Here is a 72,089-nt window from a genome sequence, read left to right on the forward strand (position 1 = left end):
TGTGTAAAGAAGCAGTGGAGTAAGGGTCTGTGGGGAATGGGATTTCTGTGTGAGGGGCACCCAGGGAGCTGCTGCTTAAGGTGGCTGTCACTGAAGGCTGGTAGGTGCTGTTCCAGAACGATGGAGGGAAACTTCTCTGACTCATTGGGAATGATCCATCTGGAACAGAAATAGATAAGGTATATAAGCAACCCCAGCTTTAGTTTTCTTTATCAAAACTGTTGAAGTAAAACACTGCATCCAAATTCAGTTTAGCTTGGAAAAAGCAGAGGTGGAGAAATATTTATTTTAATTTGAGTAACACATAATTGATGAAGAATGTAATTATGTCAAAATAAATAGTGTTAGACATTCAGTCAGTTTACAGAAAACAATAACTATGTTTCTAAAACGCTTTTTCAATGCCAAAATAATAATAATAATAATAATAATAATAATAATAATAATAATAATAATAATAAATGGCCATTATTTCACATTGCTTAGCTTCCTTATGTTAGGAATTTTCCATAACTCACCACAACTATGCTATTGCAACAACAACAGAGCAACTATTCTGTAATATAGTGCCCCGTTTCTCACTGTGCTTCAATGATAAGAAATGACTTACTTAGTAAGGTAAAAAAAAAAAAAAAAAAACTATATATACATTCTAGTGAATAACATTGCATGTTCATATTTTTATATTTTTGTATGTGTCATAAATTAACAGTCTAGTATCTGATCAAAATTTAGCATTTTAAATCCAATCAAAAAAAGTGAACAAAAATCTTTGATGGCTGATTTTAATTTTTTTTTTTTTTTGTAAAAAGCACACATTATATGTTTGAAATAAGAATGCATTCCTGTTTCACTGTATTACTGTACTTTAAAAACCCTATACTGAAATCTAATTTCCATAGTTACCCTAATGTACCCATACATTCATCAATGCAACATATATTTATTTATGTATTTATTTAAAACACTATCATCATGTTGTCTTAAGCTGAGGTCTATACAGAAGACACATTATGAATCATGATAGCCAATTGTAACTGCTGTTATAAACACCCATCAAATAAGCAAAGCAGATAAAGTTTCTCTTGAATGTTCAGCTTCATTTTTGATCATGATTTGCATCCCACAAGAAATACACCCAGACTTGCAGATAGTATTTGTGAAGGAAAGTGTCTATAATGTTTTCAATTGAAAAATGTTGCTTAAATCAGTTAATTCCTTTTGCTTTTTGTATTTTTAAGTGACTACTTTGGGGAACATTGCCAAATAACTAACAACTACAACTGACACAGATATCAAGTAGGTCACACCAATGTCCATTTCTGAAACCCTGGCACACACAAGGGCACTGGAACTAGGGGTGCTGGGGCTGTGCATGGCTCCCATCATATACAGGGGTTACAGTTTTGTTCAATGGCTTTCAGCACACCCACTTTAAAAATAGTTCCAGTGCCACTGGGCACACATCATTCACATTACAAAGTGATCTGTACATCAACAATAGAATTAAATGAAATGTTAATTAAATATTATTTATATATGATATATATATATATATGATCATATATATCATATATATATATATATATATATATATAAAAAAAGAAGCAAATTTCTTCCGTTTACACACCGTTGTGGTCTGTTAGGAATTTAATTCTTATCTATCGTTTCACAAAAAGGAGTTACCACACATTAAAGTTAATATTACAGGGGGAAAGACTCTTCCCCTTACTTCTAAATGATGAATTGGAAAAAGTGAAATAATTTCACTGTAATCTATTTTGATGTGTTCGCTACTACTAGTACTACTACTAACAGTAACAATAATATAACTTCCATATATCCATGTTTGTTTGATGAATTTAGCCATGCATATTTCAAGTGAGTGCTCTTGTCCAGAAACAAAACATTGAATTAAGAACTTTGAATAAGCATAAGAACTGAAAACTTTCCCCAGTACCAAATAGTTATGTTGTGTGTGTTCGATTTAAAGCCAAACGTTTAGCACTTAACTTGAATTGAGAAACAGACTATACATTAATTTGAAGCTTCCTTTATTGTTGTTCTATATTGACTACTTGATGGGCAGAAGAAATGCAAGTGTTACCAAAATAAACTGTACCGTGTATTTTATATATATATATATATATATATATATATATATATATATATATATATATATATATATATATATATATATATATACACACACATACTGGAAAATATTTACAATCGGTTACTTTGATTTATGTTTAATTATTAAACGGATCATGTACAGTGCACATATTTTAAAATGCCCAAACTTTAATCATTACAATGTGCAGACTGTCATATTAATAAAACAAACAAACGGTTGAATGTTCTACGAAACTTATTTGCGTAACGCTTTTTTCAAAAATATTCTTAGACATGCTCACCTCTCCAGGAGGACGTGCTTCTTACTGACTTGCTAGCGGCCGTGCTGGGCGCGTAACTGCTGGGCTGGCATAAAGCCCTGCTAAAGTGTTCATCTACGACAGAGCTGATGTCCCCTTGAAAATAGGTGAAAAGGACGCATCTTGAGTTGATGTACTCGGCTTCGGGAGGGCACTCTTTCTCGCGGCCGCAATCCTCTTCTTTTATAGTGGGAGCAGAATGGCTGGAAAACGAACTCGGGCCGCTGCTAATTTCTTGAGCTTCTTGCATTTTTGAATAGAAGGCTAGCTTCTGTAACAAAGATGACAATCAAGGAATAAAAAGACAACTAGAGAATGAATCAAAATTAACATCCCAGTTCAGCTGTTGCACAGTTAAGACGATTTTAAGCTGTGTTCATTTTCTCTGGAAACCAAAGTCCAATTTTTATTTTGACTAATGATGTAAATTGACTTACTGCGATGTGACTTTTAATGCCATGCTTTCTTAATCTCAGTTTAGTGAGGGAGAGGGAGCGCTAACCAATAACACGATGGAATTCCATGCGGGCATTCGTTTCCTTCTCAGATCAATGTTACAGTTAGCGCAATTAAAACACTCACCCTCACAAACTATACGTGTAAAATAACCCGTTACATAGCACTGTTAAACTGTCTACGAGGATCTATCGTACATCTTAGAAACATCAATGCAAAGAAAACCCTGTCCAATTCAGAGAATTACAAATTCAATACGTCCCTAATCATCATCAACAAAAGACAATGTTGAGCCTATAGCCTATATCCCTAAATCAAACACTAGCTAGTAAAATAGAGCATATGTGTTCTATAATATACTAAGGCATTTTTTGCGTCTTTACTTTATTATTTAAATTTGCCTCCCGTCCTAAATATAGCCTGCTTTTTATATAGGGTAGGAATTCCTAGCTCGAACCATGGCTCATTTTAAGAAGTCACACTATTTAAAATATGAAGACCTTCTAGCTGTTCAAACGAAGATCCAGTTTTGGATATTGACCGTGAGGTTTAAAGAAAGTGGCAAAAGTTCTCCGACAGAAGGAAAGGGAAACTAAATAAGTCCTTTCAAGTACAGAATAAGCTACTAAACATTTCATAATTCACAATTGCAATCTTTATTTTATAATACAACCTTTCTTTTAAAACTGTAGAATACGCAAACCATACGGTGCTGCAGAAATGCTTGCCATTGAATTTATATTTTATCGGTGTGGTTTTTTTTTTTTTTTTTTTTATCTAAATGTTTAATAATTAAATATATGCAACAGATTGTAATCATATTTTAGTATTCATGTTTTACACTGAAATGTTTTTTTTTTATAACACTTATGTTATACGTGCATCTAAAGTACATTGTCAAAAACATTAAAGTGTGTTTAAAACTATTACATAAGATTTATTTAATTCTTAAACTTTTTTTTTTTTTAAACTGTATGCCTATAAATATATACAGATAGTACAATTATATCAGTGTGGTCTAGTCGAAACTGTGCGTAACGGTTCAAGTTCCAAATATTCCTGTAACAAACGTCAATACAACATATAAAATATGTAATAATAATAATAATAATAATAATAATAATAATAATAATAATAATAATAATAATAATAAAAACTTGCACATGAATAGATTTTGGTTTGGTGTGAATGTATTTTTATTTATGTATTTATTTATTATATAATAAAGCTCCACTGCATTCGCATTTTTGTTTGGCTCACTGGTTACAGATTGACACCTGTCTTTGTTTCTACATAGCCTACTCTTACACACACACACACATACTATTCAGAATTGAATCATGCCAGTTCACAGAAGTGTATTATAACAAAGTAATCTGCTTAATTTATACCGCATCTTTTAACACAGATTGATGCCTGTGTTAATATGTACTTTGTTTATGTTGATTCAGTTACTAAGTTAATAAGTACGTCTCAAATACCGGCTTCGCCATTTAAAATTAATTGATTTACAGCTACATAGCGGTGTAGGTTGAAGCTACAGGTGACGATGCTAACAAAAGCCTTTTTTGGACCAAACTGTCAACAACAATCAGCGTGATATTGAACAAATAATTAACAAAATCCAAGTGTATGTTTTACCGCAGATTATTAACATGACACAGTTTAGCTGTCACACTCTTAATGACCGTAGCCGTACAGTCTCTGCGCAACGTACCTGGTGGTGATACGGGCTGTATGCTGCTGCAAAATACGGCTGCGGAGGACCATAAACCTGATACATAACATCCAAGCAACTCATGACTGACTTTTATGGACTATCATTCAACAAAGTAAAGTGATGCTTCATTGGAGATGGTAGACCCTTAATTCCCTGAAAATGCTGTGAGAAAAAAAAAAAAAAAAAAAAGTTGAAAAGTGTAGTTGATTCTTCTCCGAAATGCTCCCTATATAGCGAGCTCAGCTTTCTGCCCCGAGTCGGTCTCAGTGCAACAGGAGGTATACAGCAAACTAAACTGAAGACATTTTCCACTCACGCAAAGCGTATTGACGTCTCTGAGTTGGGTTTAACACCAGCCAATCTGAGGGCATGCTTCTTTATGCTAGGGATAGCACGAGCAGCTTCGTTGACAGCGCTGTATGTTGAAAGGTACTGATTTGGGTGTGTTAGGTCATTGTTATTGTTTGTTTACTGTAGGTATTAGAATAATTTAACCTGTTTAACAACAGGGATCTATCATCATTTTGAAAAGTCAACCAGTTTAGATCCGGAAACATGATGCCGGTTTTGTAAACTATAGGCATAGGTGTTTCAAGTTTATTGCAGGCGCACGCTACCGCCCTTTGTCTTCCACATGTATTAACTATTATTTTGTTTTGTTTTTGTTTATCGTAGATTAATTTTTAATGACTATGACTCACCATGTATGTTTAATTTTGTGGTTGGTTGGATTTCATGTAATAGTCATTTGCTGCACAGCGCAAAACCAGTTCGTCATCAACATATATCGTGACCCATCAAAAAATAATGAAGTGCCATGCCCATGTTATATGCTATTCATTTTTTTTTTTTTAAGTTAAAGACGTAGGCCCTGTTCTTACAGCATGAGGTACATGTTACAGGCGTGTGTAGGTTTGCTGTGTACAGTAGTTACAAAGAACATATATCATCTCGCTTTCGTTGTCATGTTTAATCTACCAAGTTAAGCATTCGCCCTGTCTTGCGCCGTGCATCTTTATATATATATATATATATATATATATATATATATATATATATATATATATATATATATATATATATATCATTCATTTATCGAAAACCTTTTTTGACAAAATGATGGACAAATACTCTGCAGTACCTGTATGTATGCCATGTTTGGCAATTGTGGTGCATATTGTATATTCCCAAACTGCAAATTCAGTTAAAGACAAGATTCAAAATATGTACCTAAGTGTGGATGTTTTAAAAACTGCTAAAAAAAAATATGGATATTTGTTTCTCAATAAATAATGTCTTGTTTATTTTGTTGGTATTTCTCGCCTATAGTCTGTTTTGTAAACCTTCGATAAAGGATACATGTTTTACATTTAAGAGAAATCTATCTCCAGATAATTTGAGTTAAGAACATTTGAATCTTTATTTTTGCATAATCCGAAAAACATTGTTAAGCTTTAGGAATTTATACTAATTGCATGGCCCGCACTACGGTTGCATAAGTCACGCTAGGGACATATGAATTGTAAGATAACAGATACAGTAGCTGTAGTGATTTGGTGTGGTGACTAATTACATATGCAACTATAGGAAACCATATTCAAAGTACAATTGTGGTTTAATATAAAAAAAAGAGGTAAGCGTCTTACCCTGTATTAAGTCTGACAGTAAACAATAAAGTAGAAAGAAAAAAACATACTGCTCACATAATTATAATATTGTATCGTTTATTCTGGTTATATGCAGCAATTATTTCTAAACAGTATCTAGTTAACCATATTCATATGAAACACTTATATCGTAAGAAAAACGTATTTTTTGAAAAACAGCAGCATTTGTATGGCTAACGACTTTAAATGGTTCTGACGTCTGCTACTGTAAATGGATTTTCTAAAAACTGCTACATGTAAATTGATCCCATGATACAGAAACTGAGCTCTGCTTTCTCAAGCTCAACTGACCTGCTCTCGTTTCAGCTCTATTTATCCTCTAAAGTTAAATCAGATGTGAAAAACCAAACTAAACATCTTTAGTTTGTCTGGTTCAACATTAGGGGGCAACAAAAGAAAAATCCAACCAAACCAAATACAAACCATATAACAACAGGATTATGAAAAATAAACGTAAGCTTCATAAGTGAGAATAAAATTATTCATTTAAAATGTAAACGTCTGTGAGAGAAAATCTTAAAAGCCTAAATAAAATATTTGTCTGTAAATTTTTCTTTTATTTGAATTGTTATTATTGGTGTTACACTGTATGTATTTTCATTTAAACATGTATAGTATTGTAGTGTGAACGGGGAATGCAGCAGCAAAAGAGGCAGCTCTTATACAGCGCTATCATCGCTATGCTTTAGTGCGAGAGATCTCGGATTCGCGCCCGACCTCCGCCTGTGTGTGGATTGCCTTGCCTTGTGTGATCCACCTCCCTGCGTTAACCGAAAGCCCTACAGTATGTATAGTTTAAAAAAATAAAATAATCCTATGTTCCTTTTACATATTAATTACTGTTTTTATTTAATTAAAATGTATATAACTTTAAGTACCTTTCAAAATTTACATATTTTTACTTAATAGGAATCAACAAATAGCACAAAATAATAAAGGCAAATGGGCAACCGGTATAGGGCTAATTGTTCTAATGTTTTGAAAATACAAACCACTTTTTTTTTGTTCCAGTGAATTGAGTAAGTCAAACGTACTGCCTACAAATTAGTGCCAAAACCAATTCCAAATATTAGACAAAATAAGGAACCTTACTATGTAGGCCATTGTTGTGTATAAAAATGTAACCGCTAAACTATTCAACAGCTAAAGTAACTGTGTAGTTTTCTTTGTTTACATTCCATCCTAGCTGAGTTTGTTTCCCAAGTACAAAATATTTAAAATGCTTTAAGATTGTATCATATAATCATGACATGCTTTCAAAGAATTACTGGTACATCCTTGACCCCTGCACCTGGCACAGTTAATCCTGGTTGTTGGATAAGGCAAAATATGCCTCTGAAGTTTGTTGTTATATCACCTAGGTAAACGCTTTCAGAGCTGTTACAAATACAGTAAAACACACTTGAAGTACAATGTAACTTTTAAGTAGGCTAGGTGTTGAAAAAATGGTTTTAAAATTGTTTCTTTGTTCAAGCATGAAATCGATAAGATGTTATTGTAAAGTAACAAATACCAGTACCAGTATAGTAAAAAAAATGAAAGTGACACAAATACTTGGCCAAACATATCAGTAATAAGAGGCTTAATCAGTTTCATTTTGCTATAGCCCAGCCCCCACCCCCCTGCACAGACAAAATAATCATTGCAGAGAATATCGACCCCGGTCTTAACAAATGGCGTTCCTGCCAAATCCATGACCTTAGAATTCCAAGACCAAAGGTCAGACTCCTAGCAGACTCTGAAGGGTCAAGCTGATCAACTTATGTTTGTAGTCACTATTCCAAAGTGCTACCAAAAAGCAACACTGCTATAAAACAAACACCCCATGGCTACTAGAATTTGTGTGGCCATTGCAGTTCAAAAGGCTAGGAATGAGAGCCATAAACTAACCACCTACAGAGAGAGCTCATTTGGCTGTTCGGGAGTGACTTGCCCTGAATCTAATCCTTCTTACCAGAATCTTACTAATGATAAGTAGAGGTGTGCTTTAGGAGTCGTAATAATTTAATATGTAGGTCAGTAGACTAAACTAGTTCCATTAGTACTCAAATAATAATAAAAAGTTACTTTACACTATATATGACTTAAAATCCACTTAAAAGTCACTTACATGATTTGACCTTGAAAGCTACATGTTATGTTATCTTGATATTTTGTTGTACATTTTAGCCTTCAATTTCAACACAATGTGCATTAAACATATAAAACTATCCACCAATTGTAACACATTAACCTGTGCCATGATGCTACCTGATTGCTATAGTTATATCTGTAAATATGACTAACACAAAGTTGCCATTTAAATGATGAAATAATATACATACTGAGAAATGTACAGCTTGCTTTTATAACAATCTTCTTGTTTTATAACATGCTTCTTTAATACCATGCTTCTTTTGTATCATTCTTCTTTTATAACACGATTCTTTTATACCATGCTTCTTCTTTTATAACACGCTTCTTCTTTTATAACACGCTTCATCTTTTATAACATGCTTCTTCTTTTATAACATGCTTCTTCTTTTATACCATTCTTCTTTTATAACACGCTTCTTCTTTTATAACACGCTTCATCTTTTATAACACGCTTCTTCTTTTATACCATTCTTCTTTTATAACATGTTGCACCTTTAATACCATGCTTCTTCTTTTAGAACATGCTTCTTCTTTTATAACATGCTTCTTCTTTTATAACATGCTTTTTATAACATGTTTCTTCCTTTATAACATGCTTCTTCTTTAATACCATGCTTCTTCTTTTAGAACATGCTTCTTCTTTTATAACATGCTTCTTCTTTTATAACATGCTTTTTATAACATGTTTCTTCCTTTATAACATGCTTCTTCTTTAATACCATGCTTCTTCTTTTAGACCACGCTTCTTCTTTTATAACATACTTCTTTGGTTTTGCTGACAATACACTGCTGTGCGCCAGATAAAGCTGCTACTTAGTAAAATAAAAGCACTCATCAAGCTAAGACGATATTTGTCTAAGACAGGCAACTAGAATGGAAGAGAAGCTTCTAAACTCATACTCAAACCACGAACAAAAAACTCTTGAGTAATGATAACAATAATAACCAAACCATGCAAATATACTCTTAAATAGTTTCATTTTACTGCTCTAACTACATATATGAATATAAAATAACCATAGATACTTCTCAATTTGTTACAATAGATAGAAGTTTGAGAACTACTGCACCATATTGAGACCCTCTGCTCTACATTGAGAAGCGTGCTTGACTAAGCATGAAAAGAAAGCAGGGCTGTTCGCTGCTTTCTATGTTAGTGGGTTGCTGGAAGCTGACACTGTCTTTGTTTTTGTGACAGTTGGAAGCTAATTCATGGGAGGACATTATCCAGTCAAACTGGTCAACTCGTGAAGTTTGCTCTTTAACAGGTAATGTTACATGTCAATAAGCTTCCAAATTAGGTGTGAACCAGTTTGAGTGCTGAAAGATGCCAGTATATACAGAACCAGTTGTTTGAGAATGAATAGTACACAAACAAAGCATATGTACTTTTAATTTATTTTTTGCATCAATAAAAATTTTTTTGTTTTCTGTTTGACTAAGTGAGATTTTCACATGGGCACAAATGCATGTTAATAAATTCAGGATTATTGCTACAATAGAGGCTTCCATCTTTACCCTCTTTTTTATTTTCCCTTGCTTATACAAGGTATCTCTTACTCATGCTTTCTTCTGTTTGGGTATATGTGTTGTCCAGTCCTACCTGTTCTTATGCAAATAAGTTAATCAAGAGTTTTACTGTTACGTGAATTAGTCCAGATAAAGTATGGACTATCATTGTTTTATTTTACTGCATCACCTAGAATGCAGAAGTCTACCATATAGTAGTACAATTTGTCATTAAGTACATGGAAAACTACAAAGACGTTGTAATTCAATGTGCTAATGTAACATTATTCAGCAGGTTTCATTCGAGTTTATGAATCAAAATTAGTTAATTATATAGGGTGTTGCAAAACCATTAGTAGATAGTTACAGTACTGTTGGCTAATTTACCATTTTTGGACTGCACTGAGCATAGTGTTATAGGCAAAAAACAGTTTTTGATAACACTAGTTGCTGTGTTGCTGTTTTAATGTGGTTATAAACAGCTTTTACGGTACTGTTATACATTGAAAAGTCTATTTGACAGTTTCCCACAGATGCCAATTAGGATGTTAGAACAGGAAAGATACCCACTAATCAAAACAGTTTTAGTTAAAAAGTAAACAAAGATTTAACTAAAAGATCCCTCTTTTCCCCCAGTGTATTTATTAAAAGTGTAGTCCTTCCACACCTGCTGAAAGATAATATTACCAGTTGCAGTACCTCTCTATTTCTGCTCCAACAGTTCCGAAACAATGAGGGTTTTTAGACATTGTAACTTGACATGGATTCCATTTCTACATAAACAGCTTTAAGTCAAGAAATCTCAGCGTTAGCACCCAACTAATAGCAACCAACCCACTAAAAACAACAGCACCTTCAAAAGACCTAATGGAGAAGAAAATAATCTTGAAAGAAGGAAGCATCTCCTGGATTCTTTTTCTAGTGACAGGATTTTAAACAGTGCCTACTTCCCCAGGTCTTCCATTTAAAATAAGTAGGTCTGACAGCTTTGTGTCATCAACAGATCAAAAGGACCCTTGCCCTTAGCTTTCCATTTACAGTTAATCTACCTTTACAGAGCTGTACTGTGAGTTGTAGAGAGAGGATGAAAGGCGTGCTGAACAAAGGCATAGTCAAGGCAAGTTTAAAACAAGCCAAGAATGCAAACACGTACTTTGTTAAAGGGAAACTAAATATTTAATGCAAAAATATAAAAGGATCTGTGGTGGGGTGGGGTATGTGCAGTGAAGATACACAGAGTCCTGAATTCAGTGAATAACAATAATCATTTTACTTGTGATTCATACACACACGTATATACAAATAACACAGTGCTGTTTCCAATTCCCACCTCGTCTCTCGCTGTCTTTTCTTGCCTAAATATTTTGCCTCCTTTTTTGTTAGCTGTCTGCCCCACCATCCTGATCGTCATCATGTCTGCTGCCATCCTCTGCAGGTATTGCTGCCAAGATGAACTTTAGATGATACCCCCTGTGAGGCTGTAGTAGTTTGTCCATGAGGCACTGGAACGTTGCCCTTGCCCCATGCAAGCCAAAAGGCATATTGCAAAACTGGAAAAGCTCCTGAGACATTGAGGACGCTGATTTCTCACGTGAACTGGACATCCAGTTTTGGGCACTCTGTTCCCTTTACACAGCAGCCTCACAGGTCAGGAGGTATATTTATCACCAAGAATCATTCTGTCTCTGTCAGAGGATGGTAGACTGATGTTCTGATAAAACATATTTTCAGAGACCCGCAAATTGCTGAATGCATTGAGACATAAATGCTGTCGCCTGGTCAGTCAGGATCTCCCTAGGTATACCTACAGGGGGAAACAATTTCACCAGTTCATTTGCCACTGATTGTGCACTGATGCTGCTCATCGTCACAGCTTTAGGGTATCGAGTCCTCTAAAATTATCTGATACCCTGAGTCTGTACTATCCAAGGGGCCAATGATATCCACCCCAATCCAATCAAATGGGGAAGAACCGAGTGGCAAACGAACTCGGGATACATGCCTAACCCCTTTAGTGGCCATTAATTGACACTTCGAACAGGATGCCACATATTTCCGCAGATCGTTGTAGATTCCCGGATAATAAAATCTGGCCAGGACTCTACTCCGTCTTTTCGTGCCCAAGGTGCTCCATAAATGGGCTATCATGGGCAAGCCTGAGCACCTCAGTAACAAATAGACCGGGGAACTAACAGTTGCTGCACCATCTGTCCTGTGCCCAAGACTTGAGACACCCTATACAAATGTGGCACGACACTTTGTTAACCATAACAAAGGAACAGATCACTTTGCTACGTCTCAGTTTGTACCGTCAATTATGACCCCTTGATTAACAAGTGCAACTGCAGCTCCAATCCTCAGCTGCCACATTGTTTCCCTTCCGGGTCGATGATTTAGTGTACCTTAGCTCTGTCCCTTTCTAGATGGCCGACTTACGGGAATGAATTGCCTGGCCATCCAGTCTGGGGAACTCTGTTCCCTTTATACAGCGTTCTTACATGTTTGGAGGGAGATTGATCACCAAGAATTAATTTGTCTCTGTCACATTGAGCTAAAAGCATATACACTGGTATGCAGATAATGGAAAGGTATGCACCTGCACAGTATACAATCTGATATATTATAAATAAGGACATTGTTACCGGGGGTTCAGACAGTCCAGTAGGCCTCAATTACATCCTGGCATCTTGTTATATTTCTAGTTTCCTGATTTCAGTGTGCCAATTGGCTTTGTTATCAACATTGATATACTTTCTAATCAAGCACAATTCTTCTGATCCGACAGAATTTCTTTTTATATCTCTCTTTCTGCATTGGCCAAACTATACTGTATATATCTTCCATAACTTTTAACAGCTCAGAAGCTTAATCAAATTCTAAGGTAAAAATGTGACTTCATATTTCAAAAAGGAATAAAATATTAATTTTTATATTTGAAAATAATCACTTTAAAAAGGAATTTAACCTTAAATAGTTAAGTAATATATTGTGCATGCTGTTGCCAGCTGGCTGTGTTAAACCAAACTGTTTTGTGCATGTGTCTGTTGAGTGATCATTTTCAGTCAATGTAAGCCATGTATGAGATACAAACATTTTAATTGTTGGAAGCATAACAAAAGGGAAAAAACAAACAAATCTAATTACCAAATTAACAATCAATTGAATCTCATTATTGTACAAGTATCAATTAGGAAGAAATGTTTTAAGTGGCATAAAAAACTCAAAGTGTTGAATCGGTAAGAAAACAATCCACAGAGTCTTGTGCCTAGTGATGTGACATATCACACATGTCCACAGCAACTGTTTGGAATTGGGATGTTCCCACTCAGAAGTTGAACACAGAGCATGTCTGTTTCTGGAAGGCTTTGCTGCTGTCACCTGTCTCAGCCACGCAGACCAAAGCGCATGAAAAAAAAAAACCATTATACGGCAAGGAAACTTCTAGATGTTTCACCACGGAATATAGTGACACAAGGGAAACATTTCTACTAGAACCACAGCCTAATTCTTCTGAAACAAAACCCTGCAACTTTGCATTGATGGGAAATGATTATGAATGAGTGAAACAAAAAAAAGTAAGTCTATCCCATTAGCGCAAAAAAAGACTCTTCATAAGATACATAATGTTTAAAGGGTACATAAGGACCTTTTTATTTTATTGCGGTACATGTTCCCATGTGTTGCTACAACTGTTTACATAAGGTGTGTGTATTATTTTTATTTTATTTTTTTTTTACATTTTTACTGTTAAATTGCATTCCTCGCCTTAGGATGGCTTCCCATGTACCCGTATGGACCTCTCAGAACTACATTTCCCATCATCCTCCTGCTCACTGGTAAATCCATCTCAGTTACATATATGAGTAGGAGGATAATGGGAAATGTAGTTCTGAGAGGTCCGTGCTGGTTCATAGGAAGCCATCTTGAGGCAGGGAATGCAACTTAAAAGTTTTAAAAAGTGGTCAAAATGTAAAAACAAAAAACAAAAAATTTAAACAATACACACACCTTATGTAAATAGTTGTAGCAACACACAGGATCATGTAACACAATAAAATAAAAAGGTCCTTATTTACCTTTTAAATTATAGAGCTGATGACCTTTTATAAACAAGTTTAATCTGCTAATCAGGGTTGGCTTTGACACAGATAAGAACATAAGAACATAAGAACATAAGAAAGTTTACAAACGAGAGGAGGCCATTCGGCCCATCTTGCTCGTTTGGTTGTTAGTAGCTTATTGATCCCAAAATCTCATCAAGCAGCTTCTTGAAGGATCCCAGGGTGTCAGCTTCAACAACATTACTGGGGAGTTGATTCCAGACCCTCACAATTCTCTGTGTAAAAAAGTGTCTCCTATTTTCTGTTCTGAATGCCCCTTTTTCTAAACTCCATTTGTGACCCCTGGTCCTTGTTTCTTTTTTCAGGCTGAAAAAGTCCCTTGGGTCGACACTGTCAATACCTTTTAGAATTTTGAATGCTTGAATTAGGTCGCCACGTAGTCTTCTTTGTTCAAGACTGAACAGATTCAATTCTTTTAGCCTGTCTGCATATGACATGCCTTTTAAGCCCGGAATAATTCTGGTCGCTCTTCTTTGCACTCTTTCTAGAGCAGCAATATCTTTTTTATAGCGAGGTGACCAGAACTGCACACAATATTCAAGATGAGGTCTTACTAGTGCATTGTACAGTTTTAACATTACTTCCCTTGATTTAAATTCAACACTTTTCACAATGTATCCGAGCATCTTGTTAGCCTTTTTTATAGCTTCCCCACATTGTCTAGATGGAGACATTTCTGAGTCAACAAAAACTCCTAGGTCTTTTTCATAGATTCCTTCTCCAATTTCAGTATCTCCCATATGATATTTATAATGTACATTTTTATTTCCTGCGTGCAGTACCTTACACTTTTCTCTATTAAATGTCATTTGCCATGTGTCTGCCCAGTTCTGAATCTTGTCTAGATCATTTTGAATGACCTTTGCTGCTGCAACAGTGTTTGCCACTCCTCCTACTTTTGTGTCGTCTGCAAATTTAACAAGTTTGCTTACTATACCAGAATCTAAATCATTAATGTAGATTAGGAATAGCAGAGGACCTAATACTGATCCCTGTGGTACACCACTGGTTACCACACTCCATTCTGAGGTTTTTCCTCTAATCAGTACTTTTTGTTTTCTACATGTTAACCACTCCCTAATCCATGTACATGTGTTTCCTTGAATCCCAACTGCGTTCAGTTTGAGAATTAATCTTTTGTGCGGGACTTTGTCAAAAGCTTTCTGGAAATCTAAATAAACCATGTCATATGCTTTGCAATTATCCATTATCGATGTTGCATCCTCAAAAAAATCAAGCAAGTTAGTTAGGCACGATCTCCCTTTCCTAAAACCATGTTGACTGTCTCCCAGTACCCTGTTACCATATAGGTAATTTTCCATTTTGGATCTTATTATAGTTTCCATAAGTTTGCATATAATAGAAGTCAGGCTTACTGGTCTGTAGTTACCTGGTTCAGTTTTGTTTCCCTTTTTGTGGATCGGTATTACGTTTGCAATTTTCCAGTCTGTCGGTACCACCCCTGTGTCAAGAGACTGCTGCATGATCTTGGTTAGCGGTTTGTAAATTACTTCTTTCATTTCTTTGAGTACTACTGGGAGGATCTCATCCGGCCCAGGGGATTTGTTTATTTTAAGAGCTCCTAGTCCCTTTAACACTTCTGCCTCAGTTATGCTAAAGTTATTTAAAACTGGATAGGAACTGGATGACATGTGGGGCATGTTGTCAGTATCTTCCTTTGTAAAAACTTGTGAAAAGTAATCATTTAACATATTTGCTATTTTTTTTTTTTCTTCCTCTACGATTTTGCCATTTGTATCTCTTAAACATTTAATCTCCTCTTTGAATGTTCTCTTGCTGTTGTAATATTGGAAAAACATTTTGGAATTGGTTTTAGCTCCCTTAGCAATGTTTATTTCTATTTCTCTCTTGGCCTTTCTAACTTCCTTTTTGACTTGCGTTTGCAGTTCTGTGTACTCTTTCTGCGTACTTTCTTTTTGGTCCTTTTTTAATGCTCTGTAAAGTGCCTTTTTTCGCTGAATATTTTTTTTAATTGATCTATTAAACCATTTTGGCAATTTAGTTTTACATTTAGATTTGTCTACTTTAGGGATATAATTGTTTTGCGCCTCTAGTACTACATTTTTGAAGAACAACCATCCTTCTTCTGTGGGTGTTTTCTCTATTTTACTCCAATCTACTTCTGTTAGTCTCTGTTTCATACCTTCATAGTTTGCTTTTCTAAAAAGATGTAGCGTGATGGTTTGATTATAAAGCAAACAGTTATACCTCATTAGAAATGTACAAATGATGATCACGTCCAAGACCTACTCCTCATTTCACTGTGGGAATAATTGAGAAAAGGTAGAAAATATTAACACACATTCCAACAACACTGTTTGTTTGCTTGGATTGCCATAGCAGAGTATGGAATCATCTGCTTAATTTCAGCAGCATATTCCTAGAGAAGACTCATTCAGAATAGGAGACTGTTCCTAAAAGTCTTTAAAAAAAATAGCACACCATGTGCAGATTCTGAGAATACAACTCATAATTTATTTTTCAACATAACTACCCCCACCACCTCATCAAAGCATTTGTTACACCAAGTGGCTGTGCTCTCACCCATTCTTCATTGAAGATTTATAGTTTGTGGTTTGTAGCAAGTCCAGTGTTGGACAGCTGATATTCTTTACTTGAGAACCTGTCTTCCTTGAGATTTACTTAAGCTTTAGAAATAGACAAACTCTGATAAAGAGGGCTGATAGGGTAGTACTTGCCAATATAGTCATAGTTGGTGGAGAAACACTTTGTTTTGTTATGATAAAAGTAATAAAGCAGAGTATTCCCTACACCTGAATAATCCAAACAAATGAAGGTATACTGTAAGATTGGAAATCTGGACAAAAAAAGATACAGTAATCAATATAACTGTTAACTGAAAACCGTTGTTTTTTTGGCGAGAATTGAAACTAATCATATGTCAGTGTGGATAAGAATTAATAACATAGACACATAGGTTTTCAAACCAATTTCAGCTGGTAACATTTCAAAGATCTTTGCAGTTGGAGGAGTTGGAAAACAATTGTATGTATTGTTTCTGTAGTGAAGTGCATGCAGGTCAGCATTGTAAACACTCTTACAGGACCAAAACAGAATCGAAAATAACAGAATATTATGAGGGATAAAGCACACAAATGGCACTATTTGAATGATTAATGAGGCAGTATTTAGATTCCCAGATGTTTAAATGAAAGGCTACAAAAATTAACCTCAGCCTGTTAAGGGCTCAATTCCTATAAAGTACTGTGCACACCCAACTAAAATCTTTTTCCGTCTATGGAGCAGGACTCACCGAAAAGATGTTCTAAGCTGACAGGGAAGAGGATTGAAGAGGATCCTCTGATGGAAACGGCACATGAAAGTCACACTGAATCTGGCTTGTGAGTTTTAGATCCTGTAAAACTGGTACATGAAACGTGTTTTAAGGATTTAGCAAAGCATTGAAAGTAGGGGAATCAAAAGGGGTGGTACTCAAATACATATTGTAGCGATCCGTGTAATTGTGTTTGTGTACTGTATTCCTACTGTTTCCGCTGTAGTTGTGTAATGTAATTCCCGCTGTATTGTGTTCCCTTCCCGCTCTGTATTTCCCACCATTTGCTTGTATAACCCCGTCTCTGTGTCTATGTGTAAATGTAGCCTGAGCGTGTGGTGCTTTCTGTGTCCCCCTGTAACTGGCTGTTGTTTGTCTGTGCCCATTGGTCCTGGTGTGCAGCCGAGGACCAATGACATGTGTGTAAGCTCCGGTACCCGATTAGAATAAAGGGGCGGAGCTACGCCAAATGTGTTGTTGATGTTCTGAAAGCTGGATTCTGTATTTAAATCCTGTATTGTTTCCTGGGTTGCTGACCGAGCGGTCGACTCTGGTTTGGGTGCTCGTAGAATGTCCAGCAGTGTGTGTTTGGTTTGGGTGCTTGTATTATCTCCGTCCTTTCTGCTAGCCTGCAAAACACTACAGTATTTTCCCTAGCACAAATGAAAGCAAATAATGGAAAATTAATTAAAATTAAGCAACAAGAGTAAAATAAACATAAATAAATATAGGAAGTTAATAAAGTAAGTTATATCATTTAATTGTTTGTTTACTATATGACACTAAAAAATGTCTTATCTAAACCTAGTAGTATTGTTTAATTTAATATGCATGTAGCAATTTCACACATTCATGTCTGATTTATCTAAAATATACTGTGCCCACTTGAAAACCCCAGAGATGTACCCTACTTAACTCAATCCAAATGGTTGTCATGCTGATGCTCTGGGGAGACCATACTGGGTTGATCCCCGGAGCCAGCATTGCAGCCGTTGTGTGTGTTGATGCACTGGGGAGGCAAAATAAGCTCATCCCTGGAGCCAGCATTACACTTCAGCCATCAACACCAGACAGAAGGATATCTACATCATCAGATGGAAAGAAACGCAAATGGATGGAGATGCAGATGGATCACATTAGTCTACTGTAAATCTACGTCTTTGTTGGTGCTTATCTTGGCGAGAGCCAAGTTCAAATCATCATGAAGTTTTAACATCTACTCTCATGTAATGGAAATCAAATCTTGGTTATATACAATCTTACATTTTCTGAAAGTATGTAAATAATATTGTTTATTTGTCACAGACACACAAACAACGGTATTTTGATTATATAGAAAGGAATTTATTAAACCACTGTTACTAATAAATGCCAGAAAAAAAGGATCATCAACTGAAGAAATGAAACACTACAATCTCTATGGCAAAGTCATTTTTTCCAGCATGAATATATGACACAGGACTGTAGTGTTATTTCAGCTCTAGGACTGATGGCACCTGTTACTGGTATTAGCTTGTGATGATGTCATGCCTCCAGTTCTGGCCCTAACCAGGAAACCTAGAAAACTGAACACAGTAAGACTTCTTTACATAACACAGCAAGACCAGGGTGTCAGCTGTGCGTCAATCATTGATATGCATGTGGTCCGGATAGGCATAATAACAAATGTGTTATTATCAAATTTGATTAACTTTTAGGTCCAAAAAAGGAATATACCATTTGTATGCCATAAATTCAATACATGTGAAGAAATATTTGTTTTCACTTTCATCCCTAAATGAGTATAATTAAATATTAGGACTCACAATTTCCCCAAATGTTACAGTCTCCTAGATGATGACAATGACAAGCAATACCCTGTCATCAAAGCACAGTTCATAATGGAACTGAGTGCAATTGACGTATCACAATCCATTGTCACATAAAACAGTAAGACAATAGCAACCAAACTGTTTGCCCTATGAGACATCATTCCACACCCATTTGGTGAAAACTTGCAAAGGAACTCCACCACACCACAAAATGCATAAAGCTTATCACCATAATGACACTTCCAGTAATAGATGGTTTCTGGATAGCAATGCTCCTGTACACACTGCCAAGGAGGTTGCCGACTGGTCATAAAAGCATAACAAGCTATCTTCATCCCCTGATCCTCCTAGATCAGTCACTAGATCTGATTTTTATTATTTTTTTAAATGGCCATTAAGGAGAATATACTTTGATGCAGAATTTCCACAGCCCAACTTCCTTGAAAATTTTTTATTACATGAGAGTAGCTGTTTTTTATTTCATGCTAATATTGGACTTGGCTTTCAACAAGATAAAATTATATAGTAGCAATGGGAAGTGTGGCAGGGTAGAACAGAGCCCTGCACATAATTAGGAGGCGGGGCAAAGCCCTGCTTATAAATAATGTATTGTGTTGTGTTTATTTAGCATGGGTCAATGTATTGGAAATACTGTATTGTTTTGGTTTTAGAACAGGTGGTTTGTTGTTATTGTTGTATAGTTTAAGTGTGGTCTGGCAGAGGTGGTGTTAACTGCTTGTGAGACCGGATCGTCGTCAGTCAGTGATTATTGACAAAAGTGACTGTCGATCACGCAGATATAAAAAAACCCATGCAGAATGTGACCATCTCTAGATTGATTAATTAATCCTATTCCTTTAGCCGGAGCATTTACAATCGAAAACTCTGTTTCACCACAAGGGTGTTCCCTTAGGCAAAGTGTTCTCTTAGGAGGTGTTCCTATATGCAGAGACTACTACTATATTGTGGTAACATGACTGACAGTCAGGGCTGGCCAGCGGCAGAAATAGCACTCACCTCAAGATAGCACAGTAGTTCAGCACCTTGGTGCACTTTTATTAACACAAAATAAAGGTTTAAACCAAAACACTACACTTAAACACACAAAACAAAAGTCTATCTTCCCTTGAAGATACTAACTGTAGAACCGGATGGCTAAGCCATTTACCGGTTGCAAAATATTTTTCACACAGTACTTTATGTCCGACCAAACAGGTCTTAGCCTTCACATAGGTATTCACACAGGTCTCAGCCTTCACACAGTTCCACAGCAAAAATTTCGACCTGCTTTTATACACCACTTACCAGAAAGTGTCCCTCGTTACCTGCTTAATAGCCCTGAGGCCTTCTGGGGAATGTAGTCTTGTACTAACCCCTGGACTCCTCCCCATACTCTATATATATATATATATATATATATATATATATATATATATATATAGAGCCTTGCAGCTCGGGTTCATTTCGCCCTTTTAAAGTACAGACCCAGACACAGAGATGAAGGTTTTTAAAAGTGCTTATGCGCCAAGATTTTTAATAATGCAAAATAAACAAAACAGAAAACAGTGACCTAGCTCTATAAGAGCACTAACTACCACAGACAGGAACATACACTAATAAGCTGGACAGCTAAGCTGTTTACCGGACTAAACAAAACCCAACAAAAATAGTTTCACACAAAACACTCAAAAAGCGTTTCACTACCTTTTCTGTTAGTTTTACATGTTTTATATATATATATATATATATATATATATATATATATATATATATATATATATATATATATATATATATATCCCTGCCAGTATCAGGTTCTTTGCAGTTGCACTAAGGGTGTGATCAGAAGTGATTTTCACAAAGGGGTCATGCTGGAATGGTATTGAAGAGGAGATTTTGAAATGAGTTATGTGCTAATCCCCTCCCAGTGCTTTGTTATTTCAATGTTGTAACTGGAAATGCCATAATCGATACTGCCTGGCCCCGCTATCTACAACAGATCCAGAGAAACAACTGAAAGTAGACCTTGACTGCTCATTAAATTCTTTAGCTGTATTAACCCTGTGCAAGAATTTTAATGGCTGTCCACTCTACATATTTGGCAGTTATCAATGAAATAACACATCAAGGTGAATCGCATTAAAATATTTCCTTTGCAATTCAAGATATCTTGGATTGAGTTGGCAGGGGTTTGGCAAGTTACAACCGTTTGATGCTGGTGTGCTTGGGAGACACATCCTCCTTGTTAGTTTCATGTGACATCTGAGCTGTAGTAGAGTGATCTCCACTTGTGAATATGGTGGAAGGGGATGGGAGGGGGGATATGAGTAAGCGAGAAGGAAGATATTAGCACTGCATTTTCACAGTAGCAAGAAATTCCATCCGGCTCAAATGAGTTTTGGCCTGTTGCCCGATTCCTTGTCAAACACATGACTGTATCTCTGCCTCCTATTTCTGACTGGGAGCTGAATCCCACAAGCATGAGTGAGCCCTTTAGCAGTTAAAATTAGGCTGGCCAAGTTGTAACAACACATGCTTACTTCCAACAAAGGCTAGACATATCATAAACCGAGTAGATGTAGGAGCAGCAGAGTTCAGTGTCACGGTCATATTCAAGTCATCAGTTCAGGGTCCTGTGATCTAGATGGCAGCTGGGGAATGTATATCTCTAATATATTTAGCCAGGGGTGTTAAACTCAGTTCCTGAAGGGCTGTAGTGTCTTCTTGCTTTTGTTTCATCCGAACTCTCAACTACTTAATTGGTCTAATTATTTAATTAACTGGACACATTTAACACTTAACTTCAGGCCTCAAAATGTTTCATAGGTTGCGAATCAAGTGCATTTTTAAAATGATCAACTGTAGAAGACCTTGGAAAATATTAAATATGTCAAATTTCACTAATAATTAGATGCTATGTTAATTGAGAGCTTAAGTTAGAATGAAAACCAGAAGATCCTGCAACCCTCGAGGACTGGAGTTTGACACCCCTGTGCTAAGCTAAGTAAAAAAAAAAAAAAAAAAAAAATAAAATAAATGTAAAAAGCATACGGTTGAATCCGCTCACTTGCTATGCATGTTTGTGATTGTTCCAACAGCATCTCATGCCTCAGAGGTAACAGGGTGATGACTTGTGTAGCTGTCTCCCTATAAACATGAATTCTGAAACCTGATAACTTTGCACCATTTATTAAAAACTCTGTTTCTGTCTCACAGGCAGGGTAAATTTAAACACTGCCCAGAGGAAAGCTTGATGTTAATTTAGTTCCTGCATACTTCTCAGCTATATTCCCTGGGAATGTAGCTGCTAGAAATGCCAATTTAAAAGGGGTTTGTTACAGAGACTAAAAGAGAAATTACAATAAATGTCAGTTGAAGCCATTACTACCTTAATAAGTCTTTGCGCTTAAAGTTTTTGATATACTGTATTAGGATTCATAAAAACTACTTGGAGGGATTTGGTACTTTGGCACATGAAATTCAGTTTATTGTTTTTACTTATTACTTATCGATGTCTATATGAAGAGGCGTGCAATGTGCTACAATAGCCATAAGCCTTCTATCAAGGCTTGTCTTATGCAATGTGTGGCTTGAGAGGTGCGGAGTACAGAAACTTGACTTTTGCCGTTTCTTCACTCAAGGCAACTACCTTTCTTTAATAAGGGAGATAATTCTCTGCTCATTTTACTTTAGATGATGCATGATTCAAGACGCTCACCATTAACCCATTATTCCCTCCAAAACTCAATGTCAAGAAGACGTATTCTCTGAAACAAATACCATTATGTCATGTTTTTTTTTTCACCACAAAAAGGTTTCTTTAGATCTCCAGTTAGCAGAAGGCATATGCCTCTTAACAGTAGTGTTCCCAAGCACAGAGAACTGTAGCGCAGTGATTTGAATGTGTGCAAGAGGCACATTTGAAAGACTTTTGATGTCTAATGCTAACTGAAAAAGCAATGTCGTTAGTTGACTTTTTAAACTTTTCTGCATTGAACCAGATTGGACCATATGCAATAAAGCACAGAAAATGTGTAAATATGAAGGACAGCTGTTGACAGTGAAATCAGATTAACAGAGAAACAAGTGTAAGGGACATTGTGGTTGAACTCACAGTGGACCCCTTTCATACTGCTCAGGCAGTGGTGGTGACAGAACCAGCTGTCTTGTCTTTTTTGCCCTTCTCTGTCTGCCATTAATTTTCAACAAAGGCCCAAAGTGACAGCTCCCTCATAGTGACCATACTTGGAAACAAGGTGCATGACAGACATCGGGAGAATGCAATACACTGCTTGGAAAATAAGGATAGGCAACGTACACTGTTAGAAGTCAGAGCTAGCATTTGTTTACTTGCTTTTATATATTTATTCTGATAACTTTACAGTGATAAAGTGATAAGGAAACATGTGTCGAATATATGGTACACATATATCTGATTACACCTTAATATACTGTTAAATAATGCATTATAAGTTGGTATGATTTGGTTGGTTTCCTACATTGATAGTAATGTATAGCTTTGCTGGATTAATTACATTTTAAGCACATCTATATGTTTTAACATGTGTTGATATATCAACATAAGATGTAATAGGCTACTTGATGCAAGAGACCAAGCTTGTACTTGTATAAAGTTCAGTTAATGGCTGCTTTTAGGGCAGAAAAAATTAGCCTAGTCTTGTTGACAAATCTTTTTTTTCCACCTATAATACAATAGATAACATTACTATCACAGAAAAACTGCCTCTTTCGTTTAAAAAAAGTAACTTGAATGTAGTATTTCTTTGGATAAGTTAATGCAATATAACAACTATGTCAAATATTGAAGCAGGTTTTATATATATATATATATATATATATATATATAGAGAGAGAGAGAGAGAGAGAGAGAGAGAGAGAGAGAGAGAGAGAGAGAGAGAGAGAGAGAGAGAGAGAGAGAGATTTTCAACTAGTTATTTAAAGTTTGCAACAACAGCACCAGCAGCAGCAACAACAGTACTACTACAACTAATGAGAATAATTGTTTGTTGTTTGAGTCCTATCCCACCAACATTGTTTCATTTACTTTAAACCAAATAAAATGTTTATTTTGTAAAACAAAGGAAACATTTAATTACCGTGTACAGCATTTATAATGATTAAGAATGTATTGATAAAGACTTTTAAACCGCTGTCTACAAGGTATTTGTTTCGCTTTAAAAGCCTACCTAAAGGCTAGCTATGTTTTAAGTTTAATTATTTGCTGATTAGGACACAAATTACATGAAATGGCAACAAATGTTTCAACAGTATTCTATAGTGTTACACGATGACGAACGTATAAACGTTCGCTACCACACCCAAGCGCCTTCTCTGCGCTCAATCTTTGTTATAAACAGCCCATATTTTTCCAGCATTCGGTCTTACTGCTGTCTGTATGTACGCTCATCAAAGCCGTTGTTTAAAATTGTCAGTGTTTTTGCTTTGCTGTGGACAGCGGCTCCTGCACAAATAACGTAATACGATCGATTGTTTCATTTGATTTTTTGGTGGCAGTGAAATTAAGAGTTTCGTTGCCGCATCCACAACATTGTCGCCTTTAAAGCATCTTTTTTTTTAAAAGTCCTCTGTATAGTTCCTGTTTTAAAAGTAATCTATTTCTCACTCTGAACAAAACGTTATGTCACAGCAAAAGTAAAGGCTCTGCACACTGAGGCTGTCTTGTCTGCCTTTGAACTGGGTGACGTATCCCTCTCACAAAAATGAAATAGTGCTGATCACAGTTGCTGTGATGCCATGAACTGTAGTTACAATTACTGCTTGGGCAACACACGTTGAAATGGAAGCTTTTTTTTCTTTCTTTCTAGACCTGTTTTAAATAAGAATTTTTATAACAATAAACAACATTAGTTTTTATTCTTTATTTACAAGGTGACATAAAAAAAATAAAAAAATCTACAATTTACTGTTTTTCAGGTACACATTTAAATATTTAAGAACATTTGTTGTATAATATTTTTTTTCTGCTTTAATAAACATTACGTTTAATTGTAAAATATATTGAAATACCTATTTTTAGACCGTCAAATGCTGTGAAATAAGCAATGTTTGCCCTGAAAAAAATACAGCCGTAATTATAACGCACACACCTACAAGTATATTTCAGAAATACAAGCAATCGGTACAGAGGTGCAGTCTCCCGAAACGTGAAGTCTGGGTTGTTTACTAACTACCTGGCTCTGTGCTCTGCTAGTGAATCACACAACAGCGATGCTGAATAAGAAATGTTTACCTACGTTAATATGTTTGTGTGGGGCAGGGCTCAGAAGGATAATTCCTTAAAGCGACAGTAGCCTAATATACACACACAACTTTGACAGTGGTGCGGTGCGATCAAGCAACCAAATTCAAAACAAAGTGAAGCAATATGTGATGCCCTTTTGTCAAAAAGTGAGGGGGCTATGGCCCCTATGGCCTCCCCAGATCTGGCATCCGTGGCTGGAATGGACCCCTTTGTCTTATATTGTTCTCTCCTTGAGGAAATATCTTTACATTTGATACACAGCTGTCCTCTATGCTTCTCACTGGCATCTTTGATTATAAGTGTTGTTCAATATAAAATTGTCTTTAGTGGCAACTTTTTTTTGAACTGTTAATGATAAATACGTTTCTTTACAACCTTACTACTGTGTGTGTGTGTGTGTGCGTGTGCGTGCGTGTTTACAAGCCATTCCGAAGGAGATGTTAAGCCCCTCCCCTTGTTCACAGAAACACTGCCATTTATTGATGTAAATATGTGCAATCTGTCATCCTTAATGTTGAATATCTGATTACAAGCCCTCAATGCATCTTGTTCTTTTAAGCAGTTCTTGTTATACAGTTATTTATTGCAAACACCATAAATGAAAAAAGAAAACGTAATTTGAAGCTACTTACTTTGACTTATTAACATGACGATTGAAAATGTTATTTTACAAATCCAGCATACTGTATTTATATGGGCCCATTACTGTATACAGCTGGGATTAGAATCCAGGTTCAATAAGAAGCCAGTTACAAAAAGGACAAGTAGCAGAGATCTTGAGATTAGATTTTTGAAGTTTCAAAAAAAAATTTCAAACTAATATTTTGTTCTGGATGTTAATAATGCTTATTTTTAGAACCTAAACTAAATAAATTTTCCATAGAAAACCCAAAGGAACCACAAGTTACTCCAGGCCGCAATTTGGTCTGTTATACACTGTTAGCTTTAAGAGCAAAACTCAGTCTCTCTACTACTTTTTCAGTCCAGTTGTGATGAGCAGAGGTCACAGTGTCACACTCAGGCAGCCAGTTGGCATCCAGAGACGGTATGTCAACGGAAAGCAACAGCACTGATTAAAAATACTGTATACCCTCATGTACTGTACATGTATGTGTCAGGTATGTCCTATGTATCTGTTAAATTAATTGAAGACAACATACCTGTTTCTATGAAGTAGAATAGTTAAACATTAAGTTATTTAGTTTTAACTGTAATCTGTACAGTTAGATCTTAAGAAGCTTATCATATTAAGGATATTGAATAGCTATTCAGGGTTGCATTAAACATGCCTAGGATATTTTCTTCTAGAAATATGTACCATGCTGCAGTTGTTGGCTCGTCAGCCGCAGTAATTACCTCCAGTTATTTCAATTAGAAATGTTCATTAATAATTTCTTTCAGCACTCTTCGTGTAAACCAATAATTCCATCTATTTCTACCTAGGCCTCTGTTTATGATTTGAGTGTGCCAAGCATTCAGACTAAATGAAAATATACACTACACTAACCATGCATGGCATTCCTCATAACAAGTTGCAGAAACGATCCAAAGCATTGCTGCTATGTTGTGGGGAATCTTGAGAATCTTAAGCTTAAACCGTCATGCCTTCAAGCCTTTAGCAGGACCGACGAGCTACTGGGATCATCTCTGTTGCATATTATTGTAACACTTCCATCTGTCAATTCTGAAAATGAGATGGCTTGCAAATAAGTTGTTAGTTGGTAAAAAGATCTGGCACCAAATGATTTGCCATCAATACTTTTCAGCGAACTAAAAGACACTAGTGCATTCCAAGATACAAGCTATTTATTATACCACATGTGTGGTCTCATTCCCAGCAGGATTAATCTTGTTCTTTAATTTGGTTTCGGATAACTTTTCTCATGTTATACCGTACAAGCTCAGCTGATGGTTCAACACCTTTTCTAATGACATCATGAAGACGACACATTAAAGCTAGTAACTAAAGATAAAAATGCACTTCCTGCTATGTTTGGGGTTACACAAATAAGGAATCTGATTACTCTAACTAGAAGAATATGTTTACCCTACTAAGCAAAATGAGATTCTGTTTAGAACATTTTTTTTTTTACTTTGTACAGTCATTGTAAAAGCTTACCAACTTGCGTTATGTATTTACTGAGCATTACCATGTTTAGTCATGGTTGTTAATATGCATTACCATACTTGTCTGTGATTTGCAATTCTTTCTTGTGCTTTACTGTGCTTTCTCTATGCTTTTAACACGACTTACTACACTTTGTCTTGCTATTATAATGGTATACCACAGTACATTTCTATTGCAGAGTATATGCATGCCGGTTGGAACAGATTGCTGATTTTGTTTTTGGTTGCTCATGGTTGTATCACAATAAAATTAGAAGACTTTGCTCATCAGTGAAGGACGCAAAGTAGTTGCTTAAACAAGAAAACCTCCTGTGGGAAGCAGCAGGGTTCTTTACCCTTTGACTGGAGATCTGCAATTACATTTTTTTTTTTTTTATATCAACGCATATTTTTTTTTATCACATATAGTTATAGAATAGATAAAGGGGGGATTCACAAAGCTGTTTACCTAAATGTATCAAAATTAGAAATAATCAGTTACCTAAGAGCCAGTTAAGTTCTAAAACTTAAATAGTTCTTTATTTCAAGCTGTGTAACTAGGAGAGAGGGATTACATAAGTACACCTTGTACTTCTTATAGTTATTCAAAGATTTACAAAATAAATAAAAAAAAACAGAGATATTACATTGCTTCTACACTGAGCTGCAAGGAATTCACTAATAACTTGTATCTTCTTGCAACATCCAGTACAGTTTACTGCACAGAATAAAATGGATTATCTATAACTCAGAGATTATTGGTTTATGGACTAAACCGTTCCTTTGTGAACATTCACAGTGTCCAAAGGTATAACATTTGGACACACCATAAACTGTTAAAGGGTGATACTGAAACATTTTTTAAATAGGACATTGATTTCATAATTATTTACTGCAATCTCTTCTCCCACTTTCAGGGCCATTTGAACCAAACCAATTTCCACTAATTTAGTCCCTGTATTTTGAATTTGTACATGCGCAGTTTTGTTTACTGCAGTATACCACCCTGGTAAAAGCATGGCTAATGTAGTAAAAGTATATTGAAAGGTCTGGTAAAAAGAAAAAAAAAAGCGTGGTAAATGCATATAATAATCACTGGACCTATGTAGCTAATAACAGTGCAAAACAGATTGATGACGTTATTCTATTTGCTACACTTACTTTAAGTGTGCAATTATCAACTGTAAAAATCTGAAGACGCTTCTTTTCTGCTGTATGGGTGACAATGCATTAACCACACTTGCAAAACTTTACACATTTAGGAGGTATACATTCTATACTGTGCAGTACTCTTGGGATTCAGCAACACTGAGTGATCTATATTTGTTAACAAAACCCCAGTGACCAAATAAACAGAGTCCCTTTTAACCACAGCATATTTAACTCAGTCCGTAACAACAAGTTATTTTTATGCACCTGTAAATGTCAGGCTTACTAAAACGCTTCTTCACAAATATACAGTATGTTCAAAGATAACATGCTGTTGTAAATAGATGTAAAATGGCTCACACTGATATATAAGCTGATTTCTCTATTTGACTTAGTTTAGCCTCTCACATGTTTTCCATTATTATTATTATTATTATTATTATTATTACTATTTATTATTATTATTATTATTATTATTATTATTATTATTATTATTATTATTATTATTATTATTATTTAATTAATTAGAAAAAAAAAGATTACATTGGGCACTGTTTGAAATAGTCTTTGTTCTGTGCTTAAGTTTGAGTATTTGACTACCTAAGTCAATTGTATCATCAAATTAGGTGAGACAAGCTTCCTCCTCCTTTAAAATCTGCTTGCCACAACATCACTCTGTTTATCACCTTCTGCCAAATTAATTATAGCAATAGGTGTTATTCCTTGACATCATCAAGCCTTCTTGTTTTGCAAAACTGTTCAAGTGCTACATGAGATATCGATAGATATGCTGTTTTCCAACTTGGTTTTAAAAGGTTACAACCTTATATAACATTTTCAAATAGGAGCATTACTTAAGTCGTACTTTTATTGTCTGTTTGTTTTTCATGAATGACAACTTCAACCATCATTTTCTGAAGGCATATTTCCCTGTCTATTTTACCTTTCAGGGCTGACATCACTTCAATATTTAGAAAAGCCCATGTATGCCGATACCTTCTGTCCTGTGACCATGACAGCCCTCATCTTGCAATATTTCAGGGTGAGGTCAGAATCTTTTTCTTTGCTCAGGCTGCCTGCCAGTTTCTCAACACCTGCCTTGAAAGTGACAGCTCTATGGGTGTCCTCATAAATTACAAATCATGTGGCTCTGCCTTGATGGTCCAGGACAGGCACAAAGTTAGTAACTGTCCTGTAACTCTAGAAGTGTGGCAGCTGAAAAAGAAAACGAAGAACCACATCACACTGCGAAGGGACCCTGTTTGGCTACCCGTGCCTTTCATAAAGGAACCAAAGAGTGCCACTATTGCCGCTATTCTTTATGCATCCAAGGCAGGTCAAACTCACAAATTGTGCTTCAATTCTTGCATTTTGATCAGGCAGTGTTTGATGCCTGCTTGCAAAGATTTTTTTTGCAATGTGACCTCCATTGCGATGCAACGATTGCATTGGGCAGTGTGTTCAAGGCTTTATTTAAAAAGTGTAGAAAAAATAGCCAGGTAAAAAAATTGATTTCATTTTATTAAAACATTAGCTTGATGTTCATATGCTAAATTTTGAACTTTAACAAAACAGATATATATATTTACAAGAAATATTGGGAACACATTACATTAAGTGCCTCTACACTATTACATGTGTAAATACAAGATTGCCTACATTTTTCATTTTGTAATTAAACATGTTTGCATTGTAACTACACAACTTGTAGCCTTTCAAATACAGTTTTTCAAAACAAAAGTCAATTTTTGTTTTCATAATGTTTGATCATATTTTAGTTCTCATCTATATAATCAATGATACCAGCATACATAAATCATATTGTACTGAGGTCCTCAGAGCACTTGAGTTTACTGTATGTCTATCTGTAACATATGTAGAAATGCAGTTTTAATAATTTAAACAACCTGATCTGACTTCATTTCTTTTAATTAGATATTTTACATAGTGCTAATAAGTGCCTGTAAAGTTCTATTTATGCCCAGATGCATATAACGTCAGGATAGCGTTATGTGTGCGTTCAATTTTCCTCTTAGAAGAAATTCAGTGGCCATTGAAAGTGAAAGGGCTGGAAATGATTGTTAATTAGGAGTGCTGAGAAAATGTTTAATTAAGGAGAAGCTAGCGAAATAATATTGATAGGCTGGATAACGAGGGTTCCAGTAAATCAGAGGGACATTAAATAAAATGTGAGAAATGTTTTTCAAATGCTCTGTTTAGTCTTGTAAAAATACATATTTTGTAGAAGCAGCATGAATGGCATGAATGGCGTTCCTGATGGGTCCTAAGCAACTGAGATGTATTCCACATCTAGGGTTCAACACTGTGCCTCAGCAGCATGCGATCTATTTGACAGCCTCTTTTGTCAGTTATGCTCCTTTTATAACCAAGGAAGACATATAAACTATGTAACAGCGCATATATAAATTGTATAAATTAAGGAAATTATGAAAACACCTGCTTACAAGCCAAAGGACACATTAGTCAAAAGAATAAATCTGCCAATTCATTTCTGCTTATTTCACAAGTAGTGCAAATGATCGAATGTGTCTGAAAAGAATTTGTGTTTGATGCTTGATGACTTTTAGTGAAATGGACCCTGCGAGTTCAAGCCTGTATCTGTTTACTTCATGCTGTGTATACAGTCTTTGTGTTTCTGAGTGTGTGTGTATATGTGTGGTGCTATTGGGTGATAGTGCTCAAATCTGACACCAGGTATGGTAGCTAAGCTTCTGAGCTGTGTTATACTTATCATATGTATTATCCTTTTCACTCAGATTATACTTTTTGTATAGAGATGTTCTTGTGCATTGCAAGATGGATCATAATTTCAACCCATAACAGTCTCGCTCACAAGGAAAATGGAGAAAGTCTTTTAATACTGAGAATGAAGAGGACCTTCAAGAAACTGAAACCACTGAGGAAGAGATAATGAGCAGCAATAACTAAAACTGTTACATATTACCTGTCTTGAAGGAAAATAAGCTATCGTCAAAAAACAATGAAATTAGGACTTGTCACTTGCATGCTTATTCAATAAACAAAAAACAAGACCCCATAGGATGTTCTAGTGACCATGTATCAGTGTTACTAGTATGTGAGACACCAAAAATATGGCATTTCAATCATCCATTAGACTGAGATTTTAAGTATCAAATATGAAGCAAATATTACATGCAGTAATACAGCTGACTTATTTCTGAAACAGAATGATGTTAAATAAAGTTTATAATTTAAGCTATACTTGTCTTTTGAAGTACAAACATTAGCATAGAAACAAACAAGTCAAAAAGGCCTTAGTCTGTAGTCGAAAGTGTCCTTTCATATTACTAAATTATAGCTATAATAAACATTTTGTGTTTATTATCTGTTAGTCAGGTTCAAGTGGTGCAAAATTAAAATATCATAGGAGCAGTGTTCATATTATGGGGATGGGGGGGGGGGGGGGGGGGGGTGGATTACGTCTCACCAGGGATGGGATGCTAGAAATCTACTTGTTGTGGTGGGTTTCCTACCTCACTTTTTATCCCATAATTCGAGCACTGCTGTGATGAAACAATAAACTACCTTTACCTTGCTTCCAAGCACAAACCTGCCTGTCACAGGAATACAGAGATATCCTTTCTAAAGTGGAGATGGGATTTCCCATTCATCTATCTTTGTCACTAATTTCAGTAAGATCTGCTATTTGCATACATTTTTACCCTCCTTATTCTGTCCCTCCACAAGGACTGCTTATAACCATTTATTTCTAGTATTTCTCAAAATAATTCCTCTACAATGCACTCATCACTTTTAACTGGTATGCGCAGCTTCTTACACACCTAAAACTAAGTTACACTTTCAAGAATGAGAAAAAAATGATTTAGAAGTCAAATGCATGCAGAGAAACTTAAAATGAATGTGTGCTACATTATCCATATTGTAAGTTTGTTATACACTGACTTACAACATAAAAAAAAAAAAAACAGTTGATGAATGCAGCAATTGAACTTGGCCTAATTATTGCTTTTGAATTTTCCTATTTAATTAGAGTTATGTGGGATTGCTGCATTTGGCTTTTTCTTGATTTGTTTATTTTGCAGAGAAATTCATTTGGGGTCCAGAGTATGTTTCTTTTTTATACATAATACTGCAATGCAATTAAAATTTGTGCTACAATTTAAACTTGCACATGTTTTTACACAGAGAGTAGTGAGGGAATGGAATGGATTACTGAGGCCACATAGTTGATGCTGAATCATTAGGATTCTTTAAGACCCAACTTGACAAAGCTTCGATGAGCCGAATAGTCTCCTCTCGTTTGTAAATTTTCTTATGTTCCCAAAAAAAAAGTTTTCATGCAAATTACCAGTCAAGTTCTTGCAAAACTTTTCCTGACACCCAGGTATAGCAATATCTTCCAAAAAAAACCCAGGTATATATTTTTAAAGGTACATCACGTCACTCTAAATATTTTCCTTGGGGAACTACAATGTTATCCACATTATCACATTCATAACAAACCTGATTAAGATTTTACTGTAAAGTTTTGTTTTTTTGTTTTTTTGTTTTTTTTTACAGTGTAATCTTAAAACCCTAACATATGGTTCTCGCCTCTAAAAATGATTTTGAAAATAATTTTACTGTGAATTAATTCATATAACATGTTTCAAAGCAAGGAACAAAGACAGTTTCAATCTTTCTTTCTGTGTCTTCACAATGTATTGAACAAGGACACTTTGATTTTAAAACATTGAAAAGGAAGGAAAAGGAAGGTCTTCTTAATCAAGATGAAAAGGAGTGGGAAGCAGCTTGTGCAATATAAAAGCTAGGAAGAGACAAAGGGAACATGTCGATAATAAGCACCTTGATCTGTTTCTAAGCAGTCTCCAAGCAACTTTTAATAGAAGGCCAGGCCCAGGCAAGGTAAAGGGATGGATGATGAAATAAGACGGCCTTTTGCTACAATAAAAAGAATGGTGAATGCTGCCAGTCTCATAGAAAATGCATTACTGGCCTTATAGCTTATTTACTCTTTAAAGCACAAAAGACAATGCTGCATAAAATATACCATCAATTTTGAGTGTGCTTTAACTCAAAAAGGTTTTTTTTTTTTTTTTTTTTTTTTTTTTTTTTTTTAGTTTTCTTAATTTTGATAGCTCAAGGACAAGAGCCAAGAAAATAGGAACATTTTATAAAAATAAGAAAAAAATGTACAGTAATTTTGTTCTGACAGAGTAAACAGTATTACTGATGTTACTGAATAAGCATAAGACCTCGACCATGGCTTTGTGTAATTCTATTAAATAAATATAGTACTGTACTGTACTTTATAAAATAAAATGAGCTGTGTAAATAGGAAGATAGGTTGTTTGCAGTTTTTGCTTTTGTTCTCTGGTATTTTATGCTTTGCTTTATTTGATGTACTTTATTTGAAGTAGTATCAAAATACATTTTTGTTTGCTTAATTTAAGATACCAAAGGCTGGCTGATAGACCCCAATTAGTACCATTTGGGTAACATTAGTTAGCCCAAGATCAGTGCTAATCGGGTCTGTGAAACCAGCTGTAAAATACAACATTATTGCTCATCTATGTGCTTTTTGTAAAGGACAAAACAAAAACAAAAAATAAAGATAAAGACATTAAACAAAAGGTACATTAGTGTTGATTAATGCATCATTTAATTTACACCCTTTCAGTCTTATTTCATGAATCAGTCTTTACATTTAATTTACATTTATACTGACAATGTTGAGTAGACCCATACTTAGAGATACAGCATTGAACAATGGCTACTTTTACAACTAAAATAGAGGTTGCAAAAAAAAATAAAAAATACAGCAAGCTTCTAAGTTCCGTGCTAATAGGTGTCATTTTAAGGTAATTAAGGAGGGCCTGTGTTAATATTTCATATAGATTCACTCATCATAAGCATGTACCAATAATGCAGTGTACAATATATTAACATTTTCATGCATGGAATATTGAAAAGAGTTGAAAAAAGTAGTTTTGGACACATAATAAATATATTTTTCCATGGGTCTATATGGGGCTATCATGCATTACAGTCCTCCAGGGTATAAGACTAGATGAGGTGTCCACATGTGAATTTTAGAATAATATTACAGAAACGTTACAATTTTACTTACCTAACCGTGACCATCCAGCCTTACAGCAGATGTAACTGGAACGTTCATCTCTGTTTTTTTTCTATCTGATGGTTAGATGTAATTATTTGTTAAATGTTTCTAAGATTCCCTCATAGCACAAATGGGATTCCTTACTGTGCTATGCTGAAGTTATGGCAGCATGCTACTGCTACTACTAAGTCAATGTGTAAGTTAATATGTGGTTACTCAGCATTGCGACCATCAGAATCACAAAAAAAAAAAAACGGTCTGTAAAAGATGTACATCTTCAAAGAAAGGATATGACTACTATAAATACGATAAGGGAAGTATTTTGCATTAACCTGTTTTTCAAAACCATAATTCTATGCTATTATCTTAGGGGCTTTAAACTAAGGGTTTATTGCGTGATGCAAATGGAGAGCTCAGTTTATTGCTGAGATTTAAATGATTTATTAGCCACAGTCTGGATTCAAGATGATTTTTTTTTTTTTTAATAAGCATTTAGTGAACATTAGCCAAAGATCAACATACACAATTTCTGGTAGCTTAACAAACATTTTTTTTTTATAAAAACAAAAAACAAAACAAAACAAAACAAAAAAAAAAGCACTTAAGAAATTTCAAATATTTATTCATGAAAAAGTATTGGCACCCATGCTTTAGTTTTTTGTGTGCCCTCCTCTTACTTTCGTTACAGTTTATGATCATTCTTAAGCAGTATGTTTTCATCTTGTTGGTGAAATCTTGCATATTTCCTTCATCTCAGACAGATTGGATACAAAATGCATGGCTACAGCTTTTTTTCAGACCAGTCCAAATAATTTCTATTGGATTGAGATCTGGTGATTGTGAAGGCCATTCCGTTTTCTTCAAGAATTCCAGAGTTGACTTAGCTGTATGCTTTATGTCATTGTCATGTTGGAAGATCAACTGTCTGCCAATCAGTCTTCGAGCAGGTGATATCATTGTATTTGGTAGAATGGTTTGATACATGGTTTTCGATCTTTGATCATATCAATGTCTCCTGTCCCTGAACCGCTAAAACACCCTCATACTATGACTGAACCACCTCCATCTTTAACTATAGGTACAAGGTTTTCTTCATTGAAGCCTTTGTCAGGGGTTATGTTTGCATGACTTTACAGGTAAGTATATTTTTTGTAATAACCTCTTCTATACCCCACAGGTTGTTTGGATCTCAGACTGACCACTGGCCCACCCTAGGAGCACACAGGACCCACACCGACAGGTACATACATTTATTTATTTATTTATTTATATTTAGTCATCACCAACTTTTTCCCCGTTTTTTCTCCCCAGTTTTGTATGCCCAATTATTATCTGTATCCTCGGATCACCGCTCGCAACCCCCCCAGCGACTCAGGGAACGGAGGCTGGAGCACGCGTCCTCCGAAACGTGCTCCTGCCAATCCAGCATTTTACAAGCTGCGGATCCACAGCGAGGCCGCAAGACCTATAGTGCCGGAGGACAACACAGATCCTGCGGCTCCACTGCAGAACCACAGGTGCCCTATTGGCCACAGGGGTCGCTGGTGTGCGGTGACCTAAGCCCACCCTATCCGGGCAGCGCTCTGCCAATTTTGCGGCGCCACCTAGGAACCCCCGGTCACGGTCGACTGTGACAGCCTGGATTTAAACCTGCAATCTCAAGGATATAAGGTGCATCCTGCACCCTATGGTTGTTCTTTATTATGTCAAACAACAAAAATCAACAGGTCACAGCTTTTATACAAAGAAATGTCAATAAGAAGAACATTTATATCCCCTAAAATAGCAATGGTTTTCCCAGGGATACTATAATTTAATATCTCCACAGTAAGTATCCGGGTAAGTAAAAAGTATAGTTCAGTTCCACTGGAGGATTCCAAAATGTCCCACACTGTCTAGGAGGTAGATTTTTTGTGACCATTACCATTAGAGTGTCACCTGGCCTTCAATGGCCGAAAAGTGTCTCGCTCCTCAAAGGCAAAAGGCAATCTTCTCCAAAGTGGTCTCCACCATAATATAGACTCTTAAATGTGTCCACGAAAGTTCAACTGGCTCCTTGCCAATACTTTGCATTCAGATCCCACGCCTGCCTCCAGGGACTGCTTCCTCCCTCCCTCCGTGACATCAATCCTGGAGAAACAATTAAAACAATCCATCTTTAATACTCGCTCTCGGGCTAATTCACAAACCCCACATTCAGCCCCTCCCTACAACAGCATTAGCCTTCTGACCTGGATATTGATACTTAACTCTAGTAGGGGAGAGCCTCGCTTATCGGGGTGTCAGCAGGTCATATAGCAGTCAAGTCTTCTCTACAATCCTTCTTCTGGAACAGAGGGAAAGAGAAGGCAAGCCCTGGAGACAGACAAACTACAATGCGTCAGCACTCATAATACACCAAAGAGATCTTCCAGTCCAACAGTATACTTATTCCGCTCACAGTCCCTATGTACTGGAGTCGTATAATAGTTAACAATAACTAGAACACTAGCATCCATCAGACGAGACTCTTATGTAAACAACTCAAGTCAAACTCGCAGTCCGTTGTGAAACAGTATTCTCTTAATCTCGACAATGCAAAGAGTACTTAACTTTCTTTTCTGTGATGTAGAGTCTTCTCTGCATTTACCTGTGGCATTTTGTTTCCTCCTGCTTCTCTTCAATGTATCTGTTGTTTATGCTCCAGTGCTGCTTCTCATTTGTGACAGCTTTCTAATTTTTTCTTCAAACATGGGAAACGTTATATTTTAGACTCATTGAACCAGAGAATTTTGTTGAATGCTTCAGATTTCTGTTCAATACAGTTCATTTTATGAAATTTCTTTAAAAGTGGTTTGCAGTGAGGTCTACGTGTATAAAACTCTTCTGTGTTCTGTGTCCTTTGTACAGTTCTTTCATGCCCTATTATACCTGATGCTTCTAAAGTCCTTGGCTTTTAATCATAGATTTCTTTTTAGCTGCTTGGATGATTCCCCTACCTGCTGTAACTGTCCACTTCTTTCAAGCATTTCAGTTGAATTTGTTCTGTGGTGCTTCTTGGTTATTGCTCCGATTGTAGATTTTGGACACTGTTCTGTAGCTATTTCCTTTGTTGTAGTTTGCTACGAATGCTTTTCTCAAACGTAAATCCAACTCCTTTGTCTTGACCATCATTTGCTGTGTTGCCAAAACATTCTTCAAACTGGCTCTTCATCTTCCCAGTGGATTTCTGTGGGATACAGTGATTTTAAAAATCTTCCATCGGCTGTAAAAAAAAAAGTTTCCACAAATAACATCACTCAAGATTCATCAATCAAAGATTTAAAGACTGAGCAAAGCTGTTGAACCGAGGACGGAAAAGCAGGAGGGGAGGCTAAAGGGGCCTGTTGGGTGCCTGCAATGGACAGAACAGAAGGACAGAATGAAGTGGGGGCCTGTTTTGGACATCCAGAGGACGGGAAAGAAGGGAGATAGACAGTGGGGGCCAATAGGACACCCACAGAGAACTTAAGAACGTAAGAAAGTTTACAAATGAGAGGAGGCCATTCAGCCCATCTTGCCTGTTTGATTGTTAGTATCTTATTGAGAATCTCATCAAGCAGATTCTTGAAGGATCCCAGGATGTCAGCTTCAACAACATTAATGGGGAGTTGGTTCCAGGTCCTTACAATTCTCTGTGTAAAAGTGTCTCCTATTTTTTGTTCGGAATGCCCCTTTATCTAATCTCCATTTGTGACCCCTGATCCTTGTTTCTTTTTTCAGGTCAAAAAAATCCCTTGGGTCGACATTGTCAATACCTTTTAGAATTTTGAATGCTTGAATTAGACTGCATAGTCTTCTTTGTTCAAAACTGAATAGATTCAATTCTTTAAGCTTGTCTTCATATGACATGCTTTGCACTCTTTCTAGATCAGCAGTATCCTTTTTGTAGTGAGGTGACCAGAACTGAACACAATATTCTAGATGAGGTCTTAGTAATACATTGTAAAGTTTTAACATTACTTCCCTTGATTTAAATTCAACGCTTTTCACTATATATCCAAGCATCTTGTTGGCCTTTATATAGCTTCCTCACATTGTCTAGAGGAAGACATTTCTGAGTCAACATAAACTCCTAGGTCTTTTTCATATATTCCTTCTTCAATTTCAGTATCTCCTATATGATAATTATAATGCACATTTGCATTGCCTTGCCTGCGTGCAGTACCTTACACTTTTCTCTATTAAATGTCATTTGCTATGTGTTTATCATTTGCCATGTGTCTGCCTGGTTCTGAATCTTATCTAGATCATTTTCAATGACCTTTGCTGTTGTAACGGTGTTTGCCACTCCTCCTACAGAAAAGAGGGAGGGAGCATGGTGGGGTCCTGTTGAATGCCCATGAAAGACAGACAAGAGGGAGAGAGTGTGGTGTGGACCTGTTGGATGCCCACAACACAGAAAGGAGGGATGAATGACTGATGGGGGACAATAAGAGGGAGCACTACAGGAGCTTGTTGGATGCCCACGAAGGACAGAAAAGGAGGGAGAGGGGCTTTGAGAGCCTGTTGGACAGCCACTAAGGACAGACAAGAGGGATGGAGTGTAGGACCCGATAGGGAAGGTAGGACACCTGGTTCAACATGGGCCAAAAACTGTTTGCTACCGAAATTGACTGGGGCCAATACAACCACAGTGGCCTGTTGGACACCTATGGCTAAAGCAGGTAGTTGAACTGATGCGGGTTGCTGAAATGCATCTTGACTGATTGAAGTGGAGGCAGCGGGGTTTAAAACAGCATGGTTACGTATCACAAGATATCTGCACCTGCAGTTGCTGAGAGCAGTGAAAGCTGTATGGCAGAAAGGTCCTGGGAGGCAGCGATGAGAACAGACATCATAGTGGGAGTGATTGCAGAGAGGTGAGGTAAATGTTGAATATCTGGTCTTTGCGGGCTGAAGCGCTGAAAGGAATGTTATTATTGTGAAGCTGTTGCTGGTGTTTTGAAACTGTCCATTTCTTGATGCCTGGAGATGAAGAGCAGGTAGCAAGTGGAGCGCTGCGGTGAACCGGAGAGAGCTCCAGTATACTTTCAAGGTGAAAGCGAAAGGATGAGCAAGTAAACAGGTTTAATTAGATGATATGATTCAATTAGATGAAGTGATAATTGTGTTGGAGTTTGTCCATCCTCCCAAACTAAAGCTGTAAACTAAATAAAGCAAAGTGAAAGCATGGTAAGCAACAGTTAATTAAGAACGTAAGAACATAAGGAATTCTAGGATGAAAAAAGGCCATTCAGCCCACCTGTGCTCGCTTTGATGCCAACGTGCTCTTTAAGCACTCAGGCGAGGAAAAACTAAAAAAAAACCCTAACCAGGTTAGTGGGGAAATGAAACCTCTGGGACTTTTCTTCCTCCAGACGGCTAACTAAAGGTCTTATTGTGGTCACAGAGAGCGTTATACAGCATTGTTCATCACAGCATCCAGTATGTTGTTTTTTTTTTTTTTCTAAAAAGCGCCTCTCTTTTTCTGTGATTTTTGTTATCTGTATTGAACAGGGTGAGTTTCAGACTATTTCTCTTTTTTTATGAAAGCCTAGTGTGTGCACATTCATTTAACGTATGACATACCTGTAACCTTTATAGTTAAGGAGCTACAGCCACAAATCTAACAACAATAAAAACAGGTGAAAATTGCTCAGACCCTATTAAGCCTCCTAGAATATATTTTAGTTTCTCATCGAATTTTGTAAATGTTATACTGTGACGTGTTTACAGAGACACTCCATCTATTTCAGAACACCTGTAAAGAAGGGATTGATCTGATTAATCTGTGTAGACCTATAAATAATAACCCCATATTAATAAAGGTCACCTTTTTAACAGTTCCTTAACCATATATTCAAAACTAACATGCATAATATATTTGTTGTAAATGTTGATGTGAGCAAGCAACTTAGTTAACCACTCACCAGAGAAACTGATCATTAGTGGCTGCTTAAGACAAGTGATTGATTATCAAAGGGACCTCAGGAATTCACTTGCATTGAAAAATAAATGTTCTGTGGTTTACTAGCTGCTTTATGACCAGATGAAGGCTTAGTTATGTATTTTAAGAATTCTCTCAAATCTAAATCTCTGCAGTCATAGAGAATTTTTGGAACAAGGCTACTAATTCCTAGGCATTATCTAATACTTAAACCTGTATGACCATTATTGTGCTTGCTAATAGGAACCACCTGGCTGAAAATGTGTCTGTATATATAAGTCTTCTTTAGGTGTCATCCATTCAGTCCTGGTAATGCCAGTTAGTACCTTTTCAGTAGACAAAACAATGTATTTGGCAGTGGTGGCTTTTTTGTACCACACATCTATGCTTAAGCACAGAGATTTGGTTAAAACTAATAGCTTTTGTTACCTCACTAATCCATGCAGAGCTGGAAAGGGGACCTCAAAACACATCACTCATTTCACAGCATAAAGGGTGAAGTTGCCATTTTGTTATATTACTTAAAACTCTCCAGTTTCTTGTGGCAAGTTAAAGAGTCAGATTGTATGAACCAGCATCTGAATAAATGACCTCTTATATCATTCTCTAGTTGGAGTTTAAGGGTACCTTAATCCTTTTAAAATACAGTATCACCTGAGACAGAAGGGAAGATCGGTTTATTTTCTATAAATGTCAATGACAATTATTAAAATGACCATCTACTGTATGACATATTCAAATTAGCACGCCCTCTCCCCTTCCCATCCCCCATCTGCAAAAACACAGTTGCAATGAATATGCCACAGGCAGCAGGTTCCATGGTGGATTGTTGGACAATGGAAACTTGGCTAAGGTCAGAGCAAAGTATAAAAACAAAAGGAGGTTATGTTGATCGTATAATCTACCAGTTTCAATGAAGTTGAAAAACAAGAGCAACCACCCATCCAGAGAGCTCAGGCGACACCAGACAAACTGAAAAACAAAAGCAGTGAGTGTATGGAATAAGGCAGAAACACTTGGACCCTTTAAGTCCCTATATGTAGCAAATTGAAATGCACAACAGGGAGAATATATTGAATTATTTAGTTAGCTACAACCACATTAACTACATGGAGACAGAGTATCCAAGGTCATATTTAATTTAAAATCCCAACCAGGGGATGGAGCAAAAGGGTTTCCTCCTACTGTACCTTACATCTTGTGGACAATATCCAGTAACATGACAGTTTAAATAGCTCACTAACAAATACATCACCGGGATAGTGTTTTACAGTACTGTCTTATTAGCTGTCTAATACATTAAACAGTGTTTATTTTCTGAAATTGATTTAGCTTTAATTGAATAACCTACTCATACTATGCATTACTTAAATGTTTACCTTTTGTATGGTAAAGTGGGCTCTATAGACAAAGGGATTGATTTTCAAAGACTGTGGGTATGGAACCTATATTGAATTTATGTGCGCTTGTGCGCTTGCATCCCTTTTTTTATGAAACCGAAGCACTTTGACACAAACCATAGCTGGAGGATCTCAATGGCACGCTAGCTTACTGAAGGATGAATATCTTTCCTCAAGGATATGTTTTAGAATAGATAAAATGGATTCATAGAACACAAGCTAGACAAGTAGGAAAAGCTAAGCTGTTGCTGTACAAAAACCTTTAGAAAGAAAATATTAAGTGAAGCTTAATTTTTCAATAAAAGTGTAAATAGTGATTACAAAGGTTTAGGGAAATTACATTAATATGTGTGACTGAAGTTGCATCCTGTATATTGATGTATAATCATATACAATTCTATTTTAAATCAGGATTGCTCCATAGACATTCCAATCATAGCATGAATTTTACAAAAACATTTGTTCCAAATTAACTGATTTGTGCCTTGTCTTTCTAAGTCTGCTTGTACAATTTTAATTGTTCCCAATGCCATAGTAGAGCTGGACAAATTGCTAATAATTGGAATCTGGCAGCTGTCTCAGTCTGTAAGGCAACAGATGCAATTTGATCCATTTGGTTTCTATTGCTACTCTATTCTTTCTCTTAGTGATACATAACATCTGCAATTTGCAGCCTTTGGTGACAATGCACTGCAATAATAATAATAATAATAATAATAATAACTGTTAAACAAGATCAATGACGGTAAGGCTGTTAGTGGCATTTTTAGTCTGATTTCACTACAGACTTATTCAATACTGTGCCTATTTTATGATTAGATAGTGTAATTGACAAATCATGTAACTTTTAGGTCATTTTGATAGTAAATTGTGCATTAACCCAACATTCCTGTACATGTAACCTATCCTAATTCAGAATTTTCAATTTAAATATGTGAACAATATACAGTGCCTATAGAAAGTCTACATCCCTTTTCAAAATGTCCACCTTTTGTTGCCTTATAGCCTGGAATTAAAATGCATTATTTTTTTTTCATTTATCTACACAACCCCACAACTTCCAAGTGAAAAAAATGTTCTAGAAATTTGTAGGAAATTAATTAAAAATAAAAAACTGAAATAGCTTGGTTGGATAAGTGTCCACTCCCCTTGTAATAGCAATCCTAAATTAGTTCAGGTGTAACCAATCGCCTTCAAAATCACACACCAAATTAAGTGGCTCCCACCGGTGTTAAATTGTAGTGATTCATATGATTTTGGGATAAATTCAGCCTCATGGACCTGACTACCCTTATTCTACAAGTAGATCAACAATATGCTGATCAATATCCTGATTCTTAAAAAAACAGCTTGCATTACAGACAGAATTAGATTACTGAAGTTCGCACACCATCAGGTTCAACTACCACTGACCAGAGGGAGATCAGTATTGAATTCCAAAACTTCTATTCGTCCCTTTATAAATTGGAATCTCTTAAAGACTCCTCCTTGTTTGACTCCTTTTTTCAGAAGCTTCCCATCCCTACAATTGACCTCCAGTCCAAAACATCTTTGGAAGAGCCCCTCACACAAACTGAAATCACACGAGCTGTTAGCTTCATGCACAGCGACAAGCCCCCAAGCCTGGATTAATTCCCAGCAGAGTTATTTTAAGAAATTCTCACCTCAGCTTTCTCCACTGTTATCTCATGAATGAAATTACCATATTCTTCACCTTTGGCTTCTGTCCGTAAACAATAATATACAATCTAAATATCTTTCACTTCACCATGGTACTGCGCAGGGCTGCCCTCTTTCTCGCTTCTTTTCACCATTGAGCCCTTTCTTATTCCCTGCATACTAACCAAGATATACAGGATGTGACACTGGGAGGGCATGAGCAAAGGGTCTCACTATATGTAGATGACCTCCTTCTCTACATTAATGGATCCTATATCTTCCCTCCCCATGCCCTTAATACCTAAGAGCAGTTTAAGAGCTGGTAAATTATCAGGATATAAACTGAATCTTCACAAAAGTGGACTTTTTCCCCTATTAATTCAGTGGCTAAACACCATCCCTTTACCAGCCTCTCCTTCCAAATGGCCCCTCTGTCAACTTGATTTATTTAAGCATTTTAATTACTTGGTCCTTCAATAACCTCTTCAAGCCTAACTTCACTCCTTTAATCGAACGTTCAAAACAAGACTACCCCTGTTGGTCACCCCTTGTTTCTTTCACTTGCTGGCTGCATTACCTGTAAAGATGAACAAACATCCTACATTTCTGTACCTTTTTCAGTGCGTCCCTAAAGCCTTTTCAATTCCTTAGACCAAATAACCTCCTCATTTATTTTGAAAAAAACGCCCAGAATTGGCAAAGTCTTTCTCCAAAGAATCAAACCCTTAGGGGGCCTGACACTACCAAATTTACAGTTTCACTATTGACCAGCCAACTTCTGTAGCATTTTCTTTTGGCTGTCTACTAACCCTGACCAGGACATCCCAGCTCGGTTAAATATGGAAGCAGTCTCGTGTCAATCCCCCCCCCCCATTGGAAGACTCTGCTTTTCATATATGGTTAAGAAATGGTGTTAAATCTCTGAAAGCTTTCTCAGAAATACAACATTTCCCGAATTCACTTTTTCAGATATTTACATATTAGAAATGTTGTCCGAAATAAAATAGCTCAGTTCCCTGTGTACCCCCCTGAATCTACCCTTGACCGTTGACTCCCAAATGTATTTTAAGAAGAAACCATTTGAACAACTGTTCAATTCCTTAAGGGGTTAAATTATTTTGTGCAAAATAACTTGCTAACCTTTTCATAATTATGGACGTCTGATTCCATGCTGGATTCATCTTCTGGAGCTTCTCTTTTCAGCATTTTTGTCTTATCTGCCGTCACAAGATTGATCCCACACTGTAGTATTTTGTACCATTAGGGTGTATGTGCACTTAGGCCCTCTGGTTCTGAGCCCTCGATATGAAAAGTGTGGTCAGTCAGAATACAATATTAATAAGATTCTTCTGCTGCTGGAGGCTTAAGGGAACCCCAGGCTCTCTGTCCTTTTTTGTGCTTCCCCATTTATTCTGGCCACCAGTTGCCACTGGTTTAGATGAATAAAGCTGGGCCTTTTGTGTTCCAAGGTGCCATTTTTTTAAATTTAAATTGCAACAATATTTGTCGACTACTGCTTAGATCAATTGAAAAGATCCCTTTGTTTGGAAGTATCACCATGGAATGATTATAGTTAACAACAAGTGTGCTAAATACCAGTTTATCATCATATATTTATACAGAGAATACTAGATGTCAGACAGTGTATTATAAGTAAGTAATAACACACACACAAAAAGACGTACTCCTACAACCCACGCCTGAGGTACTCAGTTTCTCATCATTGGTTGTTATGCATTACTTAAAACCTGTGGCACTACTATACACGTTGACAAAGAAAAAAGTACATACTGTGATTATGCTTGTTAGTAATAAAAAGAAAAACAGTCAGCTATAGCTCCCTCCTCAAACTCCACCTTACCTATAAGAGTTATCAACTGCAGGTTAATCATATCATTTAATTAAAATTATACTTTTAGAGATGTTACCTTTGCTCGTGAGCTTTTTTAATTTATAAATTGGTTGCTGTATCATAACTGTCCATGAATAAAAAATAATTCTCCTTAATGCTGTAACAGAGTGGCGGCAGCACATTTCAGTGCAGCCCAGTCAGAGACAGCAGCTGCAGCAGGAGCAGAGAGGCGTGTTCAGTTTCGGTTCTAATTGATTATGTTATGTCTACACCTGTTTGGTCTGTTTCCTGTGCTTATTTACATAAATGTGTTCCTTTATTTATTATTTTATGTCTGGTTGTCCCCAATCAGGTTAGTATGAGCTGTACATAAGAGAATGGTGTCCTGGTTGGAGATGTGGATCCTGACTTGCATTCCAAATCAAAGTGCCTGTTCATTTTTTACAAACTGACTCCTCATTCTTTCCCCCACTGCCATAATCTGTCTCAGTGCTAGCAAATGTGTTTCCTGTCGCAGTGCCCAGTAAAATTAAATAAGAACTTTATTTGGAATATTAATCATTGCCAATAAAATAATCACTATGATATTCCCCCATTTTCTGAGCTATAAGTTTAAAGCCTCAATGATTCTACACAAAAACAAGCATATTCATGTGTTTTAAAAAAAAAAAGTAAGTGTATATTTTTAGAGTAAGTCAAATAAGATATTCACCTGTTGAATCGTTTTTTTTTTTGTTTTTTTGTTTTTGTGTTATTGGCTTCTATGAAAGTAAACAGATGGATTAGGGAAACAATCAACATTTGCTCAAAGTGAGTTTGAAGGTAAACATGAAATAGCATCACAAGTGCCTGGAGGTGAGGGGAAGACAACAACACATTCTGTATAAATTACTACATTAGAGGCTCACTTAATGCAGGAGTAAGTCTAGCCCTACTTCCTCTCTGATCTCTGTCAGAGATAGAGTGAAAGTTGAGATGTTGATTCCTACAGCCTGTGAACGACGATGGGAACGTGGTCCCTGAACATGCCTGATAAGTTTTGCCTTTGGTAGGTACCGGTAGGCTGATTTGAGTAAGGAAAGCTTTCAGGTATACAGGTAGTAGGAGTGTTTTCTTCAAGAGTGGTTTTAATTCGGTTGCTTATTGAATTCCTGATTTATTTACCTTGATTTTCACTCTGATTAAATAAGTGTTGAAATGTTTTAACTTTAAAATAGTAACAACTCTTCTGGTTATGTCATGGTTTGTTTTGCAACATATTGTCAACAAGAGTTAAATTGCTCTTATTTTGCAGGTACTAAACCTAAATTTGATCAGTCCGTCATTTGGCAATGTAATGCCAAATGGAGGGCGACAAATCAATTAAAAATAAAAACCTGAAATTAGATAAGTGTTCACCCCCTTTGCTATGACACTCCTAAACAAGCTCGGGTGCAACCAACTGCCTTTAGAATTCACACAATATGTTAAATTGAGTGAATCTGTGTGCAATAAAAGTGGTTAACATGATTTCAGATTAAATACACTTGTCTCTGTAAGGTCCCACAGTTGGGTAGTGCATTCAAAGCAAAGATACTAACATGAAGGTGAAGGAGCTTTTAAAACAACTCCGGGATAAAGTTGAGGAAAGACACAGACCAGGGGAGGGGCATAAAAAGATTTCAAAGGCATTTTGAATATCCCTTGGAGCACAGTCAAGCTGATCATTAAGAAGTGGAAGGTATACGGCACCACCCAGAATCTGCTTAGAGCAGGCCGTCCTCCCAAACTGAGCAGGTGGGTAAGAAGGGCATTGGTCAGAGAAGCCACCAAGAGGCCAATGACAACTCTGAAAGATATATAGAGTTCCATGGCTGAGATGGAAGAAACTGTCCATGTGTCAACAATAGCTGAGGTACTCCACAAATCTGGCCTGTATGGAAGATTGTCAAGAAGGAAGCCATTTCTGAAAAAAACCCAAGTAAAATCCCACTTGGAATTAGCAAAAAAGGCATGTGGGAGACTCTGGCAAAAGATTATGTCCAATGAAAAAAAATTGAACTATTTGGCCTAAATGCAAAGCGTTATGTCTGGCGCAAACCCAACACAGCACATCACCCAGGTAATACCATCCCTACTGTGAAGCATGGTGGAGGCAGCATCATGCTATAGGGATGCTTTTCATTGGCAGGGACTGGGAAGCTTGTCAGGATAGAGGGCAAAATGGATGGAGCTAAATACAGGCAAGTCCTTGAGGAAAACCTCCTTCTGTCTGCAAAAGACCTAAGACTGGGACGGAGATTCACCTTTCAGCAGGACAATGACCCCAAGCACACAGCCAAAGCGACACTAGAATGGCTTAAAAACAAGAAAGTGAATGTCTTAGAGTGGCCCAGTCAAAGCCTGAATCCTATTGAGAATCTATGGCAAGACTTAAAGATTGCTGTCCACCAACGATCCCCATCCAACTTGACAGAGCTTGAACAATTTTGCCAAGAAGAATGGATGAATATTGCACGATCCAGATGTGCAAACCTGGTAAAGACTTACCGCAAAAGACTACCAAGTATTGACTCGGGGGGGGGGGGGGGGGGGGTGAATACTTATCTAACCAAAACATTTCAGGTTTTTTTTTTCATTAACTGTTGTTTCACAGTAAAAATTCTCTTGCCTCTTCAAAGTGTTGAGTAGGTTGTGTAAATCAAAGGGAAAAAAAATCCCATTTAAATGCATCAAGATTTTAAGTTGTAGAACAACAAACTGTGAAAACATCTAAGGTGGGTGAATACTTATTATAGGCACTGTATATATAAGAAATGAATCATGCCTTTTTGTTGTTGCTCAGTTAAATGTAGGGAGATAAAGCCACACAGAATAATGTCAAAAAGGATAGAAGGAATAATTTAATAAAGATACATGTAAGTACAAAAAACATACAACTCTCTGCAGATAACACAAAATATACCATGAACATATTACGGTCCACTAGGTGTATGAAGTCCACTGCCATGCCTGTTGGTCTGTTAGTGGGATGTCCTTACTTTTATCTTTATTACATGTCCGTTGCTTATAGTTGTTATCTCATTTGTGGAGCAGTATGTTTCCACTATTTTTTTATGTGATGTTTTCTCAGTTGTTGTACCATGTTTACTCAGGCCCTCTTGGAACTGAAACCCTGTATTTCCATTACAAATGACATTCCAGGATTATTACTGCACTGCAGAGACAGATAGAGAAGTAAACAGCTACCCTGTAATGTTCCACAGTATTAGAATACTGTGCTGTGATACTGGCTGTGAATGTAGAAGCCTTTAGGCGACTTTCACGCAATTTGATTGGCTCTTGTAATGCTGAAATGTATCTATCTATCTATCTATCTATCTATCTATCTATCTATCTATCTATCTATATCTATCTATATATATATATATATATATATATATATATATATATATATATATATAATATATATACTAAACAAAAAATAAACATCTACACATAAAATAATATATATATATATATATATATATATATATATATATATATATATATATATATATTATATATATATATAAAAAACATATGTTTGCCCGTTCCATACACTTTCCAATATACTAAATTATATCTGTTCAATATTATATTTGTTCAATATACGGCTATATTTTTCACTTGCATAAGGGTTAGTAAAATTATTTTGTGAGATGGTTTGCTCAACCTTGCCAGTCTGCTTTAAATCATCAGTCCCAATAGTTGTTAGAAAGTACATTATATATATATGTGTGTGTGTGTGTGTGTGTGTGTGCATAGGGTGGTTAGTCCAAGCCACAATTGAATTCTATTTCCTGTGAATTCCAGTTTCCACTTTGCATCATAGGAAATCAGAATTACTTTGAAGATGTTTAGCCTTTGGAAAAGTGCAAAGCTTTAAGAACAGTAATACACTTTACCCAGGTACTCCATAAAATACTTTTGTAAGCATCCACTGAAGATTTCATACAAATGGACCAGATCAAACACACTATGATGGAGCAAAATATTGATGGATAGATGCCTTTAAGGACTAACCTAGAGGATGCTTTTGTCAAGAATAAACCATGTTGCTTGAAACAGGTTTAAATAAAGCAGCGAGAAAACATGTACAGTGTATAAGCAATGCACTTTGGCATATGGGTTTTCAGCCCATGACATTTAAATTTAAATAAATAAATACCTTTTCAAACTCCTGCCAGAATGCAATAGGAACAATATACTCCTTAGCTGATATATCTACTACAACTAGGCCTCAAGTTATTTTTAAAGATGTATATACTTTGTAAACATTGAAAAACATCTTCATTACACTGTATTACTGTGTTAGTGCTGCTCTTAAACAAGGATTTATATATTAAAACTGGGAACATAGAAGTATACCTTCACTGTTCTCAAAAACACACTCCATTCAGAAAGGCATGTTAACCATACTGAAACCTTGACAAGCTGAGAAGCTAAGCAAAATAAAAATTAAATGTAAGGATAGCATATACAATTCCTTTTAAATTGACTTAGTCATAGTGACTAATAACAAGCTTTTTTCTGCATCTCAAAACCCTAATAGCCAAGAACTTAACTATGGGGATCTACAGTCAGTTAAGACATTAATCTCTGTATCACTGTCCTTAATCTATAAGTAAAGCAACAATAGCTAATTTTATGAAAGGAAACCAGGCTCCCTTTCTAGGTTGTTTCTGGTGAGCTAAGCTTATTGAAATATAAGCCACTGTTGTGATTAAGCCACTGTTGTGATTAATATGTTTTGGTGATGACTTCCTTTTTGCGTGATTCAAAATGCTTAAATGTAAAAATACTATTTTCCCCAGCTTTCTTATTTGCAACTTGTCTTACGCTGCATCAAATAAAATAAAAAATTCTGAAATTTAAGATGTCGCAAAATGGTTGGATAGCAATAATATGGGTGTATTTAACCTTTTGGGGGAATCTGAAGTTACAGTTTTTATGAATCAGCCTACTGCAGGTTTTAATGTTACTAGAATGATTACAGCTTCCCCTCCACAATTAACTGAAAACATACAAAAGAAAATATGAATTGGGTTTCATGCTCTGAATCTGGATTCTACGAAATGCCTCATCAAGTGTCTAGTTTTTACGACTCAGGTGTTGGTTTCAGCACCCCTGATTCTTAAAAACAATTGATGTCATGAGGATCAGCTGGAATTTTAAAATGTATTACTAAAAGCAGATCTGATCTAGATAATTTAATTTACTGAACAAAGTTAAAAGAATATGAAAGAACTTTCAGCTTCCTCGTCTGAGTTGATGTATGATCACAGCCTTTATTGACGTTACAATAATTGCTGGAAGTTACAAATATACAGTAGCCGTGATGCATGTATTTTACAGCTGCATTTTGTATAAAATAACATAAATAATTGTATTAACTAAACAAAAAATAACAAATAACTAAATTATTCTTTATATTGCAGCTTTTCAAGAGGCTAATAATTCACATATTGTTTTGCTAATGTGTCTTTGGAATTGTAGAATTGCAAATCTTATGCATAGGATAACTTTTTATTAACATGCAACTGGTTACTAATAAAATCACCCCAAGCATCACCTGATATTTAGTAAAGAAATTCAAATACAGGTCTACACTAATCCATTCAAAATGATCTAGACAAGATTCAGAACTGGGCAGACACATGGCAAATGACATTTAATAGAGAAAAGTGTAAGGTACTGCACGCAGGAAATAAAAATGTACATTATAAATATCATATGGGAGATATTGAAATTGGAGAAGGAATCTATGAAAAAGACCTAGGAGTTTTTGTTGACTCAGAAATGTCTTCATCTAGGCAATGTGGGGAAGCTATAAAAAAGGCTAACAAGATGCTCGGATACATTGTGAAAAGTGTTGAATTTAAATCAAGGGAAGTAATGTTAAAACTGTACAATGCACTTGTAAGACCTCATCTTGAATATTGTGTGCAGTTCTGGTCACCTCGCTATAAAAAAGATATTGCTGCTCTAGAAAGAGTGCAAAGAAGAGCGACCAGAATTATTCCGGGCTTAAAAGGCATGTCATATGCAGACAGGCTAAAATAATTGAATCTGTTCAGTCTTGAACAAAGAAGACTACGTGGCGACCTAATTCAAGCATTCAAAATTCTAAAAGGTATTGACAGTGTCGACCCAAGGGACTTTTCAGCCTGAAAAAAGAAACAAGGACCAGGGGTCACAAATGGAGTTTAGAAAAAGGGGCATTCAGAACAGAAAATAGGAGACACTTTTTTACACAGAGAATTGTGAGGGTCTGGAATCAACTCCCCAGTAATGTTGTTGAAGCTGACACCCTGGGATCCTTCAAGAAGCTGCTTGATGAGATTTTGGGATCAATAAGCTACTAACAACCAAACGAGCAAGATGGGCCGAATGGCCTCCTCTCGTTTGTAAACTTTCTTATGTTCTTATGTTCTTATAATGATGGGAGCTAGGTTTTCTCTAATGAAATGAAGTGCAGAAGGTAAAGGGCTTCTTGCATTTACCACTGTACTATGTTAAAATCAGTTTTTTTTTTTTTTAAACAAATCATTGAGGCTTAAAATAAACAACCCAGGAGGTGAATGTGTTAAATCTAATACATCTAATTGTAAATAGTCTTAAATACTTTTTACTTTTTCTATTGTATTTATTTATTTATTTATTGCATTTATATAGCGCTTTGTATACAAAAGTATCGCAAAGCACTGTACAGTAGATAGCAGAAAAAAAGAACAAACCACAATACATTTTTTATAGCATGTCACACATACAACTGCCACAATCAGACCATTTAAGCAACAAATTTAAATAACAGTATACACGTAATACAAAAGCAGCAATTTAAAAGTTACATTAAAACCCACTAAAGCAAGAAAGCCATTTTATAAAAGTATGTTTTTAGTATTGACTTGAAACTGTAACGGTCCCATCTTCCTGGTCAAATGAATGCAGAGTATTCCATAATTTAGGACTTTACAAGAAAAAGCCCTCCCTCCCGTGTTGCTCTTGTTGACCCTAGGAATAATCAGCAGCCCCGTATCCTGTGATCTCAGCGTGTGGTTTGGAAAATGCGGGGTTAGTAACTCCTGCAAATAACTAGGTGCTAATCCAAATAGAATTGATTTTAAGATTTTGCTATGTAGTCCCACATTTCCTTTTAGTTGGTTCTGTGAGCACACTAACACAACCTGTGTTTTATCTGAACTCAACATTAGAAAATTATATGACATCCAATGCTTGATGTCTGTAAGGCAAGTAGCTAATAACACCCAGGCAGAAGAGATTCCTGGCTTTAGGGACACATATAGCTGGGTATCACCAGCACAGCAATGGAAGTTCACTCTGTGTCTGTGGATAATGTCACCTAACGGTAGCATATATAATGAAAACAGCAAGGGACCTAGAATGGAGCCCTGTGGAACACCACAGACAACTTCCGATAATGCCGATTTTACCTCCCCAATGTAGGCAAACTGAAACCTTCAGAAAGATAAGATTTGAACCAGGATAGGACAAGGCCAGACAGTCCCACTGTTCTTTCAAGATGATTCAGTAGGATGGAATGGTCTACAATATCAAAGGCAGCATTTAGATCCAGAAGAATTAAAAATGATGGAAAGCCCGAGTCAGAGCTTATCAGCAGATTATTCATAATCATTCATGTGCAGCGCACAATCCAGACTGAAACTGCTCAAATATACTTACTACTACTATACTACTACTAAGAGTTAGAAATTTTTGTAGTTGAATTACAACTCTCTCTAGAACCTTATCTATGAATGGTAGGTTGGAGATTGGCTTATAGTTATTGAGGACTTCAGGGTCCAAATTTTGTTTCTTAAGCATAGGCTTTACCACAGCTACCTTAAGAGCTGAGGGAACTATACCTGAGGAAAGTTAACTATTTATCATTTTTTTAATGTGTGTAGTAACACCAAGAACATCTTTTAATAGTTTTGTAGGAATAGGATCAAAAGAGCATGTAGTAGCCCTCATATGTTGAACTAGCTCTGTCAGTTCCTGTAAGGTAATCAAAGAAAAAGCCCCCATAGTAGCCTTAATATGTGTAGTTGGTAAAACTGTCCTCCTTAAAAGAAGATGTCTGCTGAATATTATTTCTGATGTCTAGAATTTTATATTTAAAGAAATGTAAGAAGTAATTTCAGCTGTCAGGGGAGCCAATGTCAAGGGTAGGACTATTAAGGAAAGGATTAATTAATTTATCTAGTCTAGCAAAAAAGAAATCTAGGATTATTTTTATTTGTTTAAATTAAATTAGAATAATATGAGCCTTCCTGATTTAACAAGGTGACCCGTCCATGCGATGTAATGAACGTGCAGTTTAGATTCTCGTTCTATCTTACCAGTTGAATCATTAAAACATTTTTTAAAAGACACTTTCTGAGTTTTGATAAGCTCTACAGTATCTAAGATACCAGTCAAGGTGGGGTTGTAGGTATTAACCAGCTCATCTGTTAATAAGGACTCAGAGCTCAATACATCAGAAAGCTTAACAGCAGTTGAAGAATTTTACCCAGGATTTAAATGTACAATCCACAGCGTTTGTAGATACTGGCAGATCCACCTTAAATGAATGGCAAGATAATCAGAAATAATACAATCTAGGGTTATGATGTGCTTAATAGCGAGAAAGTACCAGATCTAAAGTATGGCCAGAAATTCCAAGGAGTTAGAATCAGAATCAATGTCACCCAATAAAACAATCCTATCATATTTGACTGTCAATACAGATACCAAATTTTGTGAGAAATAACGTTTTTGACTTAGGTGGCTGACAAATAATTACATTATGAACAGGTAATGGACTGTTTAATGTCAAGGTTAAAACATCAAAGGATAAATAATTTTAACAATGTCCTGTTTGATTCTAAGTTCACTACAGAAAACAAAAGCAAGTCCACCTCCCTGCCCAGCAGAGCGAGCTTTCTGGAAAAAAGAATAGGTGGGGAAGCTTCAATCAGGGAAACATTGTCATTCTGTCGAAACCAAGTTTCAGTTAAAGAGAGAATATCAATGTTGTAATCCTGAATAAAATCACTAATTAACAGAGCCTTATTAGACAGAGACCTGACATTAAATATACCTAGAAGTAAATGTATATCACACATATCATTATTCAATGGATAACTTTTTTTCTTTTTTTTTAAGGAACTATTAATTAAATCCTCCAGGCAGATCCACAGTCAATCAAGATTCTAACACTGATGACAATTTTTTGTACATTTTTAACCTTGAAGCTATGTTCTTATTCTTCTTCTAACAATAATAATAATAATAAACACCACTATTAATACCTTATAGTATATTAACCAATTAATTTCATGGTAATAAAGACAACAAAGGACAGGTGGTTGCTGCATTCCAGAGGGATTCTCAGTGCTGGAAAATGTTCTAAGTATCCAGCTGTGGCTAGAGTATTGGTTGATCAAATCAACCCAGTAGGTCATGTGCAAACAAACTGAGAGTCAAAGGTTTTAAATACAGTAGTTAAAAAATGGATATTGCTTAATTAAGTAAATTACAATTGGATTTATATAAATGAAACAGCTAATCAATTAACACTTTTCAACATGTTTATTTAAATTTGCTTTGACTTTTGGCACAGGGACAGATTGTTTGCCAGTGTGTCTCCTTTACATCACTAAGCCTTGTCGCTGTTGTTTTACGTCTGATTTTCTATATACAGTATGAGGAAATCAAGAATAATTCAAGCCAAGAAAACCTCTCTGGAAATGCAAGCAATAAACACAGCAAATGTGATGTAATAGCAATGGACCAAATGAAAACATCATTGACTTGGCATTAAAGCTTGTTGACATTAAGCACAGTTGGCATTAACAAGAGTAACATTAACGGTTTCCATTAGCGTGAAGGGGTGAGAAATTAATTTCCCCACGTGACCGAGGGAGGGGTATTGAACTCTTTAAGAGACTAGTATTATTAAGTATTTCATACATGACAGAGGCAAGACCACAAAGCATTGTGCTCCAAAAGACTGCCAATGTGAAAACATTATAAAAGAAGAGTGCTGAGGCAGTCGTAAAGCAGAGTGCTTTCCGTTCTCCTTCAGTTTCTATTATGATATTTTTTTCAATAGTAACAAGGATGGCTAAAATGACAGCTGTATTATACTATTTTTCTTTGATTGCAAAGACAAGTTTAGCACCTCCAAGCTGGAAGCCTAAACAAATGTTTTACCCATGCATCATTATATACCATTATCTCAGCTGAAGGCTAAAGGTAGTTAAGTGATAGGGGAGGCTTAGTATACAAAACAGTTTAATTAAAAGCAGTACTCACAAATTCTAGTGATTTAATAAATGCTGAACTTATCAAGGACATTACATTATAGCTGTATATGTGAGCAATATTTAACCAATGCAATAACATGTGCCATGATTATTATTTATTCTAAATGTTGCAGGAATAGTTAGCTGTACCAAAATGTTCTAAATCATGCCCCTTGTACCACATTTATTATTGTATTGTTACAAAAATATTATTAGTTTCTGAGTGGCTTGTTAACACTGTCTTCAAGTTTTGTAACATTTTGCAGCAACTCTATTTTTCTTTCACAAAAATGTTGTAAATTTTGTTTTCAATAACCACCTTGATAAATGTCTCTGAATATGTCTATATAGCAAGACAGTTATTTAAAATTCAACATAACTGGTCACATGCATACCTTTTTTTTATTCTGATGCCTATTCTGTATTTATTTATCGGTAGCCCTATTCAGTCATTTGATGTGGTAATATCAATATTGCTGTTGTTGTCCACTGTGTGGTTAGTGGACTAAATAAATCTTGTTTCCTTAATACAAAGGCATAACGAAACAGATTTACTGTGCCACAAAATGCACCGAGTTTCCCCCAGATATTTACCACCAATGAGAGAAATGCCTACAATGTCTTCCACAGCGTTTCACACGTATGCAGAGACCTGTTGCTCACTCTAGGTTAAGAGACATACACTTGTAGAATTCTATGGCTTGACGTTAGTCAAAGTCTATAAACTGATAGACAACCTCTCTCTCTCTTTCCTACATTAGAGCTGGTTTCAACTTATGGTTCTACATATTTCAAATCAGATGTAACAAACTATATAAAGCTATGGCCACATTTTTTGCACCACCTAGAATTTTAGAAGGAAAAAAAAAACATAATTGATATCTTTTATTTAACATCATGTAATCAAAGAAACTACAAAATTATATTGCAAGTGTCTACCGGAAGCCATGAGAGTAGTACAGTATTTCATGTAAGATCTCAAAATGTCATAATACATTTTTGTGAGTTTTCTGTAAAATATATGGAAAACTACAAAGCGGTATGTTATTCAATATGTTAATGTAACACTATTCAGCAGGTTTCACTTGACTTTATGCATCAAAATTAGTTAATTCTATAGGGTAATGCAAAACTTTTGGCTGTAGCTGTACTGTATTTTTATTTATTTATTTATTTATTTATTTACTGGACATAGTGAGAGAACGTGTATTGTTTTACAGTTCTAATTGAGAAGAACTGTACTTAACCCTTAACCAGAAATGTCTGAGGTATAGGTGAAAAACATAGTGCTATGTTAAAATATTATCAGAATTTTCATTGTTAATAATAATAATAATAATAATAATAATAATAATAATAATAATAATAATAATAATAATAATAATAATAATATTTTGGGTTTTTTTTACTGTAGAATTTGTTACCATGGTTCCCTGGGGTTATCAAGCTAAGGCACAACAGCATTTGTAGAGTGAGCTTGCTGGTTCAAATCCTGTTGGTGCTGAGATGCTGAGCTGCATTTGCCTTTGTGCTCCCATGAATTGGAGAGGAAAATCAGCAGATGATATTGTCAAGTCCCTCTTGAGTCCAGACAGAGCCTTGCCAGGCTGACGTGACTGCAAGAATGGAGGTTGTCTGCTCAGTGGTGATGTGACACTGGACAGTTGAGGAATGAGGAAATGCTGTGACTAATTATCAATCATCACTTTATCTGTTTATCTTTTGACAGAGGTAGAACAAGCAGCAGAAGCACATCCTCCAATAACACTGTCAAGACTGCCCTGAGGTAAAAAGTTACCACGGCCTCCATCCTCTCGTCTCTTACATAAACCTGTCCTAATTATCAGACCTGTTTATGCGAGCACTTTTCTTTCATTGGCTTTGAGCTGAAATCTTGAAAGTTTCTGTAACACCCCCTTCTGAATTTAAAGGAGCCCAGGTGTAGGTAAATCTGTGCCGAGACATTTGATGCATCATTGAGTTATAGATATTATAAAACATGTGCTTCACTTTTAAGGTCCTGCATTTTAATTTCAATAAAGTTGTGTTCTACTTCTGCTTTGAGTGACTTGAACAGAATCAGTCATTCTCTGGAAGGCAGTTTGCTATTCTGTGAATGGGAGCCTTTGTGACTTTTGTAATTAATAGAGACTACTGTGTCCAGAGAGATTCTACTTGTTAAACAAGTAGTACATGTACTATATCCCAGATAGGTTGTTTTCTGTTGTGATCACATCAGTTATATGTTGTCTACTTCTGTATTTATATTGCACCTGTAACCTATATAAAAAGATATTGACCCACCATGTGGAAGCTGGCAATAGGAAAGTGCAAATTCTGTTTTGAATAAGTGAAGTTCATTGTCCAGTAACCCTTGTATACTTCTGTTAAAGCCAATAGCCACCAAAGATTAAACTCCAGCAAGTACCTATAACCTTCATGTGAATGAATAAAGTGCTGAGGAGATGCAGGGTAGAAACATATCAGTGTAAACCTTGTTACTGTTGCTTCTCATGGCTTCAACTAGACACCAGCTCAGGGCTTTAGAAGGTGAGAGCTGTTGTTTAACAATCAAGAGCTGTGTTAAACTGAGCAGTCTTCTGTTTTGTAGCTGACTTTGAAGTAGGTCTTATTTTGCCTGAAGGGTGGCAGTTAAAAGTACTAATATATTTCATGTGTAAATGCTATTTAAAGAGCACTATCTCATATCTCCCTGTGGCCTTTATTACTCATAACTGAGAATTTAAATATTTACTATAATGAAACTTTAGATTTATAATACAGGTGTCAATGAGTGAATTATACATACATTTTAATAGGGATTAGTTGTTAATTGTCCTCCTCATCAAAAAGTTGTGATTGTATTTATGAAAGTGTATTTATGCCATTAATAATTGGCATAAAAGTTCACTGTTTTCTTTTTACACCATCACCCAGTAGCACACTTACTTAACCACACAGGAACACAATTGCTTTTAACTGGATTGTTAATACATCATATTTACTATATACATCGAAATTACTGGTACAAAATTGCTGGGATGCTTATGCTTTGCTGCCCCCAAGTGGGCGTTTTTAATTAGTTCTTTATAAAATATTTTTGCAAAGAGTTCTACAAGTCACACATAAAAAAGAAGCTTTTACTAAAACAGCCACCATTTTAATCAAAAGGTATTTTTTGAGGCCCATATATTTACATGCCACTGTGCTGTTGTGTTTTGAAATATATGAGCTGGAATTGCTCAAAATCAATTGAAGTGTGTACTGATTTTTAGGGTCGTAATCTGAAAAGACTGTAAGTTTCACACCCAGTGGCTAAAACATTATATGAATGATCATTTTGCTCATATGCAGCTATGGTCAACAGTTTTGCATCATCCTATAGAATTAATAAATTGTTAACATAAAGTTGAATGAAACTTGCTGAATAATGTTGTGATAGAATTTGAATTACATACCGCTTTGTAGTTTTCCATATACTTAACTCGCGAAATCTAACATAAAATACTGTACTACTATTATGGCATCCGGTAGACTTTTGCAATGTCATTTTGTAGTTTCTTTGATGATATTTGGAAATCAGGAGCAACTGAAGAAAATTTTTAAAAATAACAACTTTTTAAAAATGTAATAGCAATATCAGTAAGTTACAAGCGAAATGCTTCTGTTTTTTATATTTCTCACAAAACATATGAACATCAAGGTCTGAAATTGGCAGATTTCATGAGTATGGGAAAGTATGCAAACACTGAATAGGGGGCAGGCCACAGCTTCACACAGCTGTACATCTCTGGCGATATTTCAGGCAAATTACAAAATAAAGATTTATAATAAAAAAAAAAACAAATGCTATGTGTCAGGGATGGACACTGTTAACTATGCATTTCTATAAATAATAATAAAGTTAATTATGTTCTACAGCAACAAATTATGGAATGCTCTAAACACCTTTTTTTATGAAACATATAAAAAATGAGAAACAGACCCCCAAAATCAGTTGGTTTGCCAATAGAAGACAAATATTAGTGGTATGGTTTGTGGCCACTATGGCGAGCTTTGGTTTTGGGCCAAAAAAATAAAAATAATCAGTCGGGCCAATGTACAATGACTCAGAAATGCATTAACTGCATCTGCTTGGGGATAAGACTTTTGCTTCTTTTTTAATCCTCTACTTATAATATCTTGCTGTAACCATTATCACTTTCTAGGAATGGAGAAAGTCTGGAGGTGGGACATTTTGTTGCTCATTGCCCCCTCAGACTGCTTATTTACTAAATATACAAATACATTTGTATCCTTAAATAGATAAATACATAATAAGTGACTGTGGCAAAGTGTCCGCCCCTGTGTGTATTTTGTGTTATCTGTTGTGTGTTAATGTTGGTGTATAGTCATCAGTACACCGGATATAAACGGGTTTGTGTAACACATTTAAAATGTATATTTGTATTTAGGCACGAGGATTGCACAGCACTTCATGTGCAAGTAAAATGTAATAATATGTGAGCACAGGGAATTGCACTTTATTAATTCACGTGCAGTTGTACCAAGACTCCAATTGAATGACTGATTAACAGTTGAGTCTCGGTACAGCTGCATAAAAGCAGCATGTTTTTACTCAGGGTTGTGTGTTCGGTGAGTGGAGAATGGGTGTGGAGATGGAGATAAGAAGAAGAAGAAGAAGAAGAGTAATCGTTAAAATATCTGCTCACCGTGTTTTGTTTAGTATTAGTCTGTTTTGTTTGTCTGTTTATTTTGGCTACCAGTGCCATGTCCTGTGTGTTTTTGTTTGTTACAAACCTTTTATTTACTGTCTGTTCATTATTTAAATGCTGAGCGAGACCATTCACTCAGCTCCACCAAACTCCATCCCTCTGTTGTTTATTTCCTGGTTCCTATTTCTGGTCTGATGTCCCCCACTCCGGCCGTCTTTGTGACAGTGACACACCAAATTGCATGCATTTACTACCAATGAAGTACGACTGGGTGGGATATTCTTCATTTTACCCTTTTAAACCATTTCTGCAATTGTCATTCTTAAGACAAGTATCCCAATGTTGTACCAGTTTTGGCAGCTAAGATTGCAGAAACCATTTGTTCTGCATTGGCAGGAAACAACAGCGGTGTCTGGCTGGGATGGAACCGACAAACAAGAGGCAAAGTTTTCAATTGCCAAGCCAGTTGCTTTGAAGATTTCGATTAATCTAAAAAGTGGTGGTTATAAATTCCAACCATTGTTCAGACTCTGTAATTAAAATAAGTCTTTTTTATTTTATGAAATCATTAAAAGATTACAATGAAAGGGTTTCCAGTGAGGCCTTTACTGTAGATATTATTATTATAAATTTTTTGAATGTACCATATATATATATATATATTAGCCTCAATCCTACTAAATTATATTTGCCAATACATTTTTTCGTACACAGTTTATTTCTGACCTCCAAGTGCTAGCAAAGCCTATACGTAGACACCTTGTGTTCTTATTTTGAAATACAAAGTCACTGAGGAAAAGCAATAAGGGCCAGGTGGCAGCATCTACAAACTGCACTAATCAGCTCCATCAACATCTGTTTCGCACATTCAGAGTCCTCTTCACATCATACTGTTGCTAAAACATACAGCATTGTGATTCTTCCCAACACAGACATCTCAAGAGGATAGGAAGCATTAACAGCCCCAAAGTGTTTAATATTGAGATAAATGTAGAGCTTCAGGTTCAATATTAAGTCGATATGGTTATAGAGTAGCTTGCTCTTATTAACAATAGGTTTGTTGCCAACAACCGCTTCCATAACAAACAGCAAAGAGACATGAGTTAAAGACATGAGTAACAGCAGCACAAATAGCCTATTTATATAATTGTTTTTACTGGGTTTTTCTTAGCATAATGCAGTAGGCCTTTTGATTCAGACCCAATTTTAGATACTTGAACAATCTTTGAGGTTAATGAACCTTTAAAAGCCATGAACTGGAAATGAAATGTATTATACAGTGTAGAATACAAGCTCTACTGCCTATTTTATATGGGGTCGGGATCCAGTCAGAACCAGTTGTCTGCAAACAACATGCCTGTTACCCTTGCAATAATGCCATGTTGTGAAATGTGGAAAACTGCCACCCAAAGCATTAGTGCAAGCTTTTATTTGTTGTGGAACACAAGACTTGCACACACAGGGGCCAACTGTAATTCTAAATGTATACCTCATGACGTTTACTCTTGAATTGCTGACCCCTGGTGGTAAAGACTGGACTTGAGTTGTCATGGTTGCTATGTGCCAGTCTCTCTTCTGTTTTCGTGTGTTTTCAATCTGATCTGTACACCACCGCAGTGCCATGATGCCAAGTTTATCCTGTTATAATCTCACCAAAGTTTTAGGATACAGTGGATCGTTGCTTTCATTTAGGTTAGTTAAAGGCCCAGGATAAGAAAGCATGTACTTTTCTTGAGTATCCCTAACAAATGTAATAAAGAGAAACTTTTGCCATAGTGTGTTATCCACAAATGCACATCTGAACTCACACAGTCACAGGTTTGATAAAGTGGAAAAAATGTAATATTGTTTTCCTTTATTATTATTTACCTTTGGAAAAGTGTGATATAGCTTTGCATATACAGCACTATACTATATAGCTTTACCATGTTTCTTCTTGCCTTACTATACTTCCCTGTATTTCACCGTGCTTTATATTTAAAATATGTCATGCTGCTGACTACAGTAATATTAAAAAATGCAACAACACATGTACAGTAAATCAAATATCCTGGAAGAAGATTTAATTAGTGTCTAAATAAAAACTAGATAGCGATGTGTCTTTGTTCCACAGGCGTATCCTAACCCATTGTCTGCCTTTATGAGTTGACATGTGCACATAAAATGGGACTCAAATCTGTTGATCTTTAACATGCAATACTCTGAGGTAAATGCAGAGCCACACCATCTAATGCAAAGTCCTGGTTAAACATTGTCCCACAGTTTGCATTATGCCGTCTGTTGTTTTTATCCTGAAGGCACAGCAATGGCTGGAGGCAGTATTGACTTTGTAATTAAACTATTTTAACATCAGGATTTTGTAATCATTACATCTCAAGCCATCTGTTCCAGTGTAAGGTCTGACTTTTTTTTTCAGAAGATAGATGATAAGCACTGTACCTAGACGATATTTTATTAATTTTTACCTGTTCTTTTTCTACTTTTTATGTATTTTTTTCATTTGTTTCTATTATTTACTGAAATTATAATTAAATTCCATCAACTATTCTGTTATTAGTAGCTAGCGTTTTATAGAATTTATATCTTTACCTTTTGTTCAAATTATATATCCAATTTTACTTACATGTTTGATATATTTTAATATGTGTTTGTATATTTCATATCCTTATATTAATGATGAACCTTTCCTCTGTTATAATTATAAATTATTTCTGGAATATATGCTTCTAAAAAATACACTTTAATTACATTTATAAACACTAGTTAAAAGACACAGTTTTTCACATCTACAGTATATTCATGTCCAATACAATAATTCTAGTAAAATAAATAATGATAACCAGGAGGTGATAGAATGCACATTTTTCATTTTTTTATAATGCTGTATTTTTCTTATTAACAATAAATAGCTATCAAACATGCATTGCTTCTTTGATGTTTGGAACATTTCTGTGCTTGATGGACCTTAGTCACAAGATTTATTTCATGAAATTTCATGACTTTCATGAAAACTAAATATTATTTAATTAGTCAAAAATGTTTCTTTATGTCTTCAAATAATGTGCTGTTTGAAATACAGTAGGTCCTGTCTTTTGAGATACTCACTTTTCACATTCTCCATGGATTAAAAGACCCTAAAAACTCTCCATCTACTTTCTCATTCTAACCTGAACAGTGACAAGCACATTTTGTGGGTTAGAGATTTGTTTGCTGAAGCCTCAGTTAACATCTTTATCTAAATATATCTCTCTCCTCCAAAAGAGAATGCAAACAGTGTATATCAATGCAGATAAAAATGGTGTACTAAGCTAAGTATACAGAGCCAGAACTATTTGGTCCACAGTGGTGTTTCCATAACTTAATCTCGTGTTCCACTGATACAGTACAGGCTGGCGCAGACACAGCTTTGATTTAGTTTAAAAGATGTAGATTTTATAGCTTTGTATCAGTAGGTCTTCTTTGAAATACAAGATAAGAATGTTATTTGGAAACTGTTTTACTGCTGCATGTGCAAACCAGTGCATCCTTTGTATTACAATATTTGTTTACTTTTCAGGATGTACGAGAGCTTAAGACACTCTGTAAATTGTAGATCTTAGAGTGAAAGCACACGATCTGAAAGGTTTGTGTTATACTGTGAACTCTTAGAAATGAGGATTCCTAATCCTGAGTGATTCTAGAACCATGTACATTACTTCCAGCAACTCCTATTCTATTTTGGTTCTACCAAAATAGAATCTATATAGCAGGCTAAATATGAACCCAAAGGGTCCAAAATGAAATAACTTGGTTTATTCATCACAATTTGGTATCAAAAGGGACCTGTTATTTAGAACCTTGTGTATACCATAATGGATCCTTATATAGCAGAAACACAAACTAATATAACACCCAAAATATCCTAAAGAGGATACAAATCCAAAATATCAACCTTTCTATTTTTTGGGCAATAACACCCACCTAATCAAGCAAATGTGGATTCATTCCGAAGGACAAAGTATGTGCTGCTAGGCTGCATGAAACTCACAGTATAATATTGTAATTTTGGTACTTTGGTAACAGATATGTGCATTTTCAAAATAAATCTCAAATGTATTTTGTAAGCTATTAAGTAAAAATAAATATATAAATAAATAAATACACTAAAATGAGAAATAATGTCCTTAAAAAAAAAAAAAAATGTATGGTGAATAATATTATCCATTTGTGGAAAACGACGAAACCTATAGTAACTTAAAACGACATCCAGATTTTTTGGGTCTCTCTGTATGTGTCTCCACTGGTTTTCATATAAGGTAATGGCTGTAGATGCCGAAATACATATTTCTAGTTTACTTATAAAGGAAGGAATAACCCATACTGTATGTATTTTGCTTATCCTCTTGGACTTGGATTAATAATGAAATTGCAACAAGAAACAATACTCTGTACTCTAATGAACCTTAGTCTTATGACATGCAAGGTTTTTCCTTACAGAGGATTATAGATAGCATTATGTTACAACCTGTTTCTACATCAATGGGACAGGTTTAATTCCTGCACAAGGTGGACACAGCCTGTGCTCTTGGTCTGTCTTGTTCTTAGAAGCACAGATGAGATCTAAAACCCTTTGTGCTTTTGGATATTTAAAGATCCAGGCTAGAGTAATAAAAGGGCAGTCATTCCCAGGTGACCTCTGCCCTGGTCATACTGACAAATATGCTTATGTACAGCAAGCAGTAGTAAAGCTCTTGTCTGTAAATAGGCTCACATTCTCCAGCCACCACTGTGATAGATTATCAGAACCCCAAAGATTCTAGGCCAACTTCATAGAAGTAGAAAGTAAAGATGTCCCATCCTGATGTAATGTAGTCCTTATTAGTAAAACTATATAGTCTAAGAATCAGTAGTAAAGTCTAGCTATTTGGTAAAATAAAATCTTTACCAAGTTGTGCTACATTATGAACCATTGTCACACATAACTCCTAACCTTTCTTCTGCCAACATAAACTGAACACTGCCTCTTGCATGCCCATTGAAAGCACAATTAGATCCTGCACCCTCCAATGTAGATGCCTCCCCACATGATAAGTGAGTCCCCTCCAAAACTGTCATATTCCTTGGGCGCTCCATACTCAAACACATCAATCATTAATCAACAGATGAATGTTAATTTATCAGTGAACAAAAAAGGCTCCCAGTGATGGAGCTGCTAGTTCTGGTGATCAAGTGAGCAATCATCAGTCTCTTCGGTGTGGGGTCAATTGAGGAGCTGAAGCTGGTCTTCTTCACCTCAAAACAGACATGCAATCTATTTCTCACAGTTTGCCAGTTGCTGAAGTGGATATTGAGCCCCTGTGCAATGGACTGGCGATTCCTTGGTGCCATATTATGAAGATATTGGCCATTGTGTGGTGTGGTTGACCTCCCACAACCTTGTCCAGGACACCTAGTGTACAAACCTGTGGTTTGATAAAGTGTCCAAATTCTGGAAACGACATACCAAATTGGCTAGATACATATTTTTGTGGATACCCAGTTTCCAGCATTTTAACAGCTTTGGCAGTCTTCAGCCAAAAATGCCATGATTCTCAAACCAACAAGAACAAAGATCCTCAGAGCAGTCACTTCACAAATGACCCCATCTGAAGCCTAAATGGGGGATACTCACTTTGCTGGTGCAAAACACTCAAGAGCTGTCACAATTTATTTTACAGGTCTCAGATGTGCAATTTTGAATAAAACACATATTATTTTCATTTAAAAACATGACATCCGGTACTACACTATGTTAAAAAATACTTTCAGAGTGTCTTGCACTTCCTGAGTCATTTGAGCTTAAAAGTCCCCAGCACTTCCTGTCAGTAACCAACCAGCTACAGCTTCTCTTAATGTTTTGGCCTTGAAGGCACTGCAATGAAATCCAGCGACAGGAAGCAAACCACAGTTCGCAGGATATCAGCACCCCTGTCATAGACATGAGGAGGACTTGCGTGGATACAACTAGTGACGATCCTAATGATCCTTGCGAACCTGATCAGACAAACCAGCGTAAGAGAGAAAAGAACCTCAAAGGGCACAAGCCTGGAGTTAAATGGCAAGATTTTCTTCAGCATTATTGCTCAGAGATTGTCAGCCTACCTATTAAAGAACTGCTTTGTTGACACTTCAGTACAAAAAGTGGGCATTCCAGGTTTCCCAGGATACTTAGAACATATCAGCGTAATCTGGCAACAAATTCACTCAGCAAAAAAGGAGAGGAAGGAGCTCCATGTGACATTCCTGGATTTGGCTAATGCATATGGTTCAGTGCCACATGAACTTCTTTGGGCAGCATTTGATTTTTTCAGTGTACCGATGACAATAACAAATTTAGTGAAAGCCTACTTTGGAGATTTGCAATTTAGTTTTTCAACTTCAGAATTCAGCACTACATGGCAATGCCTAGAAGTTGGAATAATGGCAGGATGTACCATTTCTCCACTGGCTTTTACCATGACAATGGATGTAATTATTAGGGCATCAAAATGGGTAGTGGGAGGAGAGCGCTTGGCTTTTGGAATGCGACTACCATAAATGTGAGCATACATGGATGACATGACAACAACGACTACAACAGTAGCCTGCACTTTAACCAATAACATTGAACGGGCACGAATGCAATTCAAGCCTTCGAAATCAAAGAGCATCCCTATAATTAAAGGTACAGTAGTAGATAAAAGGTTTTACATTAATGAAGCAATACCAACAGTGTCCGAGAAGCCAGTGAAAAGTCTTGGGAGATGGTACGACGATACAACGATCTAAGGACACAGTTCGTGTGGGAGAAGTTAGACAGCAAGCAGTGGAAGGGTTGAAGAGCATAGACAGCAGGGCTTTACCGGGCAAACTGAAACTCTGGTGCTTTCAGTTTGGTCTACTGCCAAGACTGCTGTGGCCACTCACTGTGTACAAGGTTTCCTTGACAACAGTTGAAACTGGAAGCTTTAATTAGTTCATATGTCAGGAAATAGTTGGGAGTTCCACACTGCCTCAGCAGTGGGACTTTATGGTAAAGGAATACTGCAGCTACCAGTCTCCGCGCTAACCAAGGAGTTTAAGTGCGCCAAGGTCTGACTGGAAATTACATTAGTAGAGTCGACAGATGCGTAAAGGGAGGCAGCACCTATGTTGAAAACTGGAAGAAAGTGGGCAGCAAAGAAAACTGTGGAAGATGCTAAGGCTGCCCTTCGAATCGGTGATATTATGGGGTAAGTTCAGCATGGAAGAAGGGGGTCTTGGTCTCCGTTCAGCTCCTCCTACATGGCACAAGGCAATCCCAGCTCAATGGAGGAAGCTGGTAGTCAACGAGGTGCAAAAGCAGGAGGAGAGGATGAGGTGTGTAAAGGCCGTTTCCCAGGCCAAGCAGGGAGAATGGATGAGATGGGAAAGTGTGGAACAACGCAAGATCAGCTGGCGAGACCTATGGACAATGGAATAGAGCAGGATCAGTTTCCTCATCAGATCAACATATAATATTCTCCCATCACCACAGAACCTAAACCTTTGGGTGGGTGAGGATCCCTCATGTCCTTTGTGTTCATCACCTGCAATATTTAGGCACATTTTGACAGGATGTAAGGTGGGTCTTAGCCAAGGGCGGTTTACTTGATGCCATGACCAGGTGCTGCAATGTTTGGCCATAGCATTGGAAGACAAGCGTAACCTGACCAATAAGTTGCCACCTGTTCCACACAAAAGACAATATTTCTCTGTCCAGGAGAGCAACCACCAAGAAAATGTGTTAAAACCAAGCCTCACCCAGGACAACTGGAAGTTGCTAGAGACAGGAAAATGCTGAGATAGCCACCACTAACCTTCGACCAGACATTGTCTTGTGCTCTGGATCAGCACATCTTGTTCATCTGGTAGAGTTAACAGTGCCATGTGAAGATGCTGTGGATGAGGCGTATGTGAAGAAGAAACTTTGGTATGCTCAACTAGCTGCTGAAGCGGAACAGCGAGGATGGAGAATCCAAGTTTACCCAGTGGAGGTGGGTTGTCGAAGATTTGTGGCACACTCTACAACCCGGTTTCTCTGAGACGTCGGGTTCAGTGGCCAAGAGTTTGCTTCGCAAAGTGAAGAACTTATCTAAAGCAGCAGAAAGGAGCAGCAACTGATAAGGGTTGAGATGGAAAGATTCTGGATGGGGATCTCAAGCACAATAGAAAGAAAGCAACGCTGATGTACAGGTAAGTAATGTGGTCTGAGCTGAGTGGTGGATGGAGGGGGGTGACGCTGGGACGCCAGAATCACTGTTGAGCCCTCTTGAGGTGTCGTAGGCTAGTCAACGAAACACAGAGGATAGAAGGGGCCCACTTGAAGACCCCAGAGATGTACCCTACTTAGCTCAATCCAGATGGTTGTCATGCTGATGCGTTGTGTGTGCTGATGCGCTGGGGAGGGAAAATGAGCCTATCCCTGGAGCCAGCATTACACTTCAGCAATCAAATCCAGACAGATATCTACATCATCAGGTGGAAAGCAACGCAAATGGATGGAGATGCAGATGGATCACATTAGTGTACTGTAAAGCTACATCTTAGTTGGTGCTTATCTTGGCGAGAGCCGACTTCAAATCAACATAACGTTTAACATCTACTCTCATGTAATGGAAATCAAATCTGTAGTGACCTAGGAAGTACAACAGTAGCAGACTTCCTGGAAAGCAAGGCAATTAAACTTTAACATAGTGTAGTACCATTTCACAAGCTTTAAAATGAAGATCCAAATTCGGCATATTTTAAACCTATATAGTGAATTAAAGTGCATGACTGGTCAGAAAAAAAAACAACAATATTGACAATAGAAATATGTGTGTTTGGTTGTTTTTCAGTGTCTGTATGTTTTTTGTATTAGTTTTTTTTTTATGTTAGATTCACAATAAAATTGTGTGATGATGCATGTCAAGCCTCATTGTTTCTCCACATCAGCTACTGCAAATGTGCATGTGTGAGCGCATGTGTTTGAGTGTATAAGTGCATTAGTGCATGCTTGTGTGGAAACCAAATGATGTGTATATGTACTACACGTAAGCAACAAAATTTATGCTTTCAGTGTTTAACTTTTGTCTAAGGTAATATTTGGAGAACAAGTAATGTGTTAAATGCAAACTCTCTTTGGAAATTAATAAATGTTTCATAACCCTCAAATAATTCAAACAGTATTTTAAAAAAAGAAATAAAGCATGAGTTAATTTTCTTTACAATTTTAGTTTCACATCTATACCTTATCCTTCATTTATATATAGTATATATTGATTCAGAGGTCTTCACAAGAAAATCCCAAAGGTACTGTAACTGTTACAGATGCAATTAGATGTAATTAGATGTTCCATGCCTCTATTTGTTGTAGAAAACTGGCAGAAGGACAGGTTGAACATGTGTCCTTTATTTAAACAATGATAATAATCAACTCATTGGGAGAGGAAAGACAAATACATTTCCTATATTAACAACTTTATATCCGTTCTGTGTCTCACCTTGTTCTTCATACATTGTACATAGCTTAGGTTTAGATCCCAATTATCCATCAATTTGCTTGGCATTAAATGTTTTTTTTTTTGCTGTGTTGTATTGTTTTTCATGATCTAATTAATTTAGTAAGTAAGATCGCTGGTTTATCATCTTCAGGAAAGACCCAGGCAGGTCAGCAGCAACATATACAGAAAAATATCTAACATAATTTACAATACAATAAATAAAACTAATTATAACGATTAACATTGTATCTCAATCAAAGGCAAAAAGAAACAAAAATAGTTAAATCAATCATAAAAACAGTAATACAAAATAAAAGCATAACGAACTAACACAATTCCAATGTAGATGATCCTGGTCATAGTCAGTATTTACAGGACTATAAATTATACAAATCTAATTATAAAGATTAACGTTGCATCTCAATTCAATCTCACAGCAAAACGCTTTGATCGGTTTGTGTCCATGTCTTTGGAACAGCAGCAATGAGATCCAATTGCCTTTATTCTTTGCATTCTACAGGTGATGTGAACAGTCACATATTATAATTTTGGGAGACCTTATTCTTTTAGCAGTCTATGAAGTAAAGTACTCTGCTAATGAGACATTTAATACCATAAAAAAAAACCCAATGGGAGCATTTCTGGGATAAACATCTTATGGACTAAACACAAACATAAAATACACTTTTGGATACTGGTTTCAAAAGTATCCGAACAGTATGTGATAGAATGCCTGTATAGTTTACATGTTTATGGTGAAAAAGAATCATGCATCTTACTTTTTACCAGTCTTGTATTGTAAAACAGCTGTAAAATATTTAACTTATGTAGACAGGAGTCTCTTCTCAAGGACAGGAGTACATTAGACCAGGATGATTGGGGTTATGTTTTTGTTTCTTCAATATTGATTCTTCCACAATAGTACAGTAGATATGACCTTTGTGAATAAGATACAAACTATTTGAGTTTGTTGCTGTATTTTGTATAATATGAATGTGCCACCTCCATTAAGGGTTAAGGTCAGAGGGATTTTCATGTATTTCATGCAGCGGTCGTGCCATTGAGTAGGTTTGTATTTCTCTTCCCTTCAATAACATGTTATGCAAATGGTGGGTGATCTATGTAGATAAGTCAGTCGTTACAGCCTACATGAAGATTCCAATTCTATCATATGAATGTGGAAAATGTAATTTAAACAAGAAAAGCATCATTTGGTTTACAATACATTCATCATAGAAGAATGCAAGTTTAGGCTTCTCCAGTTTAAACGCTGATGCAACATTCATGAAGCCTTCTGTAACACTCATTCAGGAACTCAAACAGCCAGTCAAAATGCATTCAGTAAATCTTTCAGCAGTGGTGTGTTTTTATAAAATCTACATATGTTGTATTAGGCTCTCTATTTTTCTTCTGATTAAAGAAAATATGGACATAATATGGGCTACAATATTTTGTAACCTAGAATTTATATATTGTATATGCAGTGATTTTATTAACACATTTTGTCTTAGCCTGGGTAACTAGTAAGGAGTCATAGAGAGTAGTATAGGACAGTTAATGTAACATTTACTTTCAGAGCTTCAAACACTAAAGAAATGTTAGTCCAGATGACATACATTTAGACAAGTTGCCTGTAATTTTGTACATGTGCTAGTGAACTTTTAATATCCTGACAGGGGTTTCGTACAGATTATTACAACATACAGATAATGGTGGCAACCAGCTTTAATCTAAATCAACACACATGTTCTAGTATCCCTGGAGCTTTCACATTTACATCAGTACAGTGACCTTGTAAACATATTCAAGGAGGTAGAAGCAAATAAACCCAAGTTTTACAACAATAAATAGA

General features: G+C 36.1%; 1 protein-coding gene and 1 long non-coding RNA gene across 5 annotated transcripts in view; one reads left to right on the forward strand and one right to left on the reverse strand.

Annotated features, from left to right (window-relative positions):
• LOC121316178 (transcription cofactor vestigial-like protein 2) overlaps positions 1–4,874 on the reverse strand; it is a 7,889-nt gene extending 3,015 nt beyond the window's left edge. Inside the window, exons 1-3 of one of the 4 annotated variants that reach the window (XM_041251049.1) lie at positions 4,609–4,874; positions 2,418–2,703; positions 1–159 (exon numbers count right to left, since the gene is read on the reverse strand). The exon at positions 1–159 is cut by the window's left edge and continues 336 nt beyond it. In XM_041251049.1, coding sequence (XP_041106983.1) covers positions 1–159; positions 2,418–2,703; positions 4,609–4,692 — 529 coding nt within the window. In that variant the 5' untranslated portion in view covers positions 4,693–4,874. Of the gene's footprint in view, positions 160–2,417; positions 2,707–4,608 lie in introns of all 4 variants that reach the window. The other 3 variants (XM_041251048.1, XM_041251046.1, XM_041251047.1) reach the window with 3 other exon arrangements.
• Positions 4,875–29,670: 24,796 nt separating this feature from the next.
• LOC121315346 lies at positions 29,671–57,805 on the forward strand. Its single transcript, XR_005950253.1, has 3 exons — positions 29,671–29,751; positions 36,011–36,073; positions 57,752–57,805. It is a non-coding gene; the product is annotated as an uncharacterized LOC121315346 (long non-coding RNA).
• The last annotated feature ends 14,284 nt before the right edge of the window (positions 57,806–72,089 follow it).

The sequence above is a fragment of the Polyodon spathula genome, chromosome 5 (genome assembly GCF_017654505.1).
Source record: "Polyodon spathula isolate WHYD16114869_AA chromosome 5, ASM1765450v1, whole genome shotgun sequence".
Taxonomy (NCBI): Eukaryota; Metazoa; Chordata; class Actinopteri; order Acipenseriformes; family Polyodontidae; genus Polyodon; species Polyodon spathula.